Below are 72,089 nucleotides of genomic sequence, written 5' to 3'. Positions count from 1 at the left end.
GCTTCCCATCTTTTCAGTTTTACACTTGAAATTTAATTCTTCATCTGTTCCCTATTCAACTGGTATAATGTAGGTATCCATTATTTCTTTATAACTAACAAGTTTTTTCTTCCCTTAAATTTCCTATTTATGCTACTGGCAAATATATTTCTTAGTAACCCAAATCAGAAGTTTCCTTTTGACTTATTTTAAAATCATATTTAAAAAAAATTAATTTAGTGGCTCTCATCCCATTCTGTACTTAAAAAGCTTAAAACAGAGAAACAAAAAGCACAAAGTGATACTAAATACTGTATGATTCCACTTACATGAGGTACCTGAACTAGTCAAATTCATACTAACAGAAAGTAGAATGGTGGTTACTGGGGAGTAGGGGAGGGAGGAATTGGGAGTTATGGTGTAACAGTTACAGAGTTGTGATGTCGCAAGATAGAAAAGGTTCTAGAGATGGAAGGAGGTGATGATTGCACAATAATGTGAGTGTTACAGTGTGTGCTGTGTATAACAAGTGAATCAACACTGCTGATCTGTACAGTTCAAAATGATAAGATAGTATGCTATGTATTTTGTTTCTTTGTTTTGTTTGTTTGTTTTTAATTAATTATTTTTTTTCAGCATAACAGTATTCATTGTTTTTGCACCACACCCAGTGCTCCATGCAATCCGTGCCCTCTCCAATACCCACCACCTGGTTTCCCCCAACCTCCTACCCCCCACCCCTTCAAAACCCTCAGATTGTTTTTCAGAGTCCATAGTCTCTCATGGTTCATCTCCCCTTCCAATTTCCCTCAACTCCTTTCTCCTCTCCATCTCCCCATGTCTTCCATGTTATTTCTTATGCTCCACAAATAAGTGCAACCATATGATAATTGACTCTCTCTGCTTGACTTATTTCACTCAGTATAATCTCTTCCAGTCCCATCCATGTTGCTACAAAAGTCGTCCTTTCTGATGGAGGCATAATACCCCATAGTGTATATGGACCACATCTTCCTTATCCATTCGTCTGTTGAAGGGCATCTTGGTTCTTTCCACAGTTTGGCAACCATGGTCATTGCTGCTATAAACATTGGGGTATATTCACTACATCTGTATCTTTGGGGTAAATACCCAAGAGTGCAATTGCAGGGTCATAGGGAAGCTCTATTTTTAATTTCTTGAGGAATCTCCACACTGTTTTCCAAAGTAGCTGCACCAACTTGCATTCCCACCAACAGTGTAAGAGGGTTCCCCTTTCTCCACATCCTCTCCAACACATGTTGTTTCCTGTCTTGCTAATTTTGGCTATTCTAACTAGTGTAAGGTGGTATCTCAATGTGGTTTTAATTTGCATCTCCCTGATGGCTAGGATGATGAATTTTAACACAATTAAAGATGAAAATAAAAATAATATGTAAGATTAAATTATGGACTTTTTACCTGAACCCAAAAGGAAACTCAATCAAATGGATTACTGAATTTGAAGGAATTATAATAAAAATTACTTACAGGAGAAAAAACACACACACATACAAAGCAAACCAAAAGAAATGAACAAAAATACCCCATAAAAACTCATAGAACCCCACTCAAAACAATTAAGTCATATTCTGGGTGGTAGTCAGGGCGTAAGTGAGTGTTAAACATCCCCAGGTATTTATTCTGCAATCAGGATTGGGAGATGCTATTCACCTTTTTTGCTTCTCTATTTCCCCAGGTACACATTCAGATATAAGGTTCCATAGAGCCAGTATATTTGCCATTGGATTAAGAAATTCTAAAGTAACAATTTCTGAAATACAGATGTTGCTCAATTAATACTAAGTCATATTTATTTAATACGCAAGGTAACATCTTAAAGGTCAAAATGATGAGTTCTGTTCTGGGCAAATGAACTATGCATGTGAAAATATTTGGGCTTCTGTTGGGGATTTTGATTTTATGCACAGAAAAAAAAGATTAGTAGCTAGAGGCATGAATTTGGGCCAAATTTATATGGGGAAGACATTGTAAGTGTTAAAACCTTGTGTGATATTATTAAGAGAAGAAAAGGAAGGAAAAATAATACATCCAGATAAATTAAGGACTTCCGTAATTTAAACTAGTAATTGGACCTAGAGTCAAAAACCCTGCTGTCAAGTATTATAATAATCCATGTTGAATATTGAGCAAAATACTCATTGTCTCTGAAGAAAAGTTAGTTTCACTTGTTAAGTGGGATTATTAATATTTGTCAGAGCTTATATGAAAAATGTGCATATGATAAGTAAATGTTGATAACAAACACTTTGAATATAGAATATTATTATTTTTTAGTTATTCTTGAGGTGAGGAGAAGACAGGATTACACCCAGGGAAGTACAAATTTTATATTTTTCCTATCATGCTCTCTCTATTATTACTCTTCAGATAGACTGAAGACATAGAGTAGAAACAAAATATTTTTGTAGAAAAAAACTTAATAATTGCCCCGGGTTGAATCCATTTCCCAAAGAAAAAGTGAACTAGAAAAATCAAAACCTATCTTTCTAAAATATGGATAGAAAGTCAGCAAGGCATACATGCTGATACATTATATTAAGTTTTTTTTTTTTTTTAAGATTTTATTTATTTATTCGACAGAGAGAGATTACAAGTAGGCAGAGAGGCAGGCAGAGAGAGAGGAGGAAGCAGGCTCCCTGCTGAGCAGAGAGCCCGATGCGGGACTTGATCCCAGGACCCTGAGATCATGACCTGAGCCGAAGGCAGCGGCTTAACCCACTGAGCCACCCAGGCGCCCCTTATATTAAGTTTTTTGTTTTGTTTTGTTTTGTTTTGTTTTGAGTATTGGAAGTTCAGAATCATTGTCAGTTATGTAGGTAAAATGCAATAAACCATTAAAGATGGGAGAATGATAAACTTTCTCAATTATCAGATCAGGCAAGATTTCCAATGATAGTAATGAAGGCAGTGGTATGATGAAATGAAGCCACTGGCCACATGTGGTTATTGAGCACTTAAAATGTGGCTACAAATTGAGATATACTGTGAGGATAAAATACCTACTGGTTGCAAGACTTAGTATGTAAAAAGAAGGTAAAAATTTCCCATTAGTTTTCATATTCATTATGTCTTGTTATGATAGTATTTTAGATATAAAAGATATATTAAAATTAACTTCAGGGATGCCTGGGTGGCTCAGTGGGTTAAGCCTCAGCCTTCAGCTCAGGTCATGATCTTAGGGTCTAGGGATCGAGTCCCACATTGGGCTCTCTGCTCGGCGGGGAGCCTGCTTCTCTCTCTCTATCTGCCTGTCTCTCTGCCTACTTGTGATCTCTGTCTGTCAGATAAATAAATAAAATCTTTAAAAAAATTTAACTTCATTTTTTAAAACTGTAGCCATTAAAAACTTTAAAATCTCCTATGTGGCTCACATTGTATTTGTTTTAGGGAATGAAATAACTTCTACTTACTTTTTTTTTAATAGATAAATATTGAATGTAATGATGTGTGCATCAAAACAGCTGATTCATCTTCCAAATTTTAAATATCTTCTACCTCCTTATCACCTGATAAGACTTAGTTGTAGGTCAAAGAGTAAAAACTACCATGGTTTGCAACCACCATGGTGCATTGTCTCTTTTTTTCTTTCTTTCTTTTTTAAGATTTTATTTATTTATTTGACATAGATCATTAGTAGGCAGAGAGACAGGCAGAGACAGAGGAGGAAGCAGGCTCCCCGCTGAGCAGAGAGCCCGATGTGATGCGGGGCTCAATCCCAGGACCCTGGGATCATGACCTGAGCTGAAGGCAGAGGCTTTAAACCATTGAGCCACCCAGATTTCCCTGTCTCTTTCATTTGAATACTAAGACATTGTTCTGCTTCTTCTATCAGAGTTAAGTTTACCTTCAGAAGACTCTTCATTTAGTCAGCCAAAGAATATGGCAATTGGAAGCCACTGCACTGCTTCTCCATAACAGCTCAAGGTAGAATTTTGTATTCCTGACTTTCCTGAATTTTGCATTTTCCATATGCATTTATGCATGTATGAGTTTTATAATAAGAACTTATGAATACTAAATTAAGACCAAATTAATAATGAAAACTAAAGTACCGTTTTAATTCTTTTAGTGATTCCCTGTGATAAGATATAGGGCATATTACCAAATTATTTTATATGTTCTAGTAGAGTAGTAAGAATATTAAAATATTTTGGTAGTCAATTTTTTTAACTAAACTATATAAAAAGGGTCCAATAGTTTACAAAAGAAAAAATAATAAATTGTTGAAGTTTAAATTTGAAAACTGGATCCTTGCCTGGTTTTACACCCCCAACCACTGTAGCACATTTGGAGAAACATTTGCAGAATGAGAAATCACAGGGCTCCTGTTCTTACTTTATAGGAAAATATAATTACGAAGAAATTTAGCCAATACAAGTATAAAAAATAAATATTTTTATACTTAAAATTTTAAGTATATTTCTCAAATATAAGTTTAACTGTATCAAATGTAAATTTAAATGTAATTATATTTTATTTTTTAAAGTAATTTCCTACTTATTTTCTGTAACTTCACTAAAGCAAAATTTACTATTTTGTATCATTGCTGCTATGAATATTTCAGTATTTTTACTCTGATAATTAATACTATTACCTATGTTACTGGTATACTACTATAACCACTTCTACTAATGCTATTATAATATTAATTTGATCAGAGTCAGTTTTGTTTTTGTTTTTTGATCTGATTCAAAAGTTTATACTCTATATTCAGCTGTTGATAATATTCCTGAGATTTTTTTTTAAATCTTTTTTTCTCTCACACACACACACACAAAAAATACAAAAATACAACCATTATTACATTGATAAAAGCATTCTGGACTTAAAAGAAAATAGCAGAATCACTTTACAATCAGTAAGGAAAAGGATAACTTAGAAACATAGAAGTTAAAAATTCACCAGAGACATTAGCACCTCCATCTTTCAGTCTACAAGTATAATCATAACCAGAACTTTTAACTACCTCGTTTAGTTAAGGGGGATATTAAAAGTTTTGTTTGGGAATATCAACACAGTAAACAAATGATAATGTTATAGTTATTCCAGAGAGTCAATTAACATCATTATTTAGGGACATTAGGATCCCGTGAAGTTGCATTTATTTAAGAGCTACTTTTGCTTCTCCCTTTGCCAGGAGATAGATAGATAGATAGATCTAGATAGATAGATAGATAGATAGATAGATTTAGTCTTCTTACATTAACTCTTGGTAATAAATATCTGTATTATTTTTTCATTTTCCATTTTATTTTCAGAATCTGTTTTCATTTTTTCTTCTTTATTGCCAAGTGTAAGTGAATGTTTAATTTTAGTATTAAATTTATTCTGAGACACATGCCATTATATGAAATAGTTTTACACTGAATATGATTATGCCAGAGATCAATGTATAATCTTCAATTCTATCTTTATTTTTCTGGAAGTTAAAATTGCAATGAGAGAATTCTGTTTTATGATATGAAGGAAGATACATGAATTCCTTGTCACTAAAGTCTGTCACCAAGACATCTTAACAGAGGTCTTTGTATTAAATGTGCTGTCTAAATCAGCTTCCCCATCAGTTCTGAAGCTATTTGTAGTCAAAAGTAATGAATGTCTCAGCAGCTACTTCTTAGGGTTCAAAGTAATATATTAAAAAATCAAAGTAACAGTGCAATGAATAAAAACTCCATTGAGCTTCAGATAGCAATATTGCCAAGGCAATTACATCAAATAACAATTATGTTTTTGATGTTATTAGCAATTGTCAATTTAATTTCTTTAAAGGTTGTCCCATGTTGTTCAATAATGGATATTAATATATAGGTCAAAGACAAACATTTATCATAGAATACAGATTTATTTGTTGGAAGATGTGAAGTAGAGAAGATTTTAAAACTTGCTCTCCTCTAGATGAATGCAATATTCATGCCACAGTTCTGTTAAAAGAAGTAGGTCACAATTTATTTCAGCTTTATAAAAAAATAGAGTTATTGTCATTCATAAATAAGGAACTGATTATTAGCCTTCAATATGAATAATAGGTTCCCAGTTAAAGGCTTTTTTAAAAGATTTTTATTTATTTATTTGATAGAGACACAGTGAGAGAGGGAACACAAGTAGGGGGAGAGAGAGAGGGAGAAGCAGACTTCCCACTGAGCAGATAGCCTGGTGCAGGGCTTAATTCCAGGACCCCAGGATCATATCCAGAGTCTAAGGCAGATGCTTAATGACTAAGCCACCCAGGCGCCCTTAAAGGCACACTTCTTATGAAAGATAAGGAGACAGATGTAAGGGTATCACGTAGATGCAAAACTTAGCTCCATTAAGAAATGCTTTGGACGATAGAATTTCAGAAAGTTTCTCTGTAAATTTAATCGTATTTTTGAAGTGTTCTGAGATTACTTTACCACTTACCTAACCCCAAAATGTAGTTGAGACAAAAATTTATTTAAATACATGTTTACTTATTGGTCAAAGACATCGAGGGGCATAAAGAAAACCTGATATTGATAGAATTTTGTTATATTACCTGTTTAGTCCCAATGGAAAAATCAAGATTTTTGTCATTATTATCTAAATTGTTCTCAGCTAATTTTCAGGCCGGAATTTTGTTGAAGTTAACATGAAATTGTTTAAACCGCACAGATTAATAAATCAAAGACGAAGATCTTTCTATTATTCCTAGTTACTCTGGAATGAGGATGAATATGTTCCCTTTACTTATTATTAAGTAGCATATACTTTATTTTTGTTAGCTTACAGTTGCATTAGAGACTACTTAAGAAATTCTGCTAAGAGGATGACTATTAAATATATACAAATTTTGGAGATGATTATTCATGTTATATCCCTTTGAAATATGTTAAAAATAACTGAAAATTCAAAAGAAATATGACTTACAACTCTACCCAAAACAAGTCTTATATTTTAAAGCAGTCCAAATAAAGTTTCCAAAATCTTCTTTAAATTATATATAAATCAAAAAAGTTGCTTCAACTGCCATTTTAATTATTCTAGAACTCCTTACATAAATAATACTAAAACATGTTAAATATATAATTTTTCATGTGATACTACTTTTCTTATTTGTTGAACTAAAAATCTTACAAGAAGAGCTGTTAAATTCAATTAAAATATGAGTTGTGGTTATAATTAGTGACACAACAAAATTTATATTATAAAATAGAATTTGAGGCCAATATGATTAAGTAAACATAATTTGAATTGTCAGTATTAATCTAAATATGAAAGTTTTCCTTATAAATAATATTCATTTCCAGAAATTCGTATTTTAGGATATCTTTATGTTTTAATAGAAGTTATAAACATCAATGAATATGAACTAACTGATTAAGTCAATCCAATTAACTATTTAAGGCATGTAAATAGATAGCAAAGGCACAAGAGTTGGCCCATGCACCACATTTGATAAAATGAGAGAAAATACAAAAAGAAAATATGAACTAAAAGCATTAACATTCTATGGGTTTCATTAATCTAAAGACACAAATTAGGTCAAATTTATAGTAATACCAGTCTCCATTTGCTATGTTCATGCAAAACCTTTGCTTTAACAAAGGATGATGCAGAGAATTCCCAAGACCCAAATACATTCCCTAGTATCTTTTCTGGTCACCATTACTACTTGAGTATATTCTAACTACCTTTTAAGAAAGACACAAAAGGGACATCTGGTTGGCTCAGTTGGTTAAGCAACTGCCTTTGGCTCAGGTCATGATCCTGGAGTCCTGGGATCAAGTCCCACATCACATCGGGCTCTCTGCTCAGTGGGGAGTCCGCTTCTCCCTCTCCTACTCCCCTTCTCATGCTCTCTCTGTCTCTCTCATTCTCTCTCTCAAATAAATAAAATCTTTAAAAAAAAAGAGAGAAAGACATAAAAATCATCCCCTCAGTTCCTTACTGCTTAAGAAGCTTGTAATTAAGGATTAGTCTATCTAGACTTCCTCTTTATATTCCAACATTTGAAAAGTTTGCAAATCATAAGTTCTGCCTTCACAACAACAAAAGAAAGCTGAACAGTTGAAAGCCAATGATTTTTCTTAGATTCATTAGAATATTGAGGTTACAGGTGTCAAAACAAAAAATCTATTGTACAGAATTTAAAAAGCAAAGAAGTCTTTCATCAAAATTATTGAAATATGGGAGAGAGACTAAATTCAACCCCACTGAAATAGAAAGCAGAATTTTTAAGTACTGGGGTGAACAAGTGAAAAACCTGGAGAATATTATTCATAAAGTAAAAATACGGAAGAGGTTAATCAGTGAGATATGGTGGGCACATTAAGTTATTCTGAGTTTGCCAATATTTTTCTGATTAATTAGGCCTTCTGAGTTTGCTGTTTGGCACTCATCAAAGTTATACTCTACACCATCCTTCAGAAACTGAGAGATAGGGGTCCAACCTCTTTTGATATTTATATTTCAAAGAGATGATTCCCAAGGTCTTTAAGAAGGACGTTATTGGGTTGTAAAATAAGCAAGAGTTTGGAAGAATATTTACATTAACTACGAAGGGGCAAAAAGAGAAGTGGCAATTGTAAGTATTCTAAAGTAAATCATTCAAGGAAAGGGAGTTCAGGAATCTATAATCAGAAAGAAAACCTGTCTGAAATTTACTCAAGCTTAGGGGGGAATTAAGGCTGTTTTGGTCACAGGAGAAACTATCACTCTGAAAATGTAGGAAATAGGAGAATACGGAAAGAGAAAGAGAGAGAGAGACCAGCTTTCCTGAAGCAGAAACTGCTGAATCCAATAACCTTGATAGACCTCTTACATAGTAACTGGTGAATTCTTAGAGGCAGACTCCGTGTGCTGGATGTCCTAACTAATGCTGAAAGATATGAAAATAAAATGAAAGGTATCAAGAGGTATAAGGAGGGGAGAAAGAAAACTGTTTTATTTATGGATAACACGATTAAGTAGAAAATCTCAATGAATCAACAATAATAATAACAACGAAAATCCTGTGGAACTAAGGATTAACTCTATTTAGTTTGCATAATACAATGTTAATAACCTAAAATCAGTTGTTTTTTTTATAATGATCAATGAACAATTAGACAATTAGAATTTGAATTTAAAAACATAATACAATTTATATAAGCACCAAAATAAAGGAAATACATAGGTATAAAACCAACAAAATATGTCTAAAATCTAAATGAGGGAAATAACAACTATGATGAGGGAGAGCAAAGAATATAAACAAATCAAGAGATGTTCATGGATGGGGAGACTCAATATTGTTAAGATATCAATTCTTCTCAACTTTATCTATAGATTCAGTGAAATCCCAATCAAAATTCCAGAAAGTTATTTTGTGGATATTGCCTAATTCTCAAGTTTATTTTTATTTATTTATTCTTATTTCTCAAGTTTATATGGAAATGTAAGATACTCAGAAGCACCAAAACAATATTGATAAGACTGAGAAGAGAAGGTCCTTTCTGTATGAAATCAAGCAGCAAAGAATATGAAAGTTTACTGATGATTCATAGCTGATACGAAAGACATCATGTGTTTGTAGATTGGAATACTTAAAGTCTTAAAATGTCCATAGTGATCCAAGATTCTATGTAATCCCTAACAATTCCAATGGCAACTTTTGTTTTGTGGTAAAGGAATAAAACATTTTACAATTCATGTGGAATGTCAAGGGACTCTGAAGCCATAACCTGAAAGAGAACAAAGCCGGAGGACTTACATTACCTGATTTCAAAACATAGAACAAAGCAAAAACAATTAAGACTGTATTTTATTGGCACCAAGGCAGAAATATAGAACAAGTGAAATAGAAAAGGAAGTCCAGAAATGAACCTTTGCATATAAGAACAAATGATTTTTGAAAAGGGTTTCAAGACCATTCAATGGGGAAAGAATAAACACTTCAACAAATGGTGCTGGAAAAACAGGTATTCCTATGCAAAAGGATGAATTAAGACCCTTATCTAATACCATACAGAAAAATTTCAGAACATTTGATTTGCCACTGATTTCTTGGATATGACACCAAAAACACAGGCAACAAATTTTTTTTTAAGTGGGCCTACAACAAAGTTTAAAAATCCCGTGTATTAAAGGAAACAACAGAATGAAAAAATAACCTATGGAATGGGAGAAAATAAATCCTAATCTTATATCTGATAGGGGATTAATATCCAGAATATATAAGGAACTTATACAACTCAACAACAACAACAAATTAACTCACTTAAAAAATTGGCATACAATAGGATTCAACAGTACATTAAAAAGATTATCCACCACGACCAAGTGGGATTTATTCCAGGGCTGCAAGGTTGGTTCAACATCCGCAAATCAGTCAATGTGATACAACACATCAATAAAAGAAAGAACAAGAACCATATGATACTCTCAATAGATGCTGAAAAAGCATTTGACAAAGTACAACATCCCTTCCTGATCAAAACACTTCAAAGTGTAGGGATAGAGGGCACATACCTCAATATCATCAAAGCCATCTATGAAAAACCCACCGCAAATATCATTCTCAATGGAGAAAAACTGAAAGCTTTTCCGCTAAGGTCAGGAACACGGCAGGGATGTCCATTATCACCACTGCTATTCAACATCGTACTAGAGGTCCTAGCCTCAGCAATCAGACAACAAAAGGAAATTAAAGGCATCCAAATCGGCAAAGAAGAAGTCAAATTATCACTCTTCGCAGATGATACGATACTATATGTGGAAAACCCAAAAGACTCCACTCCAAAACTGCTAGAACTTATACAGGAATTCAGTAAAGTGTCAGGATATAAAATCAATGCACAGAAATCAGTTGCATTTCTATACACCAACAGCAAGACAGAAGAAAGAGATATTAAGGAGTCAATCCCTTTTACAATTGCATCCAAAACCATAAGATACCTAGGAATAAACCTAACCAAAGAGACACAGAATCTATACTCAGAAAACTATAAAGTACTCATGAAAGAAATTGAGGAAGACACAAAGAAATGGAAAAATGTTCCATGCTCCTGGATTGGAAGAATAAATATTGTGAAAATGTCTATGCTACCTAAAGCAATCTACACATTTAATGCAATTCCTATCAAAGTACCATCCATCTTTTTCAAAGAAATGGAACAAATAATTCTAAAATTTATATGGAACCAGAAAAGACCTCGAATAGCCAAAGGGATATTGAAAAAGAAAGCCAACGTTGGTGGCATCACAATTCCGGACTTCAAGCTCTATTACAAAGCTGTCATCATCAAGACAGCATGGTACTGGCACAAAAACAGACACATAGATCAATGGAACAGAATAGAGAGCCCAGAAATAGACCCTCAAATCTATGGTCAACTAATCTTCGACAAAGCAGGAAAGAATGTCCAATGGAAAAAAGACAGCCTTTTCAATAAATGGTGCTGGGAAAATTGGACAGCCACATGCAGAAAAATGAAATTGGACCATTTCCTTACACCACACACAAAAATAGACTCAAAATGGATGAAGGATCTCAATGTACGAAAGGAATCCATCAAAATCCTAGAGGAGAACACGGGCAGCAACCTCTTCGACCTCTGCCGCAGCAACATCTTCCTAGGAACAACGCAAAAGGCAAGGGAAGCAAGGGAAAAAATGAACTACTGGGATTTCATCAAGATCAAAAGCTTTTGCACAGCAAAGGAAACAGTTAACAAAATCAAAAGACAACTGACAGAATGGGAGAAGATATTTGCAAACGACATATCAGATAAAGGACTAGTGTCCAGAATCTATAAAGAACTTAGCAAACTCAACACCCAAAGAACAAATAATCCAATCAAGAAATGGGCAGAGGACATGAACAGACATTTCTGCAAAGAAGACATCCAGATGGCCAACAGACACATGAAAAAGTGCTCCATATCACTCGGCATCAGGGAAATACAAATCAAAACCACAATGAGATATCACCTCACACCAGTCAGAATGGCTAAAATCAACAAGTCAGGAAATGACAGATGCTGGCGAGGATGCGGAGAAAGGGGAACCCTCCTACACTGTTGGTGGGAATGCAAGCTGGTGCAGCCACTCTGGAAAACAGCATGGAGGTTCCTCAAAATGTTGAAAATAGAACTGCCCTATGACCCAGCAATTGCACTATTGGGTATTTACCCTAAAGATACAAATGTAGTGATCCAAAGGGACACATGCACCCGAATGTTTATAGCAGCAATGTCCACAATAGCCAAACTATGGAAAGAACCTAGATGTCCATCAACAGATGAATGGATCAAGAAGATGTGGTATATATACACAATGGAATACTATGCAGCCATCAAAAGAAATGAAATCTTGCCATTTGCAACAACATGGATGGAACTAGAGCGTATCATGCTTAGTGAAATAAGTCAAGCAGAGAGAGACAACTATCATATGATCTCCCTGATATGAGGAAGTGGTGATGCAACATGGAGGCTTAAGTGGGTAGATGAAGAATAAATGAAACAAGATGGGATTGGGAGGGAGACAAACCATAAGTGACTCTTAATCTTACGAAACAAACTGAGGGTTGCCGGGGGGAGGGGGTTTGGGAGAAGGGGATGGGATTATGGACATTGGGGAGGGTATGTGATTTGGTGAGTGCTGTCAAGTGTGTAAACCTGGTGATTCACAGACCTGTACCCCTGGGGATAAAAATATATGTTTATAAAAAATAAAAAATTTAAAAAAAAAAAAAAAGATCAGTTAAAAAAAAAAAATTTTCTAGATTGCAATGTTAGTAACTATCATTAAAATTTCTTAGAATTGTTAACAGTTCTCACTGCAAGTAGTTGAATTTATTACAGGAAATTCAGCTTATTAGTTATTTTTCTATAATGTAACATCTGACTTCTGAATTTCTTTCTGATTAGAAAATATTTTATAGTAATAAAATTATTGTGGATGAAAAAAAAAAAATTGGCATACAACTTGAGTATGTATTTCTACAAAAAAGATACATATGATCTTTAGCACATGAAAAGAAGTTTAATATTACTAATATCACCAGCATTACTGATAATTACCTCACACCCACTGGGATGCTATTATCAAAAGAACAGAAACTAACAAGTGTCGGTGAGGATACAAAGACAAAGGAAACCTGCACACTGTTGGTGGGAATGTAAAATGTTAAAGCTATTATGGAAGACAGTATGAAGTTTCCTCAACAATTTTTAAAAAATAATAGAATAACTGTATGCATGATCCAGCAGTCCTACGTCTGGATATATATCCAAAAGAATTCAAATCTTGAAGAATATTTGTATATTTATGTTCATTATAGTAGTATACACAATATCCAAGAGGTAGAAGCAACCCAAATGTTCACGGACAGATGAATGGATAAAGAAACTGTGAGGGGCACCTGAGTGGCTCTGTTAAGTGTCTGGCTCTTGATTTTTGCTAGGTCAAGATCTCAGAGTTGTGAGATTGAACTGTGCATCAGTCTCCATGCTGGGCACAGAGTCTGCTTGTCCTCCCTCTGCTTCTCTCTTTCTCTCTCTCTAATAACTAAATAAATAAAATCTTTAAAAAAAAAAAAAAGAAAGAAAGAAAATGTGTATACACACAAATACACATGCACACAATGGAATATTATGCATCCTTTAAAAAGAAGGAAATCCTATAACATAATACAACATTGATAGTTAAGCAAAAGAAGTTAATCACAAAAGGACAGATAACCATATAATTTCTCTCATAGAAAATGTCTAAAATAGAAAAAAATCATAGAAAAATAAAATAGGGGATGCCTGGGGGGCTCATTTGGTTAAATGTCTGCCTTGGGCTCAGATCGTGATCCTGGGGTCCTGGGATTGAGTCCCATATTAGGCTCCCTGCTCTGTGGGGAATCTGCTTCTCCCTCTGCCTGCCACTCCCCCTGCTTGTGCTCACTCTCTCTGACAGGTAAATAAATAACATCTTTAAAAGAAAGAAGAAAGAAAGAAACAAAGAAACAAACAAACAGGGGCATTTGGTGCCTCAGTGGGTTAAGCCTCTGCCTTCAGCTCAGGTCATGATTTCAGGGTCCTGGAATTGAGCCCCACATCCGGCTCTGTGCTCAGCAGGGAACCTACTTCCCCCTCCCTCTCTACCTGCCTACTTGTGATCTCTCTCTCTCTCTCTCTCTCAATCTCTGGGTCTGACAAATAAATAAATCAATAAATAAATCAAATCTTAAAAAAAAAAAAGGTTAAAAAAGAAACATAAAGTAGAAAATCGGTTGCCAAGATATAGGGAGACAGAAAAAGGTAATTAGTATTTTGTGGTTATAAAGTTTCAATGTTGTAAATGAAAAGGTTCTGGAAATCTGTTGAACAATAATGTGAATATACATTTTTTTTAACTTTATTAAAATACTGAGTTTATTTCACATGTATATTTTTATCTCCACACTTCCATTTGTCCGACCACCACTACTACTATATCTTATCATGACATTCCATACATACTTAAAACCAAGCAAAGGGTGGAGTTCCATCCTTAAAAACTAAACAGGCATTTTGGAAAACACATTCTTGGTAATGGAACCTAGACAACATTTATCAGACACGGGAGGGAAAGTTCTCACTCTGCTATAGGGATAGCCAGATATCAACTATTATACAATGAAAGGAGACTGAAATTTTAACAGACTGTTTAAACTGTTTTCTTTAAGAGACTTCCTCCACTGCCAGAGATCTTCAGTAGCCTCTTAATTAGTTATCTGGAAGCGATTATCCATATAATTGATGAACTTGGCTTCCACTATGGGAAGAGAACCACTTTTTTCTATACTTGCTTACCTTTTTGCCTTAATGTCTTCTACAGAACTAGGTCCTATGATGTTTTGGGAGCTTTTCCTGTTTTTTGAAATATTCCTGACCTTTCAGTCTTGGTGTTGATGATTTTGAGTTTTTTCCATTCAGGTTTGGTTTTTGTATTTTTATCTGGATTTTCCCCCCTAGATTTTTCTGGATCTTTTCTTTCTGGATATTGTATTTTTATCTGGATTAACATGTATAGATTTCTTTACTGGAGGCTTTACTTCAGCTTCCTTCTCACATCATCTTCAGGAGCAGCAAGTTTTACGTTTTTCTGTGGAAACTTGCTACCACTACCAGGAACATAACACTTTCCAGATCTACTAATGAGTTTTACATCGTTTGCCTTCTGACTCCACATCTTCTTCCAGAGCTACTAAGCTGTGTAAATACGCTCAGGCCCTGAACCACATCTCAGCTATAAAACCACACATGGTGTTATTTCAAAGCCCCCAAGGGAAACTGTTGGCTATACAGACATTTTTAGAGTTGTCAGTGTGACTTTAATTGGACTGATTACATAATTCATTGCCTCTGCTTCAACAATGTGTAATTCATCCTTTGCACCAGCTCCTAATTTTCAACATTATCCACCTTAAAGTGGTAATTTTTTGTCAGCCTTAGTTCACAACCAAAAAGATAGTTCTGGAGCCTCCAGGGACCTAATGTCTATGTGCATCAAATCTTCCACACTTCAGTGGGAGAGAGGGCAGATGGAGATAAATGACTACTGTTCCATAAACAGCCATGCCGGATGGAATCACACCAGCACCTAATGTGAATATACTTAACACTACTGAACTGTATATTTAAAAAGGGGTAAGGTAATAAATATTATATATTCTTTGCTGTAATTTTTTTAATTGACAAGCAGTGAATAAGCATTTATCAAAATCATGTATGTAAATTTTCAGTACTCACATGAAAGAAAATGCTCAACATCACTAATCTTTAAGAAATACAAATCGAGCCACAATGAGATACCACTTTATACTCACTAGAATGACTAATATTAAAAAAAAAAAAAAAGTAACAAGTTAGGTAAAGATGTAGAAAATTGGAAACTCATGCACTGTTATTAGTGGGACCGTGAAATGGTGCAAATTGTGGAAAATAGTATGATGGTCCTCAAAAAAATTAAAATGTAATTGGTCATTTGATCCATCAATTTCACTTTGGGGCATATACCCCAAAATTGAAAACAGGAACTTATGCAGATATTTTTAGAACTGTAGTCATAACAGCACTATTCACAAAAGTCAAAAAGGGGAAAGGAAACAACTCAAGTGTCCACTGAATGATGAATGAATAAACAAAATGTGGTATGTACTCTCAATGGAGTATTATTCAGTCTTAAAAATAAAGGAAATTGTAACACATGGATAAACCTTGAAGACTTAAAATAAGTGAAGTAACTCAGCCACAAAAAGAAACATCATATGATTTTCCTTGTAGGGGTTCTTAGAGTGGTCAAATTCATAGATACAAAAAGTAGAATAGAAGTTACTATGGGCTAAATGGAAAGGGGAATAACAAGTTAATGCTTAAAGGATACAGAGTTTCTATGTGGGATGATAAAAATTATTGAAAAAGATAATGGTAAAGGTCACACAACATTGTTCATGTGCTTAGTATTACTAAATTTTATACTTATAGATAGTTAAAATGGTGGATATTATGTTATTTTACCGCAATTAAAAAATGGAAACAGGGGGTGCCTGGACAGCTCAGTTGGTTAAGCATCTGCATTTGGCTTAGATCATGATCTCAAGGTCCTTGGAGGGAGCCCCCCATCGGGATTTCTGCTCAGTGGGAAGTCTGCTTCTCCCTCTCCCTTTACCCCTCCCCCATGCTCTTGCTTTCTTTCTTGCTCTATTTTTTAAATAAAAAATTAAATCTCTGAGAAAATGGAAATGAATATGAGTTTATTATGGGAGCTTTTTATAACAGGACTGTAGAAGGTATTTATACTTAAGCTAAATGGGAAACATTTTAAAAGAGAGGAAAATAATTAATAAGGAAATTTATGTGGGGAAGGAAATTGTGTAACAAAATAGTGATAAGTGTGACTTGAAATATCTGAGGAGTGTCAGAATAAAGTATGGAATAAATTCTAGAGATAATGAGAGCAGCCACATAGTTTCAATCATTGGATAGAATGTTTGCTCACAATAGTACATTTATTTGTTTGCTTGATATTGTCCTTTAGATTTGCATAAATGTTTTCTACACTATATGCTTTAGTATATTTGATAATAAGGTATATCTTCAGTAAATATTTAGAAACCATTTCCTTCTTTCTTTCCTTCCTTCCTTCCTTCCTTCATTCTTAGTTTTGATAATATTTCTCCACTTCTCTGGCTTCAGAATCAGTAATCAGCAATCATGGCAGAGATACTTGATATTCAGAGGACAGGGTCTTTTTTTGCCCACCCTGAATCCCCCAAACTATGTAGCCAAGCTGCTTCTGGAACACTTGCTGAGCTGCTACTATGGCCAGAGGGCTTCAGGATAGTAGATGCTACTGTGCTAAAAGCTGAAATTGACTGAAATTAACTTGTTTACTATAAAAGCTTTCTTCTTGAAATTGTAAGCCTTCAATAGACTTAGGTTCTAATATAGTTACAATAGGCAGATTCAGCCACTGCAATTTTATCTCAGTAGGGAGACACATTCCTGGTGCTTCCTACTATGCCATTGTCACAGATAAGATATATACATACACAAACACACATATACACACATACATATATGTGTGTGCATATATACATATATGTATCCATATATGGCATAATGTATGCATTTTATGTATGTATATAAGATAATATCTTTAAACTTTTAAATCTAATTTAGAGAGTGAGGGGAAATTTAGAGGAATATAATGTAGATCTTAAAATTTCTTGAAATATTAAGTCAATCGAGTACATTCTATATGTGGAATACACATTTTCTAACAACTAGAAGAAATGAGAAAATTTGGCAATATGTTGATGAATTTAGGTCATGAAAATCCAGGATTACTCTTTATTAAATATCTGAACTTGTGTTTGTATGTGTGTATAACCCTATGATTATGTATTGTTCTAATCAAGTTGATAAAAGAGGAGGCACCTAACTCTACTAACAAATGGAGATCATTTTATGATGCATTTTTGTTTTTGTCCTTGGGGAGTGTGATGGTATAATTCCCCATACTGAATTTCCAACTTCCATATAAATTTCCTTATTATTGCTAGATAACTTTTATTGTTGCTTTCCCTCTTTTTTGAGTATTTATTTTACACTAACATTTTTACTGCATATTAAATGACTATCAACACATAGGTCAGTTAAAAATGTCCATAGAGCACAGAATATGCTGCTAGAAAATATTTTGGAGATGTGCCTAGTCACTATTTACATTGGCACTTGCAGTCTGCAGTATAATCAAAATGAGTTAATGTAATGTTGTACTCAGTAAGCAGGTGGCTTAATTTTGCAGGAATTAAGCAGTCAGTGAAATAGGGAATTTGAATTTGGTCCATAAGCACAGGAGTTGCTTTAGTTAACAATGTTGCCAAACTTGGAAAGGACAGCAGGATGTGTTTGTGAGTGTGTGTGTGTGTGTGCATAAATGAAAGGTAATAGAATATGAATATGAACTTGTTAGAAAATCAATATTGGAGGGGTGCCTGGGTGGCTCAGTGGGTTAAGCCTCTGTCTTCCGTTCAGGATCCTGGGATTGAGCCCTGCATTAGGCTCTCTGCTCAGCGGGGAGCCTGCTTCCCCCTTTCTCTCTGCCTGCCTTTCTGCCTACTTGTGATCTCTCTCTCCCTGTCAAATAAAAAAAAAAATCAATATTGAAAAACAGACCACATCTTGGTGACTCAAAGAAATGCTAATACTATGAAATTTATTTCTTCCAACAAATGAAACAAGGTGAAAAATTCAAAAATGTTTTAAGTATATTCATATATTTTATATATTATAGTAAAGGTATATCTCAACAAGTTGACTTTATTATAAATTATTAAATTATTATATATATTAAATTAAATTATTATATTATAAATAGTATACATTAAACTGATGCTTAAATGCATAATAAAATGTGTACTTTATATGCCTTATTTATATTTTTTCAACATCTTTATAAAATACTAATTTTTAATTTACTATGGGGAGAGTACAATGTATTTAGTCAAAGCAATGTAGTCAAAATTAAGCATCTAATAAGCTTCCAGCTAGGATTTCAAGGCAGTCTTTCTTTCTGATACCAAGGTTCTGTGCTCAAAAAGTTGCCAATTTTCCCACTTACTTTAAGGAATGAGCATCAAGGGGATGGATAAAGGTTGAAGAGGGCAGTGCTTACTCCTCTTTTGATCTGAAAGAATTTGCTGAAGTAACTTTTACATTTAGAAGAAAAGGAACATTATATTTCTAAGCCAGATGGGAGGGAACAATAGAAAATATTGTGAACAGAGAAATTATTATGAGCAGAGATACACTGGCTGATAATATTTTAGGAGACATGCCACACAGTCCAAATACATTTTGTATGTAATTTATAATCAGACTGTTAAGGGCTTTCATTGAGCTTGTAAGAAGAAAGTTGAATTGTAAGATGAAATTACAAGGGATTAAGAGAATGAAAATAGACTCCCCATTATAATTATATATATGTGTATATGTCCATAGTATATATTTGATTTGTTTACCCCACAAGATTTCAGTTACATTAGATTCAAGCAATTGCATTAATTTGGATGTTAAGTTAAGGGCTGTTTTGAGACTTTTGTTAATTCACATATATGTTTTTTCTCCTCCACATCTTTAACAATGACAAGACCCATCTATCCTATGGTTTATGGCACTATGATCCAAATTGTTCTTTTAATTCTACATCTTGAGGCACCTTGTTGGCTCAGTGGGTTAAAGCCTCTGCTTTCTGCTCGGGTCCTGGTCCAAGGGTCCTGGGATGGAGCCCCACATTGGGCTCTCTGCACAGCAGGGACCCTGCTTCCCCCTCTCTCTGTCTCTGCCTGCCTCTCTGTCTATTTGTGGTCTCTGTCTGTCAAATAAATAAATAAAATCTTTTAAAAAAATTCTACATCTCAATCATTTTTATGATTTCTTGTGTTCTAGAAGGAACTAAAATGAAAATCCAGCAAGTTAAAAAGATGAAAGTCTTTTGAGTCAGAATTTTTTATGATTCCTGCCTAAGCCCATACGTTGAACAAGATAATTAACTCTCCAAACTACCAATTTTTAAAATCTACCAAATTATGAGGAACCTAGTTCTAATGATATTGCTATAAGAAAAATTTAAGAAGGAGAACACACAGCAGTATGTGATCAAGGATTATTAGTGGTTTTTTTTTTTTTTTTTTTTTTTTTTTTAAGGATTATTAGTTTCGGTCTTTTCACCATGTCTACTCCTGCTCATTACTTTGAACTAGGATCAATAGTCATTGACTTTGGTCTAGAACATATACTACATGTAGCAGCTTAATTTGGGTTTGATATAGATAGTCAAGGCCAAATATGAGGTTTTGTTAGATCAAGATCATGAACAGAGCTTGAATTATTATTTTAAGCCTCCCCCATCATTGATAATATAGTTAATGGGGTTTCAGAAGGCATAGTGATCATCAACGTACAGTTTGATAGTAATATCAAAATGTTTCAGTTGTATTCTCAATTTTCAGTTCCTTTCAGATTCTCCAAAACCAGTCTTTGAAAAAGAATAGGGCTTTAGCTTCTCAAACTATACTGAATACTGAAATCATGTAGAGAACTTCTAAAACAGATGACAAGGTAATCGCCCATATCAAGTCTGTAAATCTGCAGATAAAAGCAAAAAATAAATATCAATATATTTTTATTTTTTTTTTAAAGATTTTATTTATTTATTTGACAGAGAGAAATTACAAGTACATTGAGAGGCAAGCAGAGAGAGAGAGAAGGAAGCAGGCTCCCTGCTGAGCAGAGAGCCCGATGCGGGACTCGATCCCAGGACCCTGAGATCATGACCTGAGCCGAAGGCAGCGGCTTAACCCACTGAGCCACCCAGGCGCCCCTCAATATATTTTTAAAGATTTTATTTATTTATTTGAGAGAGTAAGAGCACACAAGTGAGGGCAGGACCAGAAGAAGAAGCAGACTGCTTATAGGGAGCCTGACACAAGGCTAGATCCCAGGACCCTGAGATCATGAATTGAGCTGAGGGCAGATGCTTAACTCACTAAGCCCCCAGGAGCCCCTCAGTATTTTAGAGACCCATCTCTCTCTCTTCCCCCTGGTGATTCTACTGTACAGCAAAGTTTAAGAATCACTGGCCTTGGATTATGTTCTCTTTCAATTTGAGGTTCAAACTAAAATTTTTATATGTAGCCTGAAAACCAAATTAAATTAAATTTAGTCAAGTAATAAAATAAATAAAAACAATTTAGTTATATACTTTTAATTATCAGCTGGTGATAAAGATTATAAATTGTCTTCAAATATTTGCAAGTATGATTTTTCATTGTCTACTGTGTGAAATGACATAAAACTGCATTTCTGTAGTTATAAACACAAGTTTTTAGCTTTCAGGGTTTGGATTCAAAAGAGGATGAGTCACAAGTGGCAGAAATACAATGTTGGGCAGTCTATCTAAAAGTAGATATCTAAGGATTCTCTCCCTGTCAGTTTTCTTATTGAAAATGCAGTGTTGGAGGAGGAGTCAAGATGGCGGAGAAGTAGCAGGCTGAGAAGACTTCAGCTAGCCGGAGATCAGCTAGATAGCTTATCTAAAGATTGCAAACACCAGAAAATCCATCGGCAGATCGAAGAGAAGAAGAACAGCAATTCTGGAAACAGAAAAACAACCACTTTCTGAAAGGTAGGACCGATGGAGAAGTGAATCCAAAGTGACGGGAGATAGACCCCGGGGGGAGGGGCCGGCTCCCGGCAAGCGGCAGAGCACCGGCGCACAAAATCAGGACTTTTAAAAGTAAGTTCCGCTGAGGGACATCACTCCAGAGGCTACCCGGGGCAAAGCCCACACAGGGTCAGCGTGGCCTCAGGTCCCACAGGGTCACAGAAGGATCGGGGGTGTCTGAGTGTCGCAGAGCTTGCGGGGGTATTGGAACGGGAAAGCCGGCTACAGAGACAGAGCCGAGAGTAAGATCCCAGCTGGAGGTGACCTTGAACCGGTCGCAGGCTCAGTGAGATCGGAGCGCGGCCGGAGGTCAGGCAGACGGGAGTGACTGGGCGCTGTTCTCTGAGGGCGCACTGAGGAGTGCGGCCCTGGGCTCTCGGCTCCTCCAGGCTGGAGACCAGGAGGCCGCCATTTGTATTCCCGTCCTCCGGAACTCTATGGAAAGTGCTCAGGGAACAAAAGCTCCTGAAAGCAAACCCGAGCGGATTACTCACCCTGGCCCCGGGTAAGGGCGGTGAAATTCCACCTGGGGCAAAGACACTTGAGAATCACCACAACAGGCCCCTCCCCCAGAAGATCAACAAGAAATCCAGCCAAGACCAAGTTCACCTACCAAGGAGTGCGGCTTCAATACCAAAGAGAGCAGCAGAATTCCAGAGGAGGAGAAAGCAAAGCACGGAACTCATGGCTTTTTCCCTGTGATTTTTTTTTTAGTCTTACAGTTAATTTAATTTTTTTCTTTTTAATTTTTTGGTTTTTTTTCTGACCTTCGGGTAAAAATTTTTTTTTAACTGTTACCTTTTTCTTTTTTAACGATTTTTTACTAGTTTATCTAATATATATATTTTTTATTTTTTATATTATTCTTAGGTGTTTTCTTTTTTTAAATTCTTTTCTTTTCTTTTTTTTCTTTTCTTTTTTTTTTTTTTCTTTCTTCCTTTTTGAAGATCTTTTTATCCCCTTTCTACCCCCTCACGATTTTGGATCTCTTCTAATTTGATTAAAGCATATTTTCCTGGGGTTGTTGCCACCCTTTTAGTATTTTACTTGCCCCTTCATATACTCTGATCTGGACAAAATGACAAGACAGAAAAATTCAACACAAAAAAAAAGAACAAGAGGCAGTACCGAAGACTAGGGACCTAATCAATACAGACATTGGTAATATGTCAGATCTAGAGTTCAGAATGACAATTCTCAAGGTTCTAGCCGGGCTCGAAAAAGGCATGGAAGATATTAGAGAAACCCTCTCGAGAGATATAAAAGCCCTTTCTGGAGAAATAGAAGAACTAAAATCTAACCAAGTTGAAATCAAAAAAGCTATTAATGAGGTGCAATCAAAAATGGAGGCTCTCACTGCTAGGATAAATGAGGCAGAAGAAAGAATTAGTGATATAGAAGACCAAATGACAGAGAATAAAGAAGCTGAGCAAAAGAGGGACAAACAGCTACTGGACCACGAGGGGAGAATTCGAGAGATAAGTGACACCATGAGACGAAACAACATTGGAATAATTGGGATTCCAGAAGAAGAAGAAAGAGAGAGGGGAGCAGAAGGTATACTGGAGAGAATTATTGGGGAAAATTTCCCCAATATGGCAAAGGGAACGAGCATCAAAATTCAGGAGGTTCAGAGAACGCCCCTCAAAATCAATTAGAATAGGCCCACACCCCGTCACCTAATAGTAAAATTTACAAGTCTCAGTGACAATGAGAAAATCCTGAAAGCAGCCCAGGAAAAGAAGTCTGTAACATACAATGGTAAAAATATCACATTGGCAGCTGACTTATCCACAGAGACCTGGCAGGCCAGAAAGAGCTGGCATGATATTTTCAGAGCACTAAACGAGAAAAACATGCAGCCCAGAATACTATATCCAGCTAGGCTATCATTGAAAATAGAAGGAGAGATTAAAAGCTTCCAGGACAAACAAAAACTGAAAGAATTTGCAAATACCAAACCAGCTCTACAGGAAATATTGAAAGGGATACTCTAAGCAAAGAGAGAGCCTACAAGTGGTAGATCAGAAAGGAACAGAGACCATATACAGTAACAGTCACCTTAAAGGCAATACAATGGCACTAAATTCATATCTCTCAATAGTTACCCTGAATGTGAATGGGCTAAATGCCCCTGTCAAAAGACACAGGGTATCAGAATGGATAAAAAAACAAAACCCATCTATATGTTGCCTCCAAGAAACTCATTTTAAGCCCGAAGACACCTCCAGATTTAAAGTGAGGGGGTGGAAAAGAATTTACCATGCTAATGGACATCAGAAGAAAGCAGGAGTGGCAATCCTTATATCAGATCAATTAGATTTTAAGCCAAAGACTATAATAAGAGACGAGGAAGGACACTACATCATACTCAAAGGGTCTGTCCAACAAGAAGATTTAACAATTTTAAATATCTATGCCCCCAACGTGGGAGCAGCCAACTATATAATCCAATTAATAACAAAATCAAAGAAACACATCAACAATAATACAATAATAGTAGGGGACTTTAACACTCCCCTCACTGAAATGGACAGATCATCCAAGCAAAAGATCAGCAAGGAAATAAAGGCCTTAAACGACACACTGGACCAGATGGACGTCACAGACATATTCAGAATATTTCATCCCAAAGCAACAGAATACACATTCTTCTCTAGTGCACATGGAACATTCTCCAGAATAGATCACATCCTCGGTCCTAAATCAGGACTCAACTGGTATCAAAAGATTGGGATCATTCCCTGCATATTTTCAGACCACAATGCTCTAAAGCTAGAACTCAACCACAAAAGGAAGTTTGGAAAGAACCCAAATACATGGAGACTAAACAGCATCCTTCTAAAGAATGAATGGGTCAACCAGGAAATTAAAGAAGAATTGAAAAAAATCATGGAAACAAATGATAATGAAATACAACGGTTCAAAATCTGTGGGACACAACAAAGACAGTCCTGAGAGGAAAATATATACCTGTACAAACCTTTCTCAAGAAACAAGAAAGGTCTCAGGTACACAACCTAACCCTACACCTAAAGGAGCTGGAGAAAGAACAAGAAAGAAACCCTAAGCCCAGCAGGAGAAGAGAAATCATAAAGATCAGAGCAGAAATCAATGAAATAGAAACGAAAAAAAACAATAGAACAAATCAACGAAACTAGGAGCTGGTTCCTTGAAAGAATTAATAAAATTGATAAACCCCTGGCCCGAATTATCAAAAAGAAAAGAGAAAGGACCCAAATAAATAAAATCATGAATGAAAGAGGAGAGATTACAACTAAGAGCAAAGAAATACAAACTATTATAAGAACATACTATGAGCAACTCTATGCCAATAAATTTGACAATCTGGAAGAAATGGATGCATTCCTAGAAACATATAAACTACCACAACTGAACCAGGAAGAAATAGAAAGCCTGAACAGACCCATAACCAGTAAGGAGATTGAAACAGTCATTAAAAATCTCCAAACAAACAAAAGCCCAGGGCCAGACAGCTTCCCGGGGGAATTCTACCAAACATTTAAAGAAGAACTAATTCCTATTCTCCTGAAACTGTTCCAAAAAATAGAAATGGAAGGAAAACTTCCAAACTCATTTTATGAGGCCAGCATCACCTTGATCCCAAAACCAGACAAGGATCCCATCAAAAAAGAGAGCTATAGACCAATATCCTTGATAAACACAGATGCGAAAGTACTCAACAAAATACTAGCCAATAGGATTCAACAGTACATTAAAAAGATTATTCACCACGACAAAGTGGGATTTGTTCCAGGGCTGCAAGGGTGATTCAACATCCGCAAATCAGTCAATGTGATACAACACATCAATAAAAGAAAGAACAAGAACCATATGATACTCTCAATAGATGCTGAAAAAGCATTTGACAAAGTACAGCATCCCTTCCTGATCAAAACTCTTCAAAGTGTAGGGATAGAGGGCACATACCTCAATATCATCAAAGCCATCTATGAAAAATCCACCGCAAATATCATTCTCAATGGACAAAAACTGAATTCTTTTCTGCTAAGGTCGGGAACACGGCAGGGATGTCCATTATCACCACTGCTATTCAACATAGTACTAGAGGTCCTAGCCTCAGCAATCAGACAACAAAAGGAAATTAAAGGCATCGAAATCGGCAAAGAAGAAGTCAAATTATCACTCTTCGCAGATGATATGATACTCTATGTGGAAAACCCAAAAGACTCCACTCCAAAACTGCTAGAACTTATACAGGAATTCAGTAAAGTGTCAGGATATAAAATCAATGCACAGAAATCAGTTGCATTTCTCTACACCAACAGCAAGACAGAAGAAAGAGAAATTAAGGAGTCAATCCCATTTACAATTGCACCCAAAACCATAAGATACCTAGGAATAAACCTAACCAAAGAGGCACAGAATCTATACTCAGAAAACTATAAAGTACTCATGAAAGAAATTGAGGAAGACACAAAGAAATGGAAAAATATTCCATGCTCCTGGATTGGAAGAATAAATATTGTGAAAATGTCTATGCTACCTAAAGCAATCTACACATTTAATGCAATTCCTATCAAAGTACCATCCATCCATCTTTTTCAAAGAAATGGAACAAATAATGCTAAAATTTATATGGAACCAGAAAAGACCTCGAATAGCCAAAGGGATATTGAAAAAGAAAGCCAACGTTGGTGGCATCACAATTCCGGACTTCAAGCTCTATTACAAAGCTGTAATCATCAAGACAGCATGGTACTGGCACAAAAACAGACACATAGATCAATGGAGCAGAATAGAGAGCCCAGAAATAGACCCTCAACTCTATAGTCAACTAATCTTCGACAAAGCAGGAAAGAATGTCCAATGGGGAAAGACATCCTCTTCAATAAATGGTGCTGGGAAAATTGGACAGCCACATGCAGAAAAATGAAATTGGACCATTTCCTTAAACCACACACAAAAATAGACTCAAAATGGATGAAGGACCTCAATGTGCGAAAGGAATCCATCAAAATCCTTGAGGGGAACACAGGCAGCAACCTCTTCGACCTCTGCCGCAGCAACATCTTCCTAGGAACAACACAAAAGGCAAGGGAAGCAAGGGAAAAAATGAACTATTGGGATTTCATCATGATCAAAAGCTTTTGCACAGCAAAGGAAACAGTTAACAAAATCAAAAGACAACTGACCGAATGGGAGAAGATATTTGCAAACGACATATCAGATAAAGGACTAGTGTCCAGAATCTATAAAGAACTTAGCAAACTCAACACCTAAAGAAATGGGCAGAGGACATGAACAGACATTTCTGCAAAGAAGACATCCAGATGGTCAACAGACACATGAAAAAGTGCTCCATATCACTCGGCATCAGGGAAATACAAATCAAAACCACAATGAGATATCACCTCACACCAGTCAGAATGGCTAAAATCAACAAGTCAGGAAATTACAGATGCTGATGAGGATGCGGAGAAAGGGGAACCCTCCTACACTGTTGATGGGAATGCAAGCTGGTGCAGCCACTCTGGAAAACAGCATGGAGGTTCCTCAAAATGTTGAAAATAGAACTGCCCTATGACCCAGCAATTGCACTATTGGGTATTTACCCTAAAGATACAAACGTAGTGATCCAAAGGGGCACGTGCACCCTAATGTTTATAGCAGCAATGTCCACAATAGCCAAACTATGGAAAGAACCTAGATGTCCATCAACAGATGAATGGATCAAGAAGATGTGGTATATATACACAATGGAATACTATGCAGCATCAAAAGAAATGAAATCTTGCCATTTGCGACAACATGGATGGAACTAGAGCGTGTCATGCTTAGCGAAATAAGTCAAGCAGAGAAAGACAACTATCAAATGATCTCCCTGATATGAGGAAGTGGTGATGCGACATGGGGGCTTAAGTGGGTAGGAGAAGAATCAATGAAACAAGATGGGATTGGGAGGGAGACAAACCATAAGTGAACTCTTAATCTCACAAAACAAACTGAGGGTTGCTGGTGGGAGGGGATTTGGGAGAAGGGGGTGGAATTATGGACATTGGGGAGGGTATGTGCTTTGGTGAGTGCTGTGAAGTGTTTAAACCTGGTGATTCACAGACCTGTACCCCTGGGGATAAAAATATATGTTTATAAAAAATAAAAAATAAAAAAATTGGAAAAAAAAAAGAAAAAAGAAAATGCAGTGTTTCCTGGTTTTATTCTTCCATAAAATTCAACAGAAGACATGATGACATATAGTCATCACTGTTCAGCTTAAATGGCTTTTAACTGCATTCAGCAGGACTTTCTATTAGAACTTGTGCAATACATTCCATTATGCAGTAGATATTACCAGAAATTGTTATCACTAACTCAAGTTGTATTATTTTGTGAATTCTAGTATATTTCATTTTATGATACTTGATTCCACTTAAATTATTTTCTTTTCTCCTGAAACATTTCTCTAACACGACCATCACTTTGTTGTCAACTGGAACAGCCTTGTTCATTATACATTTTATTGCAATTTGTCATTATTTAGGTAGCATTTGTTGCTGAAGAATTACAAGTTTTGCCATTATCACTAAGTTTTATAAGCTATATATATATGTTGTGTGTGTGTGTATGTTTATATTATATATATATATATATATATATATATATATATATATATATATATATGCAGGCTTCTTTGGTATGTCATGCAGTTTGTTTTCACTCAATGAGCTGTTGGCAATATGTAGACATTGTGTCAGGAAATAGATCTATCACACAAAATAACCCAATTGCCTGCTTAATGGTAAACAAGCTGAAAAGAAAATAGTGAAAGCATAGCTCAAGGAATCATGCCCAATCATGATCATTATGTAGGATGCCTTTTTATAAGAGTGCTAAGTGGCTTCTTTTTCCTTCCTTTTTTTTCTTTTTACAGTATATCCGTATACATATGCTATTAGAAAAAAAAATTACCATACACTTTACTCTAGCAATATGCTTTTATTAATTATTTGAGATAAGAACCAAGAACCATAACATGATGACATAATAATCTAAATATATTCTATATTTTATGTTAAATAACTTATGTTGTGTAAGAGTTTAAGCCTAGTCACAATGTTGCCATCAAACACTACTGGCATAATATAAGCTCATAATACATTTTGGATAAATAATTAAAATTTACTATCGAGTTAATTTTAAAAAGTACTTGCACAGTCAGATCATGCTGGTTTTATGAACTGTTTATGCAGCAGTGGGGGGACTTCATGAAATCTATGTACATTCTGAATAAAAAGCATTAAGTATTCATGAAGTTATTGTGTGGTGTGTCTGGCAATACAGTATGCATACATTTATGTGAATATATAAATTGAACTCAGTGTTTTAAATATAAAACAAATATCGCTTAGTTTTTACAAAAGAACAGTTGATGAGAATACTAGAAAATTTAAGTTTTTAAAAGTAACTAGATGTAGAAAAAAATTGATGGTATATACTACACAATAATTTTAGGATATTACTAATATCCCAATATTTTTATAATATGAAATCCTTTCATTTAATTTATTCATGTGACTTTTTGGTACTCAGTGTAATCCAGTAACTCTGAAAAATATGCATGTAATTCTTAACTGATTGTGGGTGCAGAGCCAAAAGTGTATATTCACACAAAACAAATGCCTACATTTTAAAATCACGTCTTAACAAAATTATGTCCTACACATTATCCTTAAACAACACTTTTGGAAAAGTCAGACTTAATCTTTTCTGTTTAAATTAGATCCAAACTTCCTTCTGCATTTTCAGATGTAATTTATATTATATTTACTGTCTATACAAACATTGAAATTTTTGATGATTCTCCAAGTACTTTCTCTTCATTACTCACACTTCCTAATGGAGCAACAATTTCAGAGATTCACATAATGTCTAAAACTTCTCTTTGTTCCTATATCACTTTGCATAGTGTGTGGTGGGATGAGGTATGCATTCTATATTGTTTTCTTTTTCTTTTAATTAGTTTTTTATTTTTTATTAACATATAATGTATTATTAACCCTAGGGGTACAGGTCTGTGAATTACCAGGTTTGCACACTTCATAGCACATACCTTCCCCAATGTCCATTACCCCACCACCCTCTCCCTAGCCCCCATCACCTTGGCAATCCTCAGTTTGTTTTGTGAAATTAAGAGTCTCTTATGGTTTGTCTCCCATCCCGGTCCCATCTTGTTTCATTTTTTTCCCTCCCTACCACCCACAACCCCCAGCCCTGCTTCTCAAATTGCTCATATCAGAGATCATATGATAATTCTCTTTCTATGATTGACTTATTTCACTTAGCATGATACCTTTTAGTTCCATCCACGTCTTTGCAAATGGCAAGACTTTGTTTCTTTTAATGGGTACATAGTATTCCATTGTATGTATGTATATGTATATATTACCACATCTTCATTATCCATTCATCTGATGATGGACATCTAGGTTCTTTCCGTAGTTTGGCTATTGTGGACATTGCTGCTATAAACATTCAGGTGCACATGCCATTTCTGATCACTACATTTGTATCTTTGGGGTAAATACCCAGTAGTGCAATTGCTGGATAGAGTGTAGCTCTATTTTCAACTTTTAGAGGAACCTCCTTATTGTTTTTCAGAGTGGTTGTACCAGCTTGCATTCCTACCAACAGTGTAGAAGGGTTCCCCTTTCTCTGCACCCTTGCCAACATGTGTCATTTCCTGACTTGTTAATTTTAGCCATTATGACTGGTGTGAGGTGGTATCTCATTGTGGTTTTGATTTGTATTTCCCTGATGCCAAGTGATAGTAAGCACTTTTTCATGTGTCTGTTTGCCATCTAGATGTCTTCTTTGCAGAAATGTCTGTTCATGTCTTCTACCCATTTCTTAATTGGATGATTTGTTCCTTGGGTGTTGAGTTTGATAAGTTCTTTATAGATTTTGGATACTAGCCCTTTATCTGATATGTCATTTGTGAATATCTTCTCTCATCCTGTCGGTTGTCTTTTGGTTTGGTTGACTGTTTCCTTTGCTGTGCAAAAGCTTTTGATCTTGATGAAGTTCCAATAGTTCATTTTTGCCCTTTCTTCCCTTGACTTTGGTGATGTTTCTAGGAAGAAGTTGCTGTGGCTGAGGTCAAAGTGGTTGCTGCCTGTGTTCTCCTCAAGGATTTTGATAGATTCCTGTCTCACACTGAGGGCCTTCATCCATTTTGAGTTTATTTTCATGTGTGGTATAAGGAAATGGTCCAGTTTCATTTTTCTGCATGTGGCTGTCCAATTTTCCCAACACCATTTGTTGAAGAGACTATCTTTTCCCCATTGGACATTCTTTCCTGCTTTGTCAAAATTAGTTGACCATAGAGTTGAGGGTCTATTTCTATTTCTAATACTCATCTATTAAGAGTATAATATTGTTCTTATGCTTCCTTTTATTAATGTATTGTATCACATTGATTGATTTGTGGATATTGAACCAACCTTGCAGCCCTAGACTATATCCCATTTGCTCGTGGTGAATAATCCTTTTAATGTACTATTGGACACTTTGAGTATGATATAGTGTCCTTCTTTGTCTCTTATTATAGTCTTTGGCTTAAAATCTAATTGATCTTATATAAGTATTGCCACCCCAGCTTTCTTTTGATGTCCATAACATGGTATAAATTGTTTCCCACCACCTCACTTTAAATCTGGAGGTGTCTTTGGGTCTAAAATGTGTTTATTTTAGACATCATATTGATGGGTTTTGTTTTTTTATCCATTCTGATACCCTGCGTCTTTTGATTGGGGCATTTAGCCCATTTACTTTCAGGGTAACTATTGAGAGATATGAATTTAGTGTCATTGTATTGCCCGTAAGGTGACTATTACTGTATATTCTCTCTGATACTTTCTGGTCTACTACTTTTAGGTTCTCTCTTTGCTTAGAGGACCCCTTTCAATATTTTATGTAGAGCTGGTTTGGTGTTTACAAATTCTTTTGGTTTTTGTTTGTCCTGGAAGATTTTTTATCTCTCCTTCTATTTTCAATGATAGCCTACCTGGATATAGTATTCTTGGCTGCATGTTTTTCCTCATTTAGTGCTCTGAATATATCATGCCAGTTCTTTCTGGCCTGCCAGGTCTCTGTGGATAAGTATGTTGCAAATATAATATTTTTACCATTGTATGTTACAGACTTCTTGTTCCGGGCTGCTTTCAGGATTTTCTCTTTGTTACAAAAACTTGTAAATTTTACTATTAGATGATGGGGTGTGGACCTATTCTTATTGATTTTGAGGGGGATTCTCTGCACCTCCTGGATTTTGATGCTTGTTCTCTTTGCCATATTAGGGAAATTCTCTCCAATATACTTTCTGCTCCCCTCTCTCTTTCTTCTTCTGGAATCCCAATTATTCTAATGTTGTTTCATCTTATGGTATCACTTATCTCTCAGATTCTCCCCTTGTAGTCCAGTAGTTGTTTGTCTCTTTTGCTCAGCTTCTTTTTTCTCTGTCATTTGGTCTTCTATATCACTAATTCTCTCTTCTGCCTCATTTATCCTAACAGGAAGAACCTCCATTTTTTATTGCACCACATGAAAATCTTTTTTGATTTCAGCTTGGTTAGATTTTAGTTCTTTTATTTCTCCAGAAAGGGCTTTTATTTCTCCAGACTGGGTTTCTCTAATATCTTCCATGCCTTTTTTGAGCCCAGCTAGCACCTTGAGAATCGTCATTCTGAACTCTAGATCTGACATATTACCAATTCTGTATTGATTAGGTCCCTAGTCTTTGGTACTGCTCTTATTCTTCTTTTTGTGGTGAGTTTTTTCACTTTGTCATTTTATCCCGATAGGAATATATGAAGGAGCAAATAAAATACTAAAGGGGTGGCAAAGACCCCAGGAAAATGTGCTTTAAACAAATCAGAAGAGACCCCAAATTGTGGGGAAAGAAAGGGATTAAAAAGAAGTTTAGGGGAAAAGAAAAAGATTAAAAAAATAAAGAAAAAAAACATACATAAAAAAAGAAAATATGTATATTAGACTGGTCAATAGAACAGAGTCACCCAATTAATTTTGGGAATATTTTGGTCTCTTAGAAGAAACTACCTCCCAAAATTTTAAAGAATGAATATATATATATATATATATATATATATATATATATATATATACACACACACACAAACACACAAAATAAGAGTAAACATGATGAAGGGATGGAATATGACTATAAAGATGAAAATCTTTTTTAAAACACTTCTTAGGAAGGAGTAGATAAGTTGACTGGGAGAAATAAGAAAAGGAAAGTGGAGAGAATTTGCTCAGGCTGGAGACTAGGACAAAGCCTTGTGATAGATTTAGGGTATATTTTGATCTATTAGCAGAAATTGTATCCCAATTTTTTTTAGAAGAGAAAACCCTATGTGTATACAAAAAATAAAGTTAGATGCAATGAAGGATAAAATATGAGTATAATAATAAAGGTTCAAAAAAGATTTTTTAAATCAAAGGTATTGTTAAGATAAACCAGTTAAAAAACATTAAAAGAGAAAAGAATAAAAGTTTAAAAAAATTTCAGGATAAGAAAAAACAAAATAAAAAAAATTAATTAACTTTGGAAGACTAAAGAATCATGGGGGGAAGCTATGAATTCCATGCTTTGCTTTCTCCTCCTCTGGAACTCCACTGTTCTCCGGGTAAGTGAACTTGGTCTTGGCTGGATTTCTTGCTGATCTTCTGGGGTGGGGCCTCTTGTAGTGATTCTCAGGTGTCTTTGCCTGAGGTGGAATTGCACTGCCGGGCTAAGTAATCTGCTCAGGTTCACTTTGGGGAGCTTTTGTTCCCTGAATGCTTTCTACAGAGCTGTGGAGGACAGGAATGAAAATAGTGGCCTCCCAATCTCCAGTCTGGAGGAGCGGAGAGCTTGGGGCCCCACTCCTCAATACGCCCTCAGAGAAAAGCGCTCAATCACTCCCATCTCCCTGGCCTCCGGCCATGCTCTGAGCTCACCCAGCCTGTGACCAAGCATCTCTGTTTCTGGCACACAGCCCTGGCTGGAGTCTCCAAACCCAGCAGATCCCTGTGCTCTTCCAGGGGGGTCTCCCTGGATCTTGTGGGATCTGTGCTCACACAGCAGTGGCCTGACTCTGCCACAGATCACAGTTTAAGGTAACCTGGAATTGAGAGCTCACTCCTCAGCTCTGTCTCTGTAGCCCACTTCCCTGCTCTAATACCTGCAGGCTCTGTGACACTCAGACACCCTCAATCCTTCTGTCACCCCGTGAGCCTGAGACCACACTGTCCCTGTGTGGGCTTCACCCCGGCTTAGGCTCTGGAGCGATGTCCCTCAGTGGAGCAGACTTTTAAAAGTTCTGATTTTGTGCTCCATTGCTCCGCTGCTTGCTAGGAGCCGGCCCCTCCCCCTGCGGTCTGTCTTCCTATCACTTTGGATTCACTTCTCCGCAGGTCCTACCTTTCAGAAAGTGGTTGGTTTTCTGTTTTTAGAATTGTTGCTCTTCTTCTCTTTGATATCCTGTTGGAATTGAAGGTGTGTGGAATGGTTTGATAAACTATCTAGCTGATCTCATGTTACCTGATGTCATCTCAGCCTGCTACTTCTCCGCCATCTTCGAAATCACATTCTATATTGTTTTCAACCTAATACCAACCCCTAAACCCATCACCCGTCAGTCTGAATTAAGTCACTATAATATCTCCTCTGGTCTAAATGTATTTTTAAACTATTACTAACACTACTACTGTAAAATTTGAAGTCAGAAAAGTTTTATGTCAAAATTTCTTTATATTCGACTTCTTTAGTACTCCACTAGAATCACTCTCAGTGGAGAAGTGATTCTTGCAGCATCTAGAGAAGTTGAGTCCATCACCTTAATTTTATAAGCGTGAAGTATGATCCACTCAGATAATAAGGCAATAATATAATGTGTGCTATAACAGAAAGTATGCTGTGCAGAAAAGATATTACCTCAGCGACTACTACTGGCCACATACCAGTTTGTTCCAGCTGCTGTACATAGTATTCACTTCAGTTTTCTATATCATTGAAACAATTTGTTAAAGTTATCTTTCTTTATCCTTATGCTAATAGAGAAGCTCGGGCATTTCTGCTAAATAACTACTAGGTCCATTTTTGTTTTTCTTGTTTGTTTTTGAGAGAAAAATCTCCTTTCAGACTTGTTAAAAATGATATGAAGAGGTTTATCAGAAGAAAATATAACACTCAATTACTATCAACTTTATTTAGTCAATCCTTCTGGGTACATTTAAATCCTTGTATGAAATTTGTAATGAAAGGTTATGAATGATAAATTTGATAACCTCATAAATGAGAATTCTAGTAAAACTTTTTTATAATTGAAGAAGACATTTAATTGAATAATTTGTAAACTTTTTTGAAAATTCAAAAACAAAACTAGTATAAGGAAATTCAATATGTTGTTAACAAGTTATCATCATCACAAGGACCCTCATAAGGAGACAGGAGAGTCAGAGATGAAGAGGGGGCAGGATGGTAAAAGCAGAGGTAAGAGAGATTTGAAGTTATTGCACAGTTGTCTTGAAAATGGAGTAAAGGATTTATGAATGAAGGATGCAGGAGGCCTCTAAAGTCTGGAAAAGGCAAGAAAAAGAAACTCTCCTAGGGTTTCCACAACATAGCCTGCCAATACATGGATTTTAGATGTTTTGACCTCTGTAATTGGAAGATACTAACTCTGTGTTGTTTTAAGTCACCAAGCTTATAATTTATTATAGCAACAATAGAAAATAAATATCCTGAAAAAGGACGTTGCCACTGTTTATAAGGTGAGGAATAAATTTAAGAGGTTTTATTCATAATTCTAGCTTTTACTTAGGATTTGCTATGAGCCATCTCTGAGAGAATCCCATATCTTAATACTCCAGAAGCAAAAAAAAAAATAAAATTTATCCAGGTTTCCTTTTTGTAGCAGTTTTTTCTTATACCAATTAATAGAACTGAAATGCAGATTGTTATTTAAATATGTTTATTATATTTACTTTTTGTAATTGAAATAGGATTAAAAATGCCTCTTTATTAGGCAGATGTTTAGTTGTTTTAATTACTCTTGGATCTTACATAGAAAACCTAATTCTAATCCTAATCATAAATAATTTTGGCTGTATGGTGAGCTTTTATCAGTGACTTTTGAACATTCCTCAAATTTTGCCATTCTCAGATTTTTACAAGATAAACAATTATTTTCAGTCTAAATTTAGTGTATTAAAATTTGATCTCAGGAACTATTAAGACTATTCACTAATGCTCTTTACCTTATAAGCCCTGCTCTGTTCCTTCTGGGAATATAATGGGATTGTATTTCCCCAACTCTTTCAAAGATAAGCATAGCCATGCCATTGGCCAATAAAAGGTGAGAAGAAGAAATAGCTGTAAGTATATTATTGAAACTTTAAGTGCCAGTGCACATCTCTCTATATAGACACAAGTGAATAATTGCATGGACATGGGGTCTTCATTAGCCTCAATTCCTTTGACACCTGCCTGTCCCTTTTTAGGCATGTGGTGTAAATAAGAAATAAACTTTGGTGTTTTGGGGCCAACAAGATATTGGGTTATATTTTATACAATCCAACATTACAATCTAACCTGATTGATATATTTATTTCAATGATACCAAAAACTACAGCATACTTAATCACTACTTTTTTTTTTTTTTTACCCTCATTGGTTTTGTTCACCATCATTATTCAATTTTGGTGATAAATATCTGTATCCTGATTATCTACAAATACATATTCTGTAGAAAGGAATACATTTTAAATATTCAATAAAATCCAACTGACTTTCTGTTCATAAATTGAATTTCCTGCCTAAAAATTGTATCCCCCGGGCATAACAGCTTGATAATGAGTTTGGTTTAGCCAGTGTGCCACACAGATTTGCTCTTGGATTTGACATAAGAAACCTGCAAGAAGAGAATATCAGCTTGATCCCCAAATGCAAAAGTGTAAATTTTAAAGTTATTTGAAAGGAGAAAATTTGAAGAATTTTATTTGATTGTGAATCTGATCTTTCTCCTTGTTTACAACCTTATTCTATTCTTAAATTTTTGTCGAGCTATGGAACCCCAACAATATTCAGTTCTCTCAGTCATATTCAGTGATTTAATGTTTTGCCCTTGAATACTTCATTTCTATAACAGGTGAGTAATGTGTGAGCCTCAAGCAAAGCTCTAGCTTCCTTCTTCCCAAACTACTTTGCCATTTCCCACTCTCCAAATAAAATGAAACACACACTCTTTCTTTCACACACACACACACACACACACACACACACACACTCACATATGTGGAGAAATTTATAACTATACACAGAGAAATTTATGATTAATGTCCATTTGTCATTAAGAATTTCATATACTACAAAAGAAGCTCCAGTTGAATACTACATAGATAATGATACTTAACTGAAATGATTGGTTTATGCTTTTCTATTTTAATTTACATAAAATTTACGATATTGTTCTAAGATTACCTAAGACAAGCTACATTTTTTAACCATTCTTTGGGTCTTACATTACAACATACACTTATCTCATCTACATAGGAAACAAAAAATCGTGTCGGTTTATGACCTAATTTGTTTTCCTACTCCATTCTAACTAATTTGCACAGTTCCAAATCTTCATTTCCCCACACTAAATGTTTCTTGCCAGATTATATTTTTCATATTGCACTGGTCTACCTACTCCCCATGTCATGTGTCCGTCTACTTCCCATAATCACTGAGTACTGATTTCAGAATCCAATGTGGATTTATTTTATAACAGTTTTATTGTGATATAACTCACATGCCAAACTATACACTTTTTAAAAAGTGTGCAATCCAAGGGAGCCCTACATGGCTCAATTGGTAAAGTGTCAGGCTCTTTTTCTTTTTTTAGTTTAATTTAACTTAATTCTTTTTTCAGTGATCCACAATTCATTGTTTATACATCAGGCTCTTGATTTCAGCTCAGGTCCTGAGATGGAGCTCTGAAGCTGGGCTCCCCACTGGATGTGAAGCCTGTGATAAGACCCTATCTCCTCCTCAGACCCTCCCTCTGTTTCCATACACTCTCTTCTGTTTTCTTTCTTCCCCTAAGGAAAAAAAAAAAAAAAAAAAAAAAAAGCATTCAATTTTGTGTGATCATTATTACTATCTAACTTTAGAACATTTTATCATTGTTCCGTAAAATCCCAATATACATTAGTACCCATTTCCCATTACAGTAGTCCCCAACCCTTCACAGCTTGATTTTGTGGTTTTGGTTACCTGAGTTCAACAGTGATTCTCAAGCAGATGACTCCTCTGACACATGGTAGCCTAACAGTCCATCACAATGCCTCATTCACTTCATTTCATTTCATCATATAGACACTTTATCATCTCACATCATCATAAGAAGGCTGAATACAGTAAAATGTGATTATTTTGAGGAAGATTACAGTCACATAACGTTTAATATAGTATATTGCTATAAATGTTATATTTTATAATGATTGTTGTTAATCTCTTGCTGTGCTTCCCTTGTTAACAAAACTTTATAATTGGCATGTATATACATGAAATAACAGTATATATAGAGCTCAGTACTATCCGTGGTTTCAGGCATCCACTGGGGGTCTTGGAAAATTTCCCCCATGAATAAGGGCACAGTACTGTCCTCTCTTGCAAACCAGCCTTGGCAACCACTAATCCACTCTCTCTATGATTTGTCTATCCTGGACATTTCACATAAAAGAACTCATGGGCAACTGTAAAATTGGAAATACACTTTAAAATACAGTAGGTATTTAAAAGCAATTTCATACTATAGTAAAAAATAAAAGGTTTAAAAATTAAACAAAAAATTGGTGTTCCACTAATAGTAGACTTTACTAACATAAACAGTTGATCCGTTTATATTTTCTGTTCTGCAACCTGAAGTCCTTAAAATAAGAAATAATTCCAGACACTAAAATTAATCAATGAGAAGAATAGATTTTGTTTGAGTAAACAAGAACACAGATTTTACTAAACTTTAAAGTCTATAATAATTAACTTATCAGTTATCATGATAGACTTTAATGGAACAATTAATAGAACTAAAAAATCCCATGGAACAACTAATGGGAGATGGATCTTTTGATATTCCTTATAATAAACTTTATACAATAGTCAAATACTGTGATGTGATTTTTCCTGTGATAGATAGGAAGCTGTTTAGGCTTAGCAAGATTTCATCGTGTCTTTTCCAGTTTATTCACATATATTAAAAAAAATAAGAGATAACTTTCTAGGAATGTTTAAAAGGAAAAATATTGAAATTTTAACCCAAGGATTAATTTATATTTTTAAATGATTAGAGTTAGTTATTTGGAAATCTGGCACATAGAATCATTCTTTACAGTGTTCTACATAATAATGCAACAAACAATAAAAATCACCTATGAGGGATGCCTGGGTGGCTCAGTGGGTTAAGCGTCTGCCTTCAGCTCGGGTGATGATCTGAAGGTCCTGAGATCGAGTTCCACATGAGACTCCTTGTTCATCAGGGAGCCTGCTTCTCCATCTGCCTGTTTGTGCTCTCTCCCACCTTCCCTGTGTCTCTCTTTCTCTGAAAAATAAATAAAATCTTCCAAAAAAAAAATCACATATGAAGTAAAATATTATATTACTCAGTTTATTCTCAGTGACCCAAGTTTGAATATTTTGTAAGAAGGAAAAACTTTCAGAGAATTCTTAGTTTCACAAAAATAGTTAAGAAGAAAGTTATGCTTTTCTGATAATTTGAGTAATGTGAATAAGTTATTTGCCCTTAAAGTAGCAGAAAGAATTAATTTTTGAGCACAATGAAATTAAAGGGTTTTAGCTTGCTTGATCTGAACAAAGTAAGATAAATTTTTAATACAGTGAATTAATTAGGCACGTAACGAGAAATAGAATATATAATATTTCTAATTCAGATAAATAGCAAAATAGCCCAGATCCTAAAAGCAATAAATATCATTCATCATAGACATACCTTAAATTATGTTTATTGGAAAATATTAATGGCAACAGATATAACAGAATGTTAGATGAATTCCATTGCTGATTTAGTTTCGCGAAATTACATTTCATTTTGACCCTCATCTGTAACTTTCTGTGGAGTTAATCTTGGGACATTACTCATTTTTGAAGGTGTTAATGTACCATAAAGGATTTGTATTATCGTTAGACGTACTATCTATGCCAGGTGTTGCATGTTCTCTGCATCTGCCCTGAAGTTCATTTAACAGCTTATAAATCTTTATGACCATATGATGTGTTTCTGTGATCACTTGCATCCTTAAAAAGATTCTGAATCATATGAAGTTATTTTAAAACATTTTTATATAACATTGTAATACCTATAAATTAATTGTAGTACTTCGGTTTTCATTAATATTTAGTTTCATTGTTTTAGCAACTTTCAGTATATATGTGTGTATATATATATATATATATACACACATCCATGTATATAGGTAGATATATACATATATGAAGAATATAATATGTTAACAGGCAATATGATATAAGGATCTAATCCTTGAAATTAAAAACAGTACATCTCCCAGACTCAGTGTCCTAATCTACAAACTATTTTATTTGAGCTGGATGATTTGTAAGCAGTAGCATTTTGGGGGGTAATTTTTGGTTTTGTTATCATTACTAAATTGCAAACTATTAAGTTTCATAAAATGATGAATGATGTCTTATTTCATATATTAAATAGATTCTTTAGCCAGTCACAGATACATTGTACAAAAATATATTTATTTTATTTAGATTTATTTTACATTCATATCTTATGACAAATATACTTAAATATACATCTTTTAGTTCCAATTGAATAGAATTTGTATTAACAGGTTAAAGAAATAGAGTCAAAAAATTTTCATATAATTTGATCACTTAATGAGCAAGAAGCTAAGGAAAATATTTAATTAAAACTTTTTTCTAAATAAAATTATGTCAAAGATAGGCTAACATCTATATATAAAGATACAAAACAACAGTTTGACAAATCTTATTTTTTGACAAATCCTACTTTAAAATAAAAGTCAGATACTAAGTTTTAGTTTTTATAATTTATTAATTTATTAATAATCCTTTAAAATCTGTTTTGTAATCCATTGTAAGAGTTAAGCAGTTTTCTCATAATATAGTAATTTTTGTAGTTGCCTGGCATGTTTATTTAGAAAACACAATTCTGGATATCACAGCATACCCACTGACTCAGAATTATTAAGGATATTTGACAGTTTTTTTTCCTATTTCCTTTCTTCTTTCCCTTTTTCCTTCCCTCCCCCCTGTCTCTCTCTTAATCTTTATTTTTTTATTTCTTTCTGTCTCTCCTTTTTCTTTCTTTCTACAAAATAACTTTGTGGTTCTTACCAACAGCAATATTTAGGAAAACTGCAGATTTAACATTGGAATGTTTAGAGTTTAGACGATAAAATCTGGCTTTATGTTACACATTTAATTAGTTACAAAAAGTTGTATACATTATTAGGCCATGGCCCATCACACTTTCAAAAAACTTTTGTCCTTTATAGAGCCCAAAAGTTTTCTATCTTTATCCTGTAAGGATGATTACAATAGACTTATTGTAAGACTATAGCTCGACTTTTTTACAAGTATAGCAGGCATTCAGAAACTTGTTTTTCACTGACTGTACTTTTCCATCAGTTTTTTTAAAAATTACAATTAAGAATCAAAGCCTCAATATGGTAATATATTGTTTTAACAAATATCTAGATAAAATTAATATGCAGTTTCTGCCCTTACTTTGTTAGTTATTTGTTTTTTACAGCATCACAAGGTGAAAGTCAGGCACAGTATCTCTCAGAAAACATTTAAGGAAAGGTAAATTTCAGTATAGATTTAAACTAGGATGAGTGACAACATGAGTTTCTAGTCTTTTATGTATGTTTACTCATTTAATTCCTGCAGTAACTCTATGAGATAGGTAGAAATTTATGTCTGTTTTAAAGATGAGGGAACTGGGGTGCCTGGGAGGCTCAGTTGGTTAAGTGTCTGCCTTCAGCTCAGGTCATGATCCCAGAGTCCCAGGATTGAGCCCATGTATGGCTCCCTGCTCAGGCGGGGAGTCTGCTTCTCTCTCTGCCCCTCACCCTGCTCCTTAGCCCACACTCTCTCCCTCCTCACCTTGGGATCATGGATGACTTATTTAAAAATAAATAAATGTTTTAAAATTTAAAAGATAAAATAAAGATGAGGGAACTCAGAGGCACAGAGACATCTAGAAACATATTAAAGGCTGTGAAGTTCCAGGGTCCATGTGTATACACTCCACAGGCTTTGAGTGTTTTAGCAATGGCCACAAACACATGCATTATATGTTAATAGATTTAATTGCAACCCAGTCTAAATTTATGCTCTTTTCTTTCTCCATTTTTTAAAAATTATTGCAAATCATTTGCTTTTTTTCATCAAGAAAGTATATATTACAACTCTAGATTTTTTATGATATAAGAAAAATAATTGAATTAAAAATACAAATATAAAATGATTATTGTTAAATGTTCACGCTTTTTGAAAATTATTTATTTTTAAATTTATTTTCAGTGTTCCAGAATTCATTGTTTATGCACCACACCCAGCGCTCTATGCAATATGTGCCCTCTTTAATACCCACCACCAGGCTCACCCAACCTCCTACTCCCCTCCCCTCCAAAACCCTCAGTTACTTCCTCAGAGTGTACATCTCTCATGGTTTGTCTCCCCCTCTGATTTCCCCCAACTCACTTCTCCTCTCTATCTCCCCATGTCCTCCGTGTTATTCCTTATGCTCCACAAATAAATGAACACATATAATTGACTCTCTCTGCTTGACTTATTTCACTAAGTATAATCTCTTCCAGTCCTGTCCATGTTGATATAGAAATTGGATATTCATCCTTTCTGATGGAGGCATAGTACTCCATAGTATATATGGACCACACCTTCTTTATCCATTCTTCTGTTAAAGGGCATCTTTCCACAGTTTTGTGACTGTGGCCATTGCTGCTATGAACATTGGGATACAGATAGCCCTTCTTCTTCTTCTTTTTTTTTTTTTAAGATTTTATTTATTTATTTGACAGAAATCACAAGTAGGCAGAGAGAGGGGGGGAGGCAGGCTCCCTGCTAAGCACAGAGCCCGATGCGGGGCTCGATCCCAGGACCCTGAGACCATGACCTGAGTTGAAGGCAGAGGGTTCAACCCACTGAGTCACCCAGGCGCCCCAGCCCTTCTTTTCACTACATCTGTATCTTTAGTGTAAATACCCAGTAGTGCAATTGCAGGATCATAGGGAAGCTCTATTTTTAATTTCTTAAGGGATCTTTAAATGTTCATTCTAAATGTTGGAGCAAAACATTTGGCACGGTATTGATTGTTACGTGACTGTGTACCAGTTACAGTGATAAGAAAGGAGATTTTAAGTTGCTTTATCTTCCTGAAATCCTTGGTCCAAATAAGCTCTCCTAGGTCCCACTGCTTTTTAATTCCTTGGCATTACTCTGCTATCCCATTTCTCACCTGATGTAATAAGACCCAGATTAACAACTATGCAGTTAATGTTACCTCCTTACGAAAAATACAAAAATCAAACACATATTCTTTGTAGAGTACAGTATACAGAAAGGCTTTTCTTCATACAGTGAGCACTTTTGACATTGCAGGTTATATATGTATTGATGTCATTGGCGGTAGATCTGTTATCATACATTTTAGCAAGTACATACACTATATTGCTATTTATATATAACCAGACACAGAGAATCTCTTAAAAACATAGCATGGATTTCTAAACATTAATTATTACTGGTCTGGAGGTATTGTCCCCAGGAAGAGGCTTTTTACAAGTTTTCATATACTAAAAAAAAAATTAACAATTTTCAAAAATGTTAACTCTTATCAAATTTCATAATAGAATATGTAGACTTAAGTCAGAAATAAAAGAGTAATAGTTCTATTCATATTATAGCTTATTCTAAACTAATAGAATGAAGAACATTGGTCGATTATATTCAATCTATTAATGATATTTCTTATTTCATTCAACAGTTTGTTTTCAAAGTGAGGCATTTGGGACACAATGGTAAACAACATTGTCAAGAGATGAATCCCAAGTAAATCATTATTCAATCTGTGAAGACTAACAATAAATTGTCAGGGCTAGTGTAGAGCATGAACTCAGCCATAATAACTGGCTTAATACAGAGGCTGCTGGGGGTGAGGGAAGGTTTCAGAGAAGGGCATAAGCCTTTGGAAAGCAGAGGCCTGCATGACCATTCTGCTGTAGGAATGCCACAGAGAGTTGCCTTCCCTGAACCTTTCTTAGCCTAAACAGCCACCCTGTGATCTCGAGGTGTATGCATTGTCCCTCAGGCTTTGTTTACCAGACCTTGTAGACCACGCATATATCATATTTTTCCCATAAACAGATCCTTCCAGTTTCAGTAAGACCCCTTGTCACATATCATATGCTTGAAAAACAGTGATAAAGATTTGTCATTATCCTGAAGAACCAATAAAAGCAGGATCAAAGAAGAGCAAAGGGTCTTCGCCTGTGAGCGCGGACACACTTGTCTTCTCCTCTGTTTCCTAACAAAGTTTGGAGGAATCTTTCATCATCCGTACAGGAATGGCTGGCCATACCTGGCAATAAATAATAAGATAATTCAAATTTTTTAAAATATTTTATTTATTCATTGGACAGACAGAGATCACAAGTAGGCAGAGAAGCAGGCAGAGAGAGGAGGAAGCAGGCTCCCTGCTGAGCAGAGAGCCCGATGCGGGGCTCGATCCCAGGACCCTGGGATCATGACCTGAGCTGAAGGCAGAGGATTTAACCCACTCAGCCACCCAGGTGCCCCGATAATTCAAATTTTAATAAAAGCTGGTGGAAATTAAGTGATGAAACCTCAAAGAAGTGATGTTGCTATTATATATAAAGCAATCTGGAAGCCTCTTTGAGAAGGTGTGGTATAACCTGAGCCCAATGGATGAGAATGGTTTAGCTATAGAAGCTAGAATACTAATTTGAGGTGATGCATTATGATTAAGGTAAAGAAGAGGGACCAGCTGATCTGGCTGGAAAAAGGAAGTAAAAGTAAGGGGTTGAATAAATTGGAGATTTAGTTGACACTGAGGTTATAAAACTAAAGAGTTTATTTCAAGCCCCAACGGTGACTTGGGCATATATACAGGGTAATTATATGACTTCGCTGAGTGCTTTGGGAATAATAGGACTCTGTGGTTGTTGTCCCAGAGACAACAACCTTTTTCTTTTGGGATGAGAATCTGGTTGATCGTGGTTTTATTTACTGAGATGAGAAAGCTGGGAGCACAAGCCTGAAGGGGTAGATTGAGTGTGAAAAAAACATGTGTTTTTGTTTTGTTTTGGTACATTTTATTTATTTGTTTATTTGTTTGATTTGCTTTGTTTTGGCACATTTGTTCTCTTTCTTTTAAAGATTTTATTTGTTTATTTGAGAAAGAGAGATGGAGATAGCAGGAGAGAGCAAGAGCAGAGGGAAGAGAGATGAACGGGCTCCCGCCTGAGCAAGGATTCTAGATGCAGGACACTATCCCTGGGATCATGACCTGAGCCAAAGGCAGACACCTAACTGACCAAGCCACCCAGGCACCCTTCATTTTGGTATGCTTTAAATTTGAGAGTCTCATTATCTATCTAAGTGGAACGGTCAAATAAATATTAGAATATCGGTTGTAGAACTTATTAAAGATTTTGTAGATTTAGATAGTTTTTAAAAAATTTGTCATAAGGCTACTTTTAGTTAAAATGGTTGCACAACCAATATCTTGAAGGGAATGTAGAAAGAATAGGTTGGGCCCTAAATCAGGCTGGAAGATAGGGGAGAATCCAATATGAGAATGGAGAGAGCAGTGAGTGAGGAAAGAGAAACACCAGGAATCTGAACCTATGTAGTTTTCTTGCTTCATAACCTCTCTCTTAGTCTAATGTTGTCTGCATTGAAGTTATTAGGAAAAATAAGTGTAAAGTCTTCAGCTTTAATCTATTTATCCCTGAGTCCTTTGATCATTTTGTTCAAAGCTTTTGTTAATCCCTTTTTTACCTATTTGGGATCTAGGAGCAGTAGTTTTGTCCTGTTCTTTAAGGCTCCTGTCTGTATTCTTAACTATCGAATCTGCCAATTACTTTTTAAGTCCCAACTCTTTCTTGTAATATATTGGTCAACATATTCAGTAGCAACTGGTGTACATTTTTACCTTCCGTTTTCTAACTTTTTCCCTTAAAGCTCTTGACTGAGTAAGGAAATAATCCTTTTTCCTCTTAGAACATACAGCAGTGTTACTAAATATTTTTATCATTACCTGATACAGATAATCATCTTTTCAACATTCAAGAATCAGTTCGTCACAGATGTCCTCTCAGATATTAGGCCAAGTGTTACTGTTTTTGAGAGCTGCACCCCTTCTTTTGGTACTGATTTCTATATTGCTTTTACTCATATTTTACATGACAGAACGGGCCTTATGACTCTAACCCAAATTCACTAGAAGCTAGGAAATTTAGAAGAATGGATGGGAATACTCTGAGCATTAATAGTATTGTCCACACCACATTATCATGCTTTATTTTTTTAACTTCGTTCTTTTTCCTTCCTCAATAACCAAAGAAAAGAAGAAAGAGCAGGACAGAAGAGAGAATCAAGTCTGCATAAGAATAAAAGACTAGACTCGCAAGGAAATGTTTTTAAATTCGGGTTACTTACAGGAAGTTGTGCAGAAGTGACAGAATGTAAGCTCAGACTTGAAAGATGAACATTTTCTTGGGATGGAAAGGCTGGATAGAGTAATGATTTCCAAAACTGGCTCATCAAAATCTTGAGTTTCTTCTTTTATAAGCATAAGCACAAGTTTCCATCCTAGACCCATGAAATGAGATTTGCCAAATATAGTACCCTGCATTTTATGTTTGCTGCAAATATAGTATCTCCATTTTATGTAGCTCTTTATATGGTGAAAAGAATGTTCTACTTCCCCTGGTTCACAAAGTGTTCTTTTTATAATATAGGGAGCTCAAGTGAACTTTTAGTATAAAAACTTACCTGTTTGATCACTACAATAGAATTCCAAATTTCATGAATCTATGTCATGATCTTTAATTGCTCTCTTTAATATTGTGCCTTTGTAGGTTTCAAATAATTTCTCAGTATCAGGAAAGGTCTGTCTACAATGCTCATTACAGAAATCTGACTCATACTTTGTGATTACTGAGATTAGTAATTCTAAGATGGCACATAGATAATTTGAGGAAAATCAGTTTAAATAAATGTTTTCGTGATGTTTTAATTTGACTACATTAGCATCGTATTACTAATATAACTTACATAAGTTTCTTTAAAATTGAAAGTATCTCTTTGGAAGTTAGAGCTCTGTTTCAGGCAGGGTATCAGCATGAAACAGATGGCACAGTCAAATTAGAATACTTCTGGGAGTTTGTAATAAAGAGAATATTTATAAAAGTGTGAGCAGAGTATGGCATATCAGAAAGAGTGGTATGAGTCTAAGGAGTTTATTATGGCTGTTACCACTTCTAGGACTAAAAGAAGGAAAGTGGGGAACAATTGCCAAAACCTAGAAGAAAAGCAGCAACTACCAGTCATGGAATGCAACCAAACTAGGGTAACATTGTAGGGAAAGAGCCAGAGGAATGAATGCCCTCTCTTTACTGTTCTACTTCTGGTTGACCACCTTTAGGGATCTCACTGGCTGATGTAAAGCAGTAGCTATAAAACAAGAAATCCACTAATGGAGTACGTATAGGCCAGCATTTTAGGGCAAGGAGTTAGGAGAAGGATGAGGAATAAAGCTGAAGAAGCAAATGGGAAATAGCACAGTTTGAAATTAGATGAAAGGGAAAAATTAAGTTGGCTATTAAAAAAAAAAAGGAAAATAGAATAACTAGAAATATTGACCACTTATTTTATGAGTATTTTTATGACAACTCTTCTAGTTGATACAATTTGGTGATTATCATTAAATGACAAATATGGCAAATTTTATCTATAATGATCTGATCAAAGTTGACTAAAATGACTGAATTTAGATTAATATGCTGGAACCGCAGTTTTAATAAAATATCTATGCTTCATCAAACCTATTTGATATCTGGCTCAAATATAATAGAATTTCTTAATTGCTAAAAACAGGATGCTTTAGAGAAAAGGTTAAATGTCATTAATAAAATTACTGAATTTGCTAAAATAAACTAGATTTTTATGTTTAGTACTAAAAAAAGACTGAACTAAAATTCTTATAAAAATTCCATGCAACAGAGTTGACTTCAATGTATATAAACAGATACGTGATTTTTCTGCAAATCTTCTTTTCCTGTATATTGTATCAATAAAATCTGATGTTGGGCTCAACCTATGAATATCAGTGGTGAATTAGTCTGCTTATACTCCCATAATAAAGTACCACAGACTTCTTAACTGATGGAAATTTATTTTTTGTTTTACATTGCTGAAGGCTAGAAGTCCAAGATAAGTTGTCACTAGGGTTGGTTTCTGATGGACTCTCGGCTTCCAGACTGCTGCCTTTTCACTGTGTCCTCACATGGTCTTTCCTTTGTGTGCCAATGCAGAGAGATTTCTGGTGTCTTTTCCTCTTCTTATAAAGACACTAGCCTACTAGACTAGGGTCTAGTAGTATAATATCATTTAATTTTAATTATCTCCTTAAAGGCCCTGTCTCCAAATACAGTCTCATTGGGTGTTAGGGCATCAGCATATCAATTTTGAGTGAATACAATTCAGTCCGTAATATATGGCATGTTGTTAAGATGAGTATATTTGATTAATTCAAAATCATGGGTACTTCAGCTCATAAAGCCAATTAATAATGGTAATTAGTCTATTTTCATACACATAAATTTTGAAATATGATAAAGAGTAAGTGTTAAAGTTATATATCAATCTTATCTTCCAATATATCTATTGATGTTATATATATTAATATTGATAAAATACATTTTTTTAATGAAAAAGGAGCTATAAGTAAAAAGTTTTTTTTTTAAGGATGTCTTTCAATTTTAGGAACTTCAAAAATTATGTAGCTGAAATCTAAAACAGAATCATAGAATGATTTTTACTCCTCTTTTGAAAGAGTAACTGTGTAAGTACTCTTTATATTCTGTTATTGACAAATGATTACTTTTGAGTCAATCAGCTCTTTGAAAAACAACCTGGTTGTTTATCAAAATGTTAAACATAAAGTTTCTATATGACTAATCAATTCAATTTTTAGTTATATAGTCAATACAAAATATATGTCCAAACAAAAACTTGTAATGAAAGTTAATAGCATTCTTCACCAGCCAGAGTGTAAAGAGCCTACATGTCCTTCAAATAATAATGCATAACCAAATGTGTGTGGTCTAGCTATGCATTGGAATATTACTAGGCAGTTAAAAATGAAGTACTGGTGCATAAAATACATGGGTGAACCTTTAAAACATTATGCTAAGTGAAAGCTAGTCACAAAAGACTATAATATTGCATGATTCTATTCATATAAAAAGTCCAGAACAGACATATCCAAAGTGACAGCAAATGGAGCAGTGGTTGCTAGATACTAGGGTTAGGGGAATGGAAAAAGACTGCTAACAAGTATGGGATTCTTCTAGGGTGAAGTAATATTTTCTAAAATTAGATAGTTGTGATGGCTGTGCAGCTCCTGTGAGTATATTAGAAACTGAATTCTACACTTTAAATAGTGAATTCATGGCATGTGAATTTTATCTCAATAAAGCTGCTTTAAAATAATGACATTTTAAGTGTTTAAATATCTCACCTGTTTTTTGATGACGTCCTCATTAAATTATTGAAAATTAAATTCTGTTGTAGAGAGATATCAGTAGTATAAACTTTCGATTAGAAGAAGAGCTTATTTGGGCCCCTCTGGTGGCACAGCTGGTTAAACATCTGCCTTCAGCTCAGATCATGATCCTAGAGTCCTTGGACTGAGTCCCACATGGGGCTCCCTGCTCTGCCGGGAGTCTGCTTTTCCCTCTACCCCTCCCCCCTGCTTGTGATCTTTCTCTCAAGCTCTCTCTCTCTCTCTCTCAAGTAAATAAGTAAAATCTTTTTTAAAATAAAAAAAAAAAAACCAGTTTATTCAAGAACATAATTCAAATCACTGTATCTTAAAAATTTTATTAAATCACATAACTTGAGGGATGCCTGGGTGGCTCAGTGGGTTAAGCCACTGCCTTCGGCTCAGATCATGATCTTAAGGTCCTGGGGTCAAGTCCCTCATCCGTCTCCTTGCTCAGCGGGGAGCCTGCTTTTCTCTCTGCCTCTGCCTGCCTCTCTGCCTACTAGTGCACTCTCTCTCTCTCTCTGACAAATAAATAAAATCTAAAAAATAAAAATAATAAAAATAAAAATAAAAAATAAATGAATCACATAACCTGAAAAGTCCAGCCTGTATAAATGGAGAAATAAGTTCTCTCTTATTCAATATTTTTTTGTTATATTAGATTCTAAACATAATTATTTTGGATTTGTAGGAACTACACTAAGTATTTTAAGTTTCATATTATTTCCTTAAAAAAATTATTGTAGATCAGTGTGTTCAGATGTGTGGTCTTTGGGTCCAATCCAAACACCATCACAACTTTATAACTTTATAAGATAATACCCAATTTATCACTCAAATGCTTTTATTAAGTCATATTTCTAAAAACAGATAGTGAGAATTCCCATTTTACTACACCACCACAACAGTGTTGAGCATTAACATGCTTGGGCAACTATTTCTCAGCTCCATTACCTTTAAAATGAGAGTTAACAGCTATAAGACATCTTCTCTCCAGTAATGTCTGGAATATGGGAAGCAGTATTCTTAGTAAATCAATTAGTTGTTATTAGATTCCAACTTAGTTTTATTAGTAGTCGTATTTTTAGTAGTCTAGAAGTATTTTTTATTCTTTTAAAATTTTATTTACTGGGGCCCAGTGGGTGGCTCAGTTGGTTAAGCAACTGCTGTCAGCTCAGGTCATGATTCTAGAGTCCTGGGATTGAGTCCCATATCAGGATCCCTGCTCCACAGGGAGTCTGCTTCTCCCTCTGACCTCTCCCCTCTCACTCTCTCTCTCTCGCTCTCTCTCTCTCTCTCAAATAAATAAATAAATACAACCTTTAAAAAAATATATTTTATTTATTTGAGAGATAGCATGGCCGGAGGGAGGGGCAAAGGAAGAAGGAGAAGCAGACTCTCAGCAGGGAGCCAGACAGACGCAGAGGCTTGATCCCAGGATGCTGAGATCATGACCTAAGCAGAAGGCAGATGCTTAATCGACTGAGCCACCCAGGCACCCCTAGTAGTATTTTTAGTATTATTACTATTAGAATTAGTAAATATGATTCTTTTTATGATTCAAGAAATTAATATTTATTTCAATTTAACAGCATAGTAGGTTTTGAATATAGCCAATTCACCCAACAAGAGTTAATCTCCAAATTAAAGAGTCAACTCACCAAAAGCACATATGTAAAACAACAGTATAGTAAACAAACAGTAAAAGCATACTCTTTAGCAAGTTTGTGGGAACTTGTTATAATCTGAACTGGGTGATTTCTTCTACTATACTACTCATCATTCCATAACCATTCCCAGGTTGGCAAACAAACAAACAAAAAATAGAAATCAACGTGTAACTTTCCAACAGATTAAAAACTTCAAACATCAACTATTAACATGCCAAATTTTAATAAGCTTAGTGGTAAACAAGGATTAAAAGATTTATAAATGCTTTCAAACCAACCTTGTAGAAAATACAACATAACCTTCAAATAACCCTGGCTTGCTGCGATGTGGAGTGGAATAACATTTTTTTAAAAGATTTTTTATTTATTTATCAGAGAGAGGGAGAGAGCGAGCACAGGCAGACAGAATGGCAGGCAGAGGCAGAGGGAGAAGCAGGCTCCCTGCTGAGCAAGGAGCCCGATGAGGGACTCGATCCCAGGACGCTGGGATCATGACCTGAGCCGAAGGCAGCTGCTTAACCAACTGAGCCACCCAGGCGTCCCCTGGAATAACATTTTTTCAGTTTTTTGTTGGATGGAAACTATAATGAGAACACATCATAACTGGATTCGAAGAATTTCCTATTGAACAAATTAATAGTCTATCATGAACAATTTCCACATGCAACTATCAATCAAAATTGCTATTAATCAAGAATAAAAAAAAAGAAAAGTATCAATAAATGGTGCTTTCTTGGGGCATAACTTAGTTTACTTAGGTAATTTGAATTATTGACAACAAACCAAATTTCAATTGCTCAATTACAAAAACTGGGAATGTTTTATGAATTACAAAAATATTTTCCTAAGATTATTTTAGAAAAAGCATAACTAAAACTCAGTGTGAACTCCCCCCTTAACATCAAGGCCTTCCTGAAGAATAAAAGGTCGTATTCCCACTTCCCAATCAGTATTCTTTATTCCCTTCCCCACTGACTTTTTTTTTCCACAGAATTTGTCATATCTGATATGCTATCTATTTTGTCTTTTTATTCCAACAGCATTTGAAATCCTTGAGGGAAGAGATTTCATTCACTGATAAATTCTTCACACTGGTGATATGCATACACGTAGTACAGCTTCTTGGAAGGAAAGAAAGAAGGGAAAAATAAATATAAACATATAAATAAACATGCTGATATACATATATATATATTTAATCCAGGCATAATGTATCCTTTGTTTCTTTACTAATTCCCATTCCTCTTCTTTTCTCCAATTAAAAATAAGAATTTTAAAAACAACTTCAATCTGCATATGTAAGTACATTTTAAGATATGTATGCAATCATGTTTACATTTTAAAATTACATACCTGATGAATACTTATAAGACTTACATTTTTTACTCCACCTTTTGTTTCAGAGAAAAACTTGGCTTTTGTGTTGTTTTTGAATCACATAAACTACTTCGTTTATTTTATTCCTAAATTTGAGTAATATTACATGAATACATCATATTGATTTATTCATTTCCCTACTGATAACTATTTAGGTTAGTTCCAAGTTTGCTGTTAGAAAAAAAAAATTAATGCTGCAGTGTACTTTTTTGAATACTTCCTCTAGAGTACATAAACAAGAATTTCTAGTAAGTACATATATATGCAATGATTCAAGATGTGTAATTTTAACTTTGTAAGTTTATAAGATGGTACCAATTAATCTCCCAAAGTTACATTTCCCAAAACAGATTATGATAGTTTCCATTTTACTGTACTACCACCAACATTGAGCATTAGCATGCTTTAACTTGTTGTTTTTTTCCCAATCTGATAATTGTTACATGGTTTAATTTCAATTTCATGATGACCAGTGTTGGATGCTATACTCGTTCATATCTATTTAGGGATGAATTCCTGTCTATTAACTTTTTCCAATTTTGTTGAAACAATTTTCTTCTTATTATGACCGAAGGCTTTCTTATACATTGTGGAGACATACTTCTTTTCTGTTTATGATCTTGACTATTATGCCTGTTTAATGCGATTTGTTAAATGTAGCAAAATTCACCAGTTTATTATTTTACGATTTCTGCTGCTTGTACTTTTTAAAGACCTTTTCTATATGAATTCTTAAAGATATATCTTAAAGATATTTTTATTATATTAAAATTTTTAACATATTTAGGGATGCCTGGGTGGCTCAGTTGGTTAAGCAGTTGCCTTCAGCTCAGGTCAGTTGCCTTCAGCTCAGGTCATGATCCCAGGGTTCAGGGTTTGAGTCCTGCATCAGGCTCCTTGCTCAGCAGGGAGCCTGCTTCTCCCTATGCCTCTGCTGCCACTCTGCCTGCTTGTGCTCTCCCTCTCTGAGACAAATAAATAAATAAAATCTTTTTAAAAATTAAAATATTTAATATATCTGTAGATCACTGATTTACAATTGTCCGACTTATGACTTTTTAACTTTATGATGATTCAAAAGCGATACACATTCAATAGAAACCATTCTTCAAATTTTGAATACCAGTGTTTTTCTGGACTAGTGATACCCCTGCATGATACTCTCTCATGATACTGGGTAGCCAGGCACAACTATCAATCAGCCACATATTCACAAGGGTCAACAACTGATAATGTTTATAACCATTCTGTACAGCCATTCTGATTTTGCTTTCAGTGCAATATTCTATAAATTATGTAAAGTATTCAACACTTTGTTTTAAAATAGGCTTTGTGTTATATCATTCTGTCCACTGTAGGCCAATGTAAGTGTTCTGAGAATGTTTAAGTTACAATGTTTGATAGGTTAGGTGTGTTACATACATTTTGATTTATAATATTTTCAACTTATGATGGATTTATCAAAACATAACCCTATTGTAAATTGAGGAAGATCTGCATTTGTTTGGGAACATATTCTGAGGTAGTGCTTTAGTTTCATTTTATTCCTTATAGGTAGTGTATTATCTGAAGTCACATATTAAATTCTTATTTTTATACAGGTGTGTAATGCTAAATCTGGCAAGGATCCACTTATTTGTGGAGCTAGTTCTGTGCTTTCTGTTTTGTTCTGTTGATATCATTTTTAAATCATGTGACCTTAGCCATATTATTTATTTAATAATTTTTATTTTAAACAATATAGTTTAAATTTTTTTCCAGCTTTACTGAGCTATAACTTGCAGTACATAACATAGATTTGTTAACTACAGTTACCATGAGCTACAGATCCATAATCTATTCATTGAATAACTGGAAATTTATACTGTTTAACCAGTATCTCCCCATTTCCTCCATTCCCCAACCCCTGGCAACCACCATTCTAATCTGTTTCTGCTTTTTAGATTCCACATATGAGTGAGATCATACATCTGTTAATAGATCTGTTGATGGCCCTTTGGATGTCTTCTCTGGAAAAATATATGTTCAGTTCCTCTGCCCATTTTTTAATCAGATTTTTGTTTTGTATTTGCATTCTCTGAGTTTCTTTCATATTCTGGATATTAACTCTTTATCTGACATAGTGGTTTGCAAATATTTTCTCCCATTCTGTAGGTTATCTTTTCATTTTGTTTATTATTTCTTTTGCTGAATAAAAGTTTGTTTGATGAAGTCCTGTTTATTTATTCTTGCTTTTGTTGTTTATTCTTTTGGTATCATAGCCAAAAAAGTCATTGCCATGACTAATGTCAAAGGGCTTTTTCCCTATGTTTTGATCTGTGAATTTTATGGCTTCAGGTCTTTTATTTAAGTATTTAATCCATTTTGAGTTAGTTTTTGTGAGTGATGTTAAGATACTAGGTCCAAATTAATTTCTCTGCATATAATTATCCAATTTTCCCAATGTCATTTATTGAAGAGACTTATCTTTTCTCCATTGAGTATTCTTGGCTCCCTTGTCAAATATTAGTTGAACATATATGTGAGAGTTTGAAAGTTTAGTAGCAAGGCAGATAAGAGCAAATCATATCACAATACTCTGAGGAATTACTAAGAATTTGTATAATATTACAGGAATGGCAATTGATTCCGTTTATTTACTTCTTATAAAATACTATTCTTCCTCTTTTCTAAGTCTGTTTATTTAAAAAAGAGTCATAGACAATGTAAATCTTTGTTGTGAATTATAGCTATTTTTTTTTCATTTGAAAGGTCTTTGCATGCCTCTTTCAGAAAGAATAGGGTTATTTTAAGTTCCATATGTAAACATTGGACCCATTATGTAGACAAAGATTATATTTTAAATATAAACTATAATTTACCTATTTAATCAGTAATCAAAGAAAATGGCAATAAGATGTTAAGATTCACAAAGATTTTATGAAAGATTTCTAACCACTTTATTCTTTATCTTTAGCAGCATAAAGCCCTTGCTTTTACTCTAATATATGTAATTGTACCCTTCTGTGTCCTGTATCCTCTTGGAATAGAAATAGGTATTTTTATGTGGTCAAAAGTTTTGCCCAAAAACTCTAGATATTTTTCTTATATGAATAGATACAAGTAAGCCTTAATTTTGCATTTATTTTAGGCAAAAAAGATTGATATTGATTAAAAATGAAGCTATGTTTAGAATATGAGAAGTACATTTGTGATTTGTGTTTGTATCTTCAGAAAGAAAAAAATACAAACTTTATTTTTCTTTATTTATTTTCTCTTTCCTTCTTCTCATTTATCCCATAGATTGAATAAGATATCCTTTAAAATAATGTATAAATTAATTACATTATAAAATTTTTCTCTTCCTATAACATACAAAATTAGACATAATATATAACTCAGGACTTATTTATTTTTACACCTGGAATGGCATTTTGCTGTTAGTATTATACTAACTCTTAATAATGAATTTGATATTCCCAAATTGATGAGGAAATTGCTGATTATATGAAGTTTCCATATTTAGTAAAAATGAATATTAATATTGTAAAATGATGAATTGCTAATATGGGACATTGAGCTTGCAATCAACTATAAAATATCCCTCCTATAAAGGACAAGAATTTATAGTGATAATTTTAGAACTTAATTCCATTTCTAATGCCGTGTATAACAAAAGAATAGGTAAATCTGTAGTCCTTCATAGGAGGAGATAATTATTTTTCTTTAAAAATGCTTATTTTGACTATTTTGTGGAAATAGCATAATTGTGTGATCATTATCAGCATTTTATTTTAAAATGTGCTAAAAACAAAAGGAAATAAGAAAAAAATATGCCTGCATGGTGGTAGAAGAAAAATGCCTAGCAAAAAGGGTTAGTTAATTAATTAAACTTATAAAAGTCATTCTTAATTCCTAACTACAAGTAGTCAGGAAGTGTTATGTTAAATTTAGCTCCATTTCAGTTGAGAGGTATTGTTGTATTGGTTTTCTTTAACAGCAACACAGTATCACTGTTGGGTTATAATTCTGTTTAAATAGTTTAGAAAGAGGAGCATCTGGATGGTTCAGTGGGTTAAGCCTCTGCCTTCAGCTTGGGTCGTGATCTCCGGGTCCTAGGATAGAGTCCCACATCGGGCTCTTTGCTGGATGGGGAGCCTGCTTCCCCCAACTCTCTCTGCCTGCTTCTTTGTCTACTTATGATCTCTCTCTCTCTCTTTCTGTGTCAAATAAATAAATAAAGTCTTCAAAAAAAAAAAAAAAGATTCTCTTCTAAATAGTTTAGAATTATGAGCTTAACAGACAGAGTAATCTCTTTTAATTGACATTAAAGAAAAGTGATAAAATTATGCTAATGAACCAAGTTCCATATATATAACTAGATATGATATAAATTCAATCCAGTGAGGACTCTTTTAAACAGAGATATCAGATCATATACATTTAAATATTTCTATACCTAAACTTAAAAAAAACAAAACAAAACAGAAAAAGTACATCTACGACAAAGGAGTAACATCTGGATATATGTCTGAAGCACCTTGTAACTGCTACCTCAGATCCTGCCTTGTCTACCCAGTCATGGCAGGAGGTGCCCCAGCTCAGAGATTGCTGTAGCAACTGCAGCTGATTTCATGTGGATAGACCCTTACCAACACCTAGCCCATATACTTTTTTGCCTCCAAATCTAGGGCTTGCCTATTGACCTTGAGGCATGAAATGTCTCAACTCATTTGCATAAGCAACTAAAATTTTGGGGTCAGTTAAAATCTAGGAGTGCAAATCTTTGACTAATGAGATTTAAGAGCCAGTTACATAAGTTCTTACCCTTTCCTCTCTTACATAGCCCTTGCTGAGATGCACTCATTATTGCTACTTAGAGTACTGTCATGAGGTCAGGTAGTCCGTACATTTTGTACCAAATGATAAACATCCTTGCACTGTCTCTCTTTCTTGGCCTTCTTATTCCCTTGTCCTTCACTTCCACTTCTCCGATTTATACCTCCTCAAAGAAATAACATCATATAAACTTTGTCTTAAGCTCTGCTTCCTGAGAGTTCACACTAAAACAACATGTGAAAAAAAAAAGTTATAAATAAAAAAAATACCAGAGATCAATTCTATAATATAATAATAAGGATAACATGAAATATAATGAAATATAACTTGAAATAACTTGAAATATAATTTCACAAACCAGTAAAAATAACTTGAAATATAGTTTCACAAACCAGTAAATACGGTCAGAAAATGAAAAAAGACCATCCCTGTTGCTTATGAAGTTCAAAGTAAAATGTGATCTCCCCAAATTTAACTGTTTTTTAGTTTTGTAAAAATATCAAATATTGCTAATTTTGAGCGAAGAATCATAACTGTTGAATAAAATGCAAATATGAACATTCTATCTTTAAAAAATAATAAGTATTTAGTGAGAGATTACGATAGGACAGGTATTTTTCTCAGTGTACTGCATATATTGAATAATGTATCTTTAACCCAACTCTGCTATGGGTATTAATGCTACCATTCCTCAGATGAAGAATAGAGATTGAGAGTGGAAGTTAGGATTCAAACTCAGCACTCTCACTCTAGAAGACTTATTCACTCTGATGCCTGCTGTGGATTGCAGATACTATGGAAGCCTGCAGGTATCTGTCTTTCCTGCTTCAGCTTCAAGTATCCTCCTAGTGCTTACCCCAGGGCCCAGCCTTCACATAACCAAGGGAACCATCTTGAACTCAAACTTCCAAAACACGTGGCTTATGAATGGGGTGACTAATCTTTTTTATGCTATGGACCCCTTTGGCAGTCTGGTAAAACCAGTTGATCCCTTCTGAGAATAGTATTTTAAAGTTAAAATAAATAATACAGAAAATAATTATAGAAGTAATTTTATTTGAATATAACTTATAAAATGTTGAAAAAGTAAATTCGTGATCTAGTAATATATATGCTTCTTTAACAAGATTTTGTGTTATTTCTAAAAACTAATTTCAAATTAAGAATGTCTCACAATAACTCTAAATAATATTTCAAGCATTACAAGACTTCATGAAATCCGAATTAGAACCTTTACCAAAGGTTTCATAAAACTCAGCTTTGGAGACAGTATTGGCCAGAGGGGACTAGAGTTGGGTATTTCCTTTCACCAGGTCATTTAGGCTCAGATAATATCCCAGAAGGTTAGGCTTATGTTAACTAGGTCCTCCTGAGGGTAGGCCTTGTTGAGAAAAAATAAGTGTTCTAGCATATTTTAAGATGCATCCTTTCCCCCCTACTCCCTCCTTGAAGCATGAGGGGAATTTTATTCAATATTTATTGTGAAAATCTGCATAAGCTCCTGCAGATAAAATTCAGAAAAGTATGGGGGGCCTCCCTATGACTTTGTCCTCCTGGAAATTTTTACTTACAGAACTGTGCACACCGAGAGTCTGGCAATCTGTCAATTGCAGTCCAGATTTTTCTATCCCAGCACTGGTTCCACAGCATTTTTTGCTCCAAGTTTCTTCTCTAGTAAGCCATGACCTCTAAATTCACCATCTCTCCACTTTAAGAGGCAGCAGTTTTCCCCATGTCCTCCCTTATAGATTCATGAAGAGTTGTTGAATTTTCAGTCTGTTCAATTTTTGAGTGTTGGCAGGACAGTAGACAATGGCAACATACAAGTTCCTTACATGTAGAAATGGGAACTAGAAGTCCTATTTTTTTTGTTTTTGGGAAGAACAGAAAGACTGAAAGAAGGAGGGAGGAAGGAAGGAAGGGAATAGACATTTTTAATAGGCGGGATAGTCCAAGGGTTTAGAGATTATCTCCCAGAAACTAGGCAAAGACCAAAACTTTCTTCGGAATGTACAGTATTGGACAGCCAAGACCTGCTGAGTAGCTCAACAACTGTTACAAAAATATTTGAACAGAAATAAATCAAAGTCTTTTCTTGTTGTTGTTTTTTTTTAATTATGGTTATTCAGGAAATGTATAGTAGAATGCATCACTGCATAATTTTAAAAACTATGCAGTTATTAAAAAATTAAAAAAATTATCTTACTATAATCAACAATTGTAAAATTGTACATCTTACTAAATTAGTATACCTACGTATTTTACATACTAGAAATAGGTGAAACATGGGAAAGAGTAATCTAATAATTAAATATGAAAAGTAAAGCAGGTAATATGAACTACGACTAAGAAGAGATTAAATTTTATTTTGGATAATTTTCAAGCATTTTTCCTATAAGTCTTATAATGGTTCTAATAGATCAGAAATCCATACCAATGGAATTTCAAACAGCAGTCAGAAGGCTAAAGCTCAGGTTGCTTAGCTGTTACTTTCAAAGACATGTAGTGAGAGGGTTAGGAAAGATCCTAGTGGACACCTAGATTACAGCTTCACAAACAGTCTGGCTACAAATATGAGGGACAGACAGTTATAGGACACAGATGTTTGACAAATTAAAAAAAATAAGGTTGTATTATAATTAATAATAATTTAATTAAGAATTAAGTGTCAATTTTGGGAAATTGGGCTTTGACCCAGGTAAGTTCTTACAAACAATACCAAGGAACCTAGATATGAGAAATGAGGGACACGTAAGGTGTTAACCACAAGTGATTTACCCACTTCCTGGTATTATGCTACAGGGGTCAGAGAGGGAGCAATCAAAGTAGATGTAATGAATAACTATTAATATAGTTCTTTGTTATAACTTTCTTTTAAGGAGAAATCTAAATCTTGGAATGATGAAAGCATAAAGTGGCATTAAATGCTCCAAAATTAAAGATTAAAATGACACAGGGTCATGGATTCAGGAAAACTGTTACAAGTTATGATTTATCCTCATTTTTATGAAAATTACTTAAATTATCTCTCATTGACAGTCAAGAAACACTCACAAAATGTTCTTTATTTTTGTGCAACATATGTATGTAATGTTGACCAGTTTCCTTCTTGATTACATTCTAATTATTGTTTTCCTTTTTCTATCTAGAATCTAGAAGGAATCTTGTTACCTTTCTAACTTTGATTTCTCTTTCTGCCCAATATGTACCAAATAAGAGAAGTATAGTATCATGAATTTACCAGAAAATAAAGTTAGAACTATGCAGCCAAAATTAATGAAGTGAAAAATACTGTGACAACAAAAAAGGAGATTAGATGGGGGGAGACCGTGAGAGTAAACACTAGTGTTTTGCTCTTTCTTTCATCACTTGCATCTGTTCTTATTCAGTGAAACAAATGCAGAAATAAGCCACAGTCAGCATTATTAGAAACATAGACTTTATCAGAGTAAAATACCATCCATCATAATATTAATTTTTCAGGGGAATTATTTCACAATTTTTATGGCATATTCTTGTTTTAAGAGATATACGAGGAATGGATTTTTGAATTCGGATAGGCTGGGCTGAATCTTGGAGCTGCCACTTAATAAACTCACTCAATCACTCTGTTCCTTGGAGTCATCTCCTCTGAAAAGTGGTGGGAGAATAGAAACACCTCCTTATTATTTTGTAAAAATTAAGTAGGTTAGTTTAGTTATGTTCACACTTGCGCTTGACATAAAAACAATTGTTCAAATCAACACTCACTATAACCTTACACCACAAAAACTAGAAAAAACTAGATATACATAAAATCTAAAATGTATTCTGGTAAGAAAGTCGTATTGGAAGGTTAGTCTGACTCCTTTGGAAACTAAGTTGTTAACTTAAAACGGGGATGTTGAACGTTGATGTATCAAGAGCCATCACAGCTATTGCTATTGGCTGCAAGTAACAGAAACTGTGATTCAAACTTAAAAAATGTATACAATAACCAAAATATAGTGTATTATTTGACAAAGCATTAGGTAGGACAACAACCCATTTTTTTCTTTCTTTCTTTCTTTCTCTCCAGCTATTTAATCAATGCATGCCTTTCCCCTAAGATAATTCCCTCATTGCCATAAGATGTCAAGTACAGAAACTTAAACATGTTGGGTCCTGGATCCCACCCAGAGAAAGCAAAAACACTCTCTTCTCAAGTATCAGATAGGAGTCTTTCCCTTCAAACTGGTCACTTCTTGGTCACGTGCTCCATGCACCAGATGGCTTAATGAACCACATTTACTCCTTAAGGTCAGGATCAGGGTATTGGAGAAGTTTCACCAGATATGTGCAGTTCAGTGGCATTGGAAGAGGCTGACATAAAATGAGTATTTGTTAGGAACAAAGTAGGGAGGAGCAAATGCCAGAGAGGCCAAAACAGTGTGCACTACAATGGTAGACACTGATGTTGGCTCACTGATTTTATTTGGGTAGACTATCAGGTTAGCCTGGAAGCTGTTCACTGATAGATTACGTTATTGCTAAAATAAAGAAACTTCTACACAGAGATGTCTCTCTCTCAGCTGGGTGACTGGATTTTTATCTTTTTGAGCAGAGTGACAGACTGCTACATGTAACCTTGACACACTGTATATTTATGCATAAAGGACTAATAAAAATATAATTTCCTCTAAATATATTTTGATTAGGAAAAGAGGCAAAAAAGAAGAGAAGATGAGGCTGGAAACATTTCCCAGGGTGGTGTATTATAGAAAGAGAGAAGGATGAATGTGTGGAATAGGAATTTCCCTCATTGCTGATTCTTTCCAGGACTGACATTCATATGAAATATATTTCTTTGTAGAATTAAATACTCTTTAGCCATCAGTCCTTTCTGATTCTTTTTTATTTTTAAAATTTTTTTGAAGATTTGATTTATGTATTTGACAGAGATCACAAGTAGGCAGAGAGGCAGGAAGGGGGTGGGGTGCAGGCTCCCTGCTGAGCAGAGAGCCTAATGCGGGACTCAATCCCAGGACCCTTGAGATCATGACCTGAGCCGAAGGCAGAGGCTCAACCCACTGAGCCACCCAGGCGCCCTCTGATTCTTTTTTTAAAGGAATAAATACAGAAATGTGCATACAAACAGAGCAATGTGATTTAAGTATAATTAGATTTTATGACTTAACTATTATAATTTTCTCTGTTTTGCATTTAGATTTGCAAAAATATGTGATCTCAACTCAAATATATTTTATTGGACAAAATGGTGTTTAATTATATGACGCTGGTCATCTTGAGAATAGATTTAACATATATCTAGGATTTGATCAAAACATATTAAACTCATTAGAAACTGTCTCCCGATTTCTTGACTTTACACTTGAAATCATTTTTGTTCTTTGTTAAGTTCAAAAATCTATAGCTATAAAGTTAAAAGAGGGAAAATCACAGTGGTGCCATATAGAAAGGATATTTAAGAGTCTTTATTTTAAAGTTTAATTGAGCACAAAGAGTAGAAATTTCAAAGTGCTAAATTACTTGAATTATTTATTCATAAAATAGCATATATTTTAAAATAACAAAGATAACGAAATAACAAGGATAATGAATTCAAATAACGTCTTGCACCTGGACACAATTTTTAAATATGATTATATATTTAATTCTGTTTTTCCAATAATGTACCTATTAGATTGAGAGTGAATTTATGTTCAGTTTCCAGATTAATTCCTTCACCGAATATTAGAGAAATAGATTGTATTTTGTGGGGGGTGCTGCTATGAACTGTTGTCAGCTTACTAATCATGGGACTTGTGTATCCTCTATTTCATCCTTCTTTGAGTTTATTGATTACTCCATCGACTTTTCTATTTCCAGCCTGTCTGTTCATTCAGACTAGTTTGCACCATTAGCAAAATATACAGTTTGTTTTATCCCTCCTCTCATTACCCACTTTGAAATTAGGCTTTGAAATATAGCAAATTCTTGGCATAAAAACAAGTATTTTAAACTTTGCAATGAGGTAAATTCCAATTTTTCCTAAATTGAATGGAATATTAGCTGGTTTTGAAGTAAATAATGAAAATATTTACTAGAAATACTAGAAAATAGCTTATTGCTTATAGGAAATAAATACATAATAGTATTTAGATAGAAAAACATTTTTTGTAAAAGTGAAAGATATGTTTCAAATTTGTTTAGATAAGAATATTTTTACTGGTAGGATTTAATCTTTAAATCTTTAAATCTTTATTGGTATTCACTATGATTCAAAAATTTAAGAAGATAAGACATTTATAACTTAATAAACAATTTATATTTCTAGATGACATAAGATAAAGAATCATATAATTTATTCTTTCTCCACCATTTTTTCTTAGACATAACCACTTTCATAACAATGAAGGTAACATAATACAATAAGTAGTTATTTTTTCTTATGACAATATTTTATTCATGATTGGAAAACATGAGGATTCTAAATTACCTAAATTCTCCCATAATATTGTTAATAGATATAGTTAATAGATTTTCAAATACTGGACTATATGTAGTCCCTATTACAAATCAAAAGATACATATAAATTACATTCACAGATTGTATTGTGAGGTATCTGTACAATCTTATCAAAGAGTTAAAACTAACCAAGGCCTGGTTTTCCAATTGAAATATGTATTTCTATACAGAGAAAACTAATAAAGCAATGACTAAAACAAATCTGCCTCCTTTAAGTATGCTCAAAAACATGTTTTAAAGACCTTTAGAAGTTAACAGTGATGACTGCCCAGTGACACAAAGAGGCAACGTTCTTTAATTCAGATTAAGTTGAAAGCTACATATGGACAAGGATTCTTATTTATTTTAATTTTTTTTTAAGATTTTATTTATTTATTTGACAGATGGAGATCACAAGTAGGCAAAGAAGCAGGCAAGGGAGAGGAGGAAGCAAGCTCCCTGCCGAGCAGAGAGCCCGATGCAGGGCTTGATTCTAGGACCCTGGGATCATGACCTAAACCGAAGGCAGAAATTTTAACCCACTGAGCCACCCAGGCACCCCACTTGTTTTAATTTTTGTTCAGTGTTAATTTTGTTCATTGTTCTAGTTTCCAAAACCAGTACTTAAAGATGGTCTCTTCAAATCAATATGTCTTGTGCAAAATAATTAAATAAATAAATGTATTGTTGCTTATTTTCTGCTCTTCAACCAGAGTTGCTTCTGCAACCAATTTAAAGATTTTAACTGTTTTCAGGCATTTTCTTCACAATAGTCCTTGATGCTAGTTAAGTCCATGGCATTCATTGTCTCAAAGGTTGGATGAACACCCCTAGAATAAAAAAGTCAAAGGATTTTCTTTATACATTATTTTTTAAATCCAATGTGGAGAAAATAGTTTTAAAGATGATATTGTATAATCCAACCATTTAAGTTATGTATTTATTAGATAGCATGTGTTCTATATCAAAAAAAGCTGAGGGGCACCTGGGTGGCTCAGTCAGTTGAGTGTCTGCCTTTGGCTCAGGTCATGATCTCAGGGTTCTGGGATCCAGCCCCATGTAACACCTCCAGCTCCCTGCTCAGCTGGAGACAGCTTCTCCCTCTTCCTCTGCCTCTCCATGAATCCCTGCTTCAGCTCTCTCTCTCTCTCTCTCTCACACACACACACACACACACACACAAAATGAATGAATAAAATCTTTTCTAAAAAAAAGCTGCAATTGGGGTGCCTGGGTGGCTCAGCGGGTTAAAGCCTCTGCCTTCGGCTCAGGTCATGATCCCAGGTCCTTCCACATTGGGCTCTCTGCTCACCAGGGAGCCTGCTTCCTCCTCCTCTCTCTCTGCCTGCCTCTCTGCCTACTTGTGATCTCTGTTTGTCAAATAAATAAATAAAATCCTTTAAAAATATAAAAATAAAAAAGCTGCAATTGTTAAGTCTAAAAAACTTCAAAGATAAGGCTAGGCAGTTCCAAAAGCTTAGGTACACCTGTTAAATATTGTAAGTTGAAGGATCAGGTGTAATGCTCCCTTCGGTAGCACATATACTAAAGTTGGAAGGGTACAGAGAAGATTAGCATGGCCCCTGTACAAGGTTGGTACACACATTTGTTAAGGATCAGGTACACAGAGGTTATGCTGTAGACAAAAGACAGGGGAATTACCCAAATTGATTTTGGAATTTATCCCTTCCTTAGTCCAGGAGCTGGCAGGAGGAAGACCTGAGGAATCTATGTGAGGTATATTCTTGAGAAGGGACGCAATGGTTTAGCCCTTGAGCTAAATCCCTCCTAACCAAAAGGAAGCAATAAAAAAAAAAAAAAAAACAGTCAGTTTTTAGAGGCTACGGTTGTATACTACCAAGAATAGTGCTTCATTCTGCATATTGTCAGAGAGGAAGAATAACAGAATTGCTCAGACAGATCTCACCCCTTTGGACAACCTGCAGAGTCCAGCACACCACAGTGCAGTAAAGAAGCCTCTCTAAATCTTCCATCTCCTCTGAGGGATAAGAATGTGGGTTAGATTAAAAAGAGCCCCTTAAGTACTCTGGAAGAAAGATAAGGTCAAGGTAGAGTATGTGGAGCTGGCAATCTGAGAACACAGCAAGTCCAAGGTATCGATAATGATTGACATACACAGCTTTGAAGATCCCCTTACTCAGGGGTCAGTATAGACAGAGAATAGCTATGAGATTTCTCTCGCCTTTCATCCTTGAATTAAAGAACATATGTAAGCCCGTAAACTCTAAGGAGGAATAAAATATAAAGATGAAAGGAGAGAAATTTGAGGGGCTTGATTGAACAAGGAGTTAGGACAAAAGTAACTCAGTTCCAAATAGAATAACACGAGGTTTATCTTTCTTTAATGGAGAATAGTAACTGTCCTGCAATCAATTAAAACTTGGTCCTATCATCTGTACCTAAAGAGGTGCGAAGATATGTCTTTCTATACACACCTGATTCAAAGAAGTGTAAATTTCATGCACTTTAAATTTGTAATATGTTGTGAAAATATCTGTAGGTGGCTCCTAGTCAAGTCAAAACTTCCTACATTTAATCAGTATCATCTGAAGGGCTTTTTAGTAAAACACAAATTGCTGGAGCCCCAGGGTGGAGACTGAGAATTTGCATTTTTAACAAATTTCCAGGTGATGCTGATGTTGCCAGTCTGAACCTCTACACTTGAGCAACCCTCACCTTACTATACATAACCATACTGTATGGCTTTTGCTTTAGTCAAAACCTCCAGTGTTTTTGTCACGTCCACTGTTTTCTCTATACTGCTTAATAATCAAACGCCAGAGAAATAAACCAATGTCGCTTTTATTTTTGCCATTGCACTATGAAGTGGCAGTTAAATTAAATCATAATGTATGAGATATACCCAGAAAAATCCTGGCCTTCTTTTATGCAACTGTGTTTTCCTAAATTTGATCTGGTCATTGCGATTCAGCCTTCTTAGGTGGAAGGGTTCATGCAAGATTAGTATTAATGAAAAGTTCAACTTGGGTGATTGTGCCAAATTTTCGACTAACGCATTTGTTGTAGCAAATAAACAATAACTTGTTGAAACAGTGCAGAACATAGCTGTGTATGGGATAGAGAAGAGGGTATGTTTAGGTATAGGATAAATTTGCTCTCGTGTTAGGTAACAAGGTATAATTGACGCCCCCCCCAAAAAAAGCAGATGTCTGAAAACTACTTGATGGATTGATGGAGGTGACATGCTCTTTGAGCTATGAATGAGCACTAAAAAAAGGGCTTACTTATTCCCTTTACCTTCATATTATAGAAAAGTCAACAATTTTCCCAAAAGGCTGTATTATACCATTGTGATATACACATGATTCGTTTTCAGAAATGGGGACAAAGGTTTTCTTGAGATACTATTGAAGTAAGAGCATAGGAACTCCTTGGACTCCTAGGGATTAAAAATCTTGTGTTGTTAACATCCAAACTCCTACTCTGACGGGTAGGTCCAAGAAGTGAATACAACTGCCTGAACTAAAAATCTTCTAAAATAGATTAATTTAACAAGCACAAGATTTTCCAGGCATTGTTTGAAGCATGTATGTCATATGTTAATGTTCATAACAATCCAATGAGTGATGAGAGCACATTGCACAGACATGAAAGTATTTTGCCCAATATCATATAGCTGGTAAGAGGAGTAATTGAGAAAAGAATCTGGCATTTGGGGAGGGATTCTTATGTGGTGAATAAAATTGAGATTTTCTCTCTTTCAAGACTCTATTACCATACCTACCATGAGGTTATTATCAGATGTCTGATCCCCTTAATTAAATAATCATGATAGTTTTCTCCTCCTAGATACCTCTGCATAATTGTTTACTCTTAGTGGCCTCGCTCATTTTCCATTTCATTGAATTTCCTAATTTTCTTCCTAACTTACTCACTTTTCTTATGTCTGACTCATGGGTTCCCCTTTTCTTGTTATTTGATAAATGAATGCATTTTCAAAATTAAGACATCAGCCTTCTATTTTTCCTAGTTTACTTTGGCAATCTCACATATTTCCAGGTTAACAGATTGTATTTTCAAGAGATACCAGCATCTCCCAGTGTTCTTTTTTCAGTATGAACCTGTCATTTATTTCACCATTGGGAGGTAGAATTTAATTTCCTCCTCTTTCAATCTAGACAAGCTTATAACTGTTTTGACCAACAGAGTATGTGGGAAGAAAGCTATATATCTTCCAAGGCTAGGTCAAAAGAGGCTATCAGCTTTAACTTTGTTCTGTTGGAACATCACTCTGAGCAAATCTAGTTGACATGTAAGAAGTCCAACTATCCTGAAACTACCACTGGGTTTAATATTTCCAGGTATAATATTTTCAACCTTTTAGTCATCTCTGCTTATGCATGAAACAGGTCAGCAAACCCATGTTACACCATTCAAATTAACCCAACCACCAATGGAATACCAATGACCAACCTCAGATAGTGAAATGAGAAGCAAAATCTTCCACACTTATTTTAAATAAATTGTTTTCATGTCAAAACCTGCCCATACTTCTGATCCACAGAATCTTTAAAAATAATGATTTAAGTGCAACTCATTAAATTTGAAGTGGTTTATTAACTATTAACTTCTAATAATTTTCTATTCTCATCTCATCCTCCTCCTGATGTGTTTTTACCTTCAAACCTTGTATTCTAAATAATTACATTAGGTAGTAGACACATTAACATCAGTAAGATGCAATCTCTTCCTTTATGTCTTATTTGGAAAATAAATGTTTTTTTTTTGTTGTTTTTTTTTAGCTGGAAAATAAATGTTTTATTTGGGGAAAAAAGGGCAAATATAACAACAAAATGGATTAAGTCAATTTTAAAATTAAACAAAGGTATTTGGGAGGAAATACAAATCACAATTAATACAGATTAATTAATTAATACAATTAATGAGCAGAGTCATGATGGGGCTATAAGAACAAGTGTCACTGCCCACATATTGAGTTGGAGAAAGTAAACTAATTGCATTAGTGTTGGGATAGGCATTTTGGAGAAAGGACATTCAAATAACAGAGCTAGCATAAATAACATGAATGTAGAGGTTTATAGTGGAAATTCTAAGTGGGCTGGTGTTAGAGTTATGAGTTATGTCACTCTAATTCCTAAAGATGTCATAATATAAAATTTTATAATATCAAAATTTCATAATATAAAAAATGTCATAATATATAATATAATATTTTAAAAAAAGAGACAGACATAAGCGTGGACATAATGGATTATCAGGCTTCCTTTTAGAAATAACTGAGTCTCAGATAAGAGCACAAGAATCATTGAGTATAAGGTTGGTGCTTCTGAAACTATTGTAATGAAGAATCAGTGTTTTTCTTCCAATTTTCTCATGGGCCAATACTTGTATAAAATACAATAGAAGTGAAGTTACTAGAAAAGTGAAATTGAAGTGATAATAAACTATAAGCCCTTAATTTTTATTATTAGAGTCAATGGACATAGGATCATTCTATCAGATTACTATAAAATTTCAAATTTTACATCTTCAATTTAAGTAATTATCTAGTGTAGACACATAACAAAAAATTTCTGGACTGGAAATTTAACTTTATTCTAAATTAACAATTTAAATTAGTCCGTGGCCCTCACTTTTGGGTAACACTGCAATAGGGGATCCAGCCAGGTGGCTGGTAAGTGACTACACTGTTTTTGCAATTGTGCAGTTGAGAAAGACTAATGTGTTTTATTATAACTAGAAGTGTAAAGGATAGAAATAATATTAGAATTAATAAAATAGTTAAATACTTATATTTTGGATATTCTCAAGCTAAAATCAGGGATGATCTTTAGCTTTGTGTCTTAGACAACAAAATAAAAGTTATCCCTCTAGCTGATCTTTCAGATAGGGAATATTCGAAGACTTTATGGGGAAAACTTTGAGTTTTAGAGTTAGCATATGGTTTAATACATGACTCACTGGTCATGTGACCTCAGACATAAACTACAGGCTCTTCATACTCAGCATTCTGTCTAGTAATAATAGTAACAGTTACAATACTATACAATATATACAATTTATATTGTATATATACACACAATGTTATTGTATATAATATATACATTATATGATGTATATATTATATATAATATATTGTATATAATGTATATAATATATACACAGAATACTAAACAATATATACAATATATAATACTATACAATTATAATAATAGTAACAATTACAAATACTTAATTTTCTACCTGACTGCTTGATAGGTTCACCTGAGTTCTGTTAGGTCAAAATCAAAATAATAAAATTATTCACACACCTTCAAGCTAGGTCTACCTTCTGACAATTATTTTTGGTAATAGATCCACAATAACCTAAGGAAAAGAGTATTCTTAAAATTTAGTTTAATTTTACTATTTGATACATTTATAAATGACTAATTCTGTTGATTCTACTACTCAAATAAAATTATACTTTCTATTTCTATTCCTCGAGTCATGGCTCTAATACATGTACTCTCGCTTGTGTGTGTAAGGTTTCCTGATATATAGGCAATATATTCTGTCTCAATCTATGGACAAAAATAAGCCACACACCCCACAGCTGTCAGAGTGGAGGACCCACAGTGTTTATGGTGGATCCCTGCAGCCTGCTCCACAGAGGACTCGGGCAGTTTTTGCCACGGAGGTAACCAGCAACCTTTGCTGCTATAGACACGTGAAGAGGCAGAGCTGCTGTGGCCCCTCAGAAGGAGTGCTATTGCTCTATCCGGGATCACTGCAGCCAGTCTTTCTCCAAACCATGCACACACCCCACACCTCAGAACCATGGCTCTATCACTCTGCTATACAGCTGCTCGGGCACCTGAGCCACTACATGGGGAGCAAGCCAGTGTCCTGGACCCTGGAGCTGCTTTCCTTCTGTGAGCCCCTTTGCTCCAGCTGCCAGGACTGCGGCTGCCTAACAGACACCATGCATCAGACACAGTTCTCCTACCACTGCTCGTGAGCCCTCAAGCCAGACCTGCTGCCATGGGGGTTTTTTAAGCCACAATATCCCTGTGGGATAAAAGAGATCAACAGGCCCCCTCCAGTCTTTGACAGAGAAGACTCTGTCTTCTCAGCCATCACCGCTGATACCAGCAGTCTTGACCACTGAGAATCCCCTCATTCCTCGCTACTGTTGACTTTGGTAATGGAGCTGCATGACACCTACACCCTGGACCTTCCCTGCCACCGGAATTCCCACATCCACACTTCTGGCGCTCCCCACCTCCCACAGGTGAAGATTCTTTCCCCACCAAAACCAGTATGTAAAGTCCAGAAGAGGTAACTGCTCCATCAAATGTGGTGCCATCTACACAAGACTGTAGAAAACAAAAATAATCAGGGAGACAGGGCAACACCAAATGAATACAATAATTATCTCTAGGTGATCCCCATAGGTAAAACCTATGTGGATTATAGGATATCATCAACCATACAATTTTTGCATTATGAGAATGCCAAAAGGAGGAAAAAGAAAGAGACAGAAAGCCTATTTAAAGAAATAATGGCTGAAAACTATCTAAAGCTGGAAATAGATATTGACATACAGGTACATGAAGCTTACAGATTTCCATGCAAATTCAGTCCCAAAGTGACTAATCAAACACATAATAGAACTCAAAAATCAAAGACAAGGGATTTTGATAGCAAAAAGAGAAAAGAAACTCATACAAGTAAGCCCATGAAGGCTGTCGGCCGATTTCTCAGCAACAGCCTTGCAGGCCAGGAAAAAGTGGGCTGATAGGTTCAAAGCACTGAAAGAAAAAACTATCAAACAAGAACAGTTTAACCACTAAAGCTGTCCTGCAGAAATACCGGACAGATAAAAACTTCACCAAACAAAAGCTGAGGGAGTTCATCACCCCTAGATCTGCCTTAAAAGAAATGCTAAAGGAAGTCATTTATGCTAAAGTAAAGATTCTGATTCATGAAAACAGACTGAGTTTTATCTCACACCAAAACCTATGTTGTTAAAAATAATGAGATATTTTTAATATCATATTCTTTGGAATCTAGGACAATTTTTGGTACAATTTTTATGATTCTATTGTGACCATGGGACTATTAGGAAAAGCA

The 72,089-nt window shown here is 34.8% G+C and overlaps 1 non-coding gene and 1 pseudogene across 1 annotated transcript; one reads left to right on the top strand and one right to left on the bottom strand.

Annotated features, from left to right (window-relative positions):
• Window positions 1-14,620: 14,620 nt before the first annotated feature.
• Window positions 14,621-71,322, bottom strand: LOC131813604 (nucleophosmin-like; annotated as a pseudogene).
• On the top strand, window positions 65,493-65,599 carry LOC131814195 (U6 spliceosomal RNA). Its single transcript, XR_009347194.1, has one exon. It is a non-coding gene; the product is annotated as a U6 spliceosomal RNA (small nuclear RNA).
• Window positions 71,323-72,089: the final 767 nt, after the last annotated feature.

The sequence above is a fragment of the Mustela lutreola genome, chromosome 13 (assembly GCF_030435805.1).
Source record: "Mustela lutreola isolate mMusLut2 chromosome 13, mMusLut2.pri, whole genome shotgun sequence".
Classification (NCBI taxonomy): Eukaryota; Metazoa; Chordata; class Mammalia; order Carnivora; family Mustelidae; genus Mustela; species Mustela lutreola.
The sequence above is the reverse complement of the archived record's forward strand: the minus strand, read 5'-3'. Positions and strand labels throughout refer to the sequence as shown.